The sequence below is a fragment of the Cyanistes caeruleus genome, chromosome 4, assembly GCF_971803275.1.
Source record: "Cyanistes caeruleus chromosome 4, bCyaCae1.hap1.1, whole genome shotgun sequence".
Lineage (NCBI taxonomy): Eukaryota > Metazoa > Chordata > Aves > Passeriformes > Paridae > Cyanistes > Cyanistes caeruleus.
The window spans coordinates 18292673-18364761 of NC_141704.1; the positions used below are offsets into that span (position 1 = coordinate 18292673).

General features: G+C 39.1%; 2 protein-coding genes across 3 annotated transcripts; one reads left to right on the plus strand and one right to left on the minus strand.

Moving 5' to 3' along the window:
- Positions 1-603: 603 nt before the first annotated feature.
- Positions 604-16002, minus strand: ALG12 (ALG12 alpha-1,6-mannosyltransferase). Of its 2 annotated transcripts, XM_086886896.1 has the most exons (11): positions 15687-15935; positions 14320-14468; positions 11751-11940; positions 11472-11604; positions 10781-10954; positions 9242-9436; positions 7790-7893; positions 7116-7339; positions 6194-6363; positions 5932-6007; positions 604-1913 (listed from the first exon to the last, which is right to left on the minus strand). In XM_086886896.1, exons 3-11 carry the CDS (start codon positions 11913-11915, stop codon positions 1682-1684), a joined length of 1473 nt encoding a protein of 490 aa, XP_086743022.1. In that variant the 5' UTR covers positions 11916-11940; positions 14320-14468; positions 15687-15935; the 3' UTR covers positions 604-1681. The 2 variants fall into 2 exon arrangements, with proteins under 2 accessions (XP_086743022.1, XP_086743021.1); XM_086886895.1 differs by lacking the exon at positions 14320-14468 and having other exon boundaries at positions 15687-16002.
- A 111-nt stretch (positions 16003-16113) lies between these two features.
- CRELD2 (CRELD disulfide isomerase 2) lies at positions 16114-28480 on the plus strand. Its single transcript, XM_086886880.1, has 10 exons — positions 16114-16392; positions 17317-17399; positions 17828-17938; positions 20172-20263; positions 21314-21490; positions 22734-22832; positions 24426-24503; positions 25272-25367; positions 26212-26352; positions 27911-28480. The coding sequence occupies exons 1-10, from the start codon at positions 16219-16221 to the stop codon at positions 27967-27969; spliced, it is 1110 nt and encodes a 369-aa protein (XP_086743006.1). The 5' UTR covers positions 16114-16218; the 3' UTR covers positions 27970-28480.
- The last annotated feature ends 43609 nt before the right edge of the window (positions 28481-72089 follow it).

The window sequence follows — 72089 nt, forward strand, 5'->3', positions numbered from 1 at the left end:
AGTTCCTACAGAGGGATTCTGACAGCCAGGGATTTGGAAAGCTGGAGCAACCACACAGACATTTGTATACACCTGGGCAGGATAAATTTCAGTTTGGGTTCTTGAGTTGTAGAGTCTAGCATAGGGGAGAGTTACATGAAGTCAATGATTAGCCTTAATATGAAGGCCTACCTACATCCTTAAACAAAAGCTTTCCTTTGTGTGGTTCCAACTCTGCAGCTATTTGCACATGCATTTCCTTCTGTCTCTTGTGAATTGTTTGATGTTCAGACTGGCTCTGGAGGAAGCCACGTTTTTTTTCCAAAGACAAATCAAATAGATAGTATGTGAATGATTTAAATTTCAAGAGCGGCCGGAGACTGGACCAACAAGTTCTGCAGGTTGCCTTTGCCAGATCTGCTCAGGCCAAGGAAGCCTGGGCAACAACAGCCACCCACGGGGGAGCAGGCTCCACCCCACCAGATCAGTTCCACTGATATATAATCTAGAGGCTAAAAAGAAAACATGGTCCCAAAAACTGAAACATACACAAGTAAAGGTAGTTCCTGAATCAAGCAATTTTAGAATAAAAAGAAAACAAACAAAACAAAAAACCAAAACCACTTTATTCCATAATCAGATTTTACTCAAGTTTTCAGTCAGCAAGGAATAGTTTTCTGCCTGTGATAATTTCAGTGATTCTGACATTTTACACTAAAGGAGCTTCTGTCACATTACAACTGGCCCTAACCAGAATTTTAACCTTTTTCCCTTGTTCCATTCAGCAATTTATGCAGACATCCTTAAAAAAAAATATCTAGTAAAGAAACTACAGAGCATGCAATCTTACTCTAGTTTATAGAATGCAGCAAATGGCACATTAGAGTATTCCTTTCCAAAGGGATTACGTAATAAAAAAAAAAAACAAAAAAGAAAACAGCACCTATCTTAAAATGGACATTTTCATAGGTAAATTCTGCACTGCAAATTATGATATCATTACAGCAGAAGAGGATAAACATTATTTTAAAAGTTGTTTTTCTCAAGAAATCTGAGTTACTACTTTTTCTTGAACTGTTGGAATGGAGATAATCATCCTTAGTACTCAAATCTGTTACGAAACACTTGTCAAGAGGTCCAACTGCTTTTTAAGTGAATACTTCATTAGTTTGGTAGCCTACAGGGCACAGTTAGGTATTAGGATGAAGCTACAATGAATATGGCTTTTCTATGTTGGTAACATCATTAGGTTTCACACAGGCGACCTGACAGCTGAGGGGGTTACAATCCTGTAAATACATTAAGTAATACATCTTTGCACACATAGATTACATATTAAATTATTGCCCTAGCACAAACCTGTTGATTTTGTATCTTATATAGGACAATTAGGACATACCTGTGCTACGTGATGAAACTGACTACCAAACCAAGTACACAGGTTTTACTCAATATCAGTGAACTTGCAGGCAACCTCTCTCAAATATATCTAACAATACAACTCTGAGAATATACTGACTAGGAATGCACTGTATTATTTATGTAAGAAACAGGACGGAGCTAAATACCAATTGGCAGGTACAGAGACTTTCTGTGCCTTTCCACAGAAGCTGAGTTGCAGTGCTGGAATGACAATTTGTTGCTGTCTTATATAGTTCAGTCATCAGCAAAATCACATCAAAGACTTACTTAAAATTCACAGTCAAGATGATAGAGGAAGTTTCTCCAACAGTACTAATTTTGGTTTCAAGTTTAAAGTAAAAGGAGGTAGTGCAGTAAGGTTCAACCCAATTTTACTGATGCCAGGTATATTTGCCAGTGGCCTGTGGGTTGTCTTGTAATGTGATATTTGAAGAGGATTTGTTTCCATCAGTATATGTGTGTAAGAAAACATCAACTGGTCTCCTGGTTTAACATCTTCTCTTTTGTCATACCTGTAAAGAATAAAGAGGGTTTATTTTTATTCCTTGTTTTACCTGTTAAAGATGGCTATTATTGCAGTGGCATGTAGCATCCAAGATGAAACACAAAAAGGAACTAATGTTCTCAGTTATATTTCCTGATTAAATAGAAATAGAGGAAGAAACAGTATTTTTGAAGAAGGTAGGGATTCAGTCACTCCATGCAAGTCTTTCTGCTGCTATTGTGATATAAATCACAACTCCTAGAAAATTTTTACTAGTTCCCTATTTGAATTCAGTGGAGAAATTACTCCAAAGCCTAAAATTGTAGGAAACTGGACCAATTTTTAAGTTTTACCCTACAAGAATTGCATTTGGAGAAATGGGAAGGGGTGGGGGGGTTGTTTGGGGTTTTTTTGCTGTTGTTTGTTTGTTTGTGGGGTTTTTTAGTAATTCTAAAAAGTGCCTTATGTGGTACTTAAGCAGAAACCTTTTTCTTCTGGTAGTCATACATTAGAGTAGGAGCCTCAGAGAATAGCAGGGAGAAGACCTCCTTGAACACTGGAGGAAAGAAAGAGCCTGGCAATTACAATGCTGATTTGGCACTTGCTATTTCTAAGTTTAGTTTCCTGATCTACTGCATGTTTGGGCAGGTTACTCTGGGTCAGCTTTTATGAGCTGTTTAAGTACCAGAATACATATAAATTATATGTAAAATTAAAAAAATATATATTAAAAATAACTACTGAGTTCTAGGGCTATTAATTATGTACACTTACAGTTGTTTCTTAAAAGGACTTACGTTCACTCTAGCTATTGAAGGATTTTACAGGATGAGAAAACAAGTGACTTAGCCATTTGGCAGGGATGTGAAAGATCTAATTTCAGTCACTTTTCATCTCATCTAAGCCCAAAACTGAAGTTCATTATCGCTTAAGAACTGTATGAACCCCTTTAATCTTCTAGGAATTGAGACAGATCTCCCTCACTGTCTCATGAGGACATGATTCTACTTCGCAATAGTTATTTGTTTATTCACTGAGGAGAGTCAGGTGCCATTTATAGCTTAAGGGTTAGGATATCCATACTGGACATGGCAGCCTGATTGAGTCCTCAATCCAGCAACTTCAAAGAAGAAAGAGGTCAGTTCACTCCCAAACACTCCATAAACCACTGTTAGGCTCTGTAACCTGAGTGAAGACCAGTGTCCCGTTCTTCACCTTTTCTCTTCCCTGTTCTGTTTTCTACCAGCACTTGGAGCTCCTATTCTTAGGCACCTTAATCCTTCCACACCTTTCAGAGGCAGCTTATTCAGGCTGTGACTTCCCTTGCAGATGTGGACACAGGTAGGGAAGCAGTGCAGTCCCAGCCATACATACCCTTAAATGCACCTAGGATTAAATCCAGCCTGCATCTTTGCAGGCCTGGCCTCTCATGTGCCTGAATTACCTGAAAAAAGTATCTATTGATATTTTTGTAACGCTGCCTGATGGGGCATTAGCATTTAAGACATTTGAAGAAGTACTTTACCTCTAGAAAACTAGAGGTTTTGTGTGGATTGTTAACTAAAATTTTGGCAACTCAGAAAAGATCTCAGGGTGACAGAATTCATAAGGGTCACTAAATACACCATATAATGCAGAATTTGCACAATGAATAGGTGTTTTCTTCTTCTAAAACAACTGCATGCTAATTTCACCTGCTATTTCCAAAAATATCACAATACCCCTTAGGTTGGTAGATACATCCAAACAGGCAGAAGGAACAGCATTACTTTGTAACAACCTTACCAACTAATTTCGCATTTTCTTCATCAGCAAGTAGAAGGCCTTTCATCTGGCTGCAAGCATTTCTGAATTTTATTATTTTAAAATACTTTAAGCTTACACAGCATATTTAGTCAGGGTTCAAAGAGACTGCACTAATTGAAGACAAGACTGTAACACCTGTTCCATTTAAGAACCTGCATCAAGCTCCTTTCAATCACCCTTTGAAGAAACATAATACATCACTTGCATTTTTCTTGAGGCAAATAGATCTAATCTGAGCACTCTACTGAAAGCTGATAACTTTATTTATGGATTGTAGTTACCTGATGAATCATCAGCCTTCACAGCCACCCCATCCCTAATCTGTTTCCACCTGACATATACTGTCTATAAAGATGTTAATTTTTACCCATCTGAAAGGCTGTCACTTTCTTGGACAACAAGAAAGTGGACAGTTGGTGCCACTAAACTTTGCACTACTGCGCTGTCAGACCAAGTGGTAGTCCTGTATATGACTGATGCTCAGTTGTGGATTTTGCCTGGTTTTTTTAATGTGAAAATTTATGCTGAATCAGCCCTTCCTTGAGCCTTTGTTTTGCTGAGTACAGATAAAAGTGAGAGAGAAACTGCTTTGTAGCTGCAACACTATGAAACATCAGTCAGTGACAGGGATATTATTCATTCACCTTCCAATCCCACTAGGCCTTACAAGCCTTATAAACACAAAGTAATCCAACACTTACCAACTCAAAAAGCTCATTGGAATGAAGCACTACTGAGAGAGTAGAGTTGTATGCAGAGTAGTGTGTGTATTTAAGTATATTTAAAAACTGCAAAGATTGAAACATCTTAGCTATCGTGCACATTCTATCCCTTGTACTATAGCAGTTTAATGCCTCTTCCTGATTCATGGCTTAAGACTTTCTCTAGATGCAACATACAAAAAACCAATATGAAATAAACAGGTAATTGAAAAGGCTTTTAACAGTCTGTAGCATCATGAGAGTGCTTGGAAATAAAAAGGCATAGCGAGATCAATGATTTTTGTAATTCCCTTGGAAGCATTCTTTCCCCTTCTTCTGCTTTACTTCCAAAGTACTTCTATCTCACAACATACCAACAATGAAATTATGTTTGTTCATGTGATCCTGAATACTGTAACTGGGGTAAAAGAACTCTATGCTCAGAATATCTCTTAAATCAAACTCTGCTTGTGTTGCTTTTGTTTTGTGCAGTATGAAGGGAGGCTTTGTGTCGCCTTCTAATCAATCATTTTCATTATGATAATTTTCATTTAAATTAAAACCTTATGCTTCAGCTGAAGAGGTAGGCATAAAAATCAGAAAGGTGCCCATTTTTATTTTGTTTTCATCCTGAAAAGCAAATGATGCGAGCCCACAATGTCTCCTACTATTCATTCCAATATTCCAACTCTGAAGAAGTATTTGTGTATCACCCTGCTCATAGTAACAAAGCACTCAACAGCCTTCCCTCAGAGCTAATGACTGTGTTCACAGCAGCAGCTTCCGTGCCATCTATATGAAGGATGTTCCACATAAAAACAGACTTTCAGTATTAAAAAGTACATGAGCCTCACATTGCCACACATCATTCAGATAAACAAATCATTATATATACTGTTTGCCAAGAACAACTCTTTCAGGTTTAGGTTTAAAGTCTCATGGGGTATCAAGCCTAGCCTCATTAAACATATTGATATTAATTTTGGTAAGCTAACAATTTTTGTGCCGTTTCTGATGTCTTTAGAATCACAGAATTATTAAGGTTGGAAAAGATGTCGAAGAGCATCAAGCCAAATTGTCACCTTAGCACCACCATCACATCTACCATTAAACAATGGCCCCAAGTGCCAAATCCACACTTTTAACACTTCCAGGGATGGTAATTCCACCACTTCCCCATGCAGCATGTTCCAATGCTTGACAACCCCTGCCATGAAGGATTTTTTTCCTAGTATTGCACCTAAACCTCCCCTGGCACAACCTGAGGCCATTTCCTCTTGTCCTTTGAAATATTCTATACTATACAGGCAAATCAGAATCAACCAACCAAAACAATGAAAAAACACTGCAGTGCTTTATATCTGAAATGGCAGTACTGCAGACATCCAAAATTCTCTGCAGATTCATATTGTTCTTAAGCTAGTTTAATAAATATGCTGTACCAGAAATTGTGTTTTGCAATTATTATCCCTGTGCATATGCAAAAAAGGAAAGAGCAGACTACTGTCCACAAATCAAAATACCTCATTCAGAACATACCTCCAATCAGAATTGATTTCTAGAAACCGAGAAACTCCTGTTTGTGCTGCAGCCACATCGATATGAACAGAGACATCTACATAAATAAGGAAAAAAGAATACAGTTTCAAAACTCCTCCAACTACACTCTGATTAGCAATAAATTAACAAAATAGTAACAAAGAAGATGCATGTACCTAGTTTGAAGAAGTGGTGTTCAGTACATGAAAAGATACACTGAAATTAAAATTAGGTGAACATACCTCAAGCCAGCTTTACATACCTGCTGTAGAAGGTACCAACTCATGTAACTTCTGAATTGCCACTCCTCCAGGATAATTGAAATGTGAAACATATAAAGATGTTCCTGAATAAACAGCATTAAGTAGAAGATGCACAATAATAAAGAAAGATCCAAGTTTGTACAGCCAGGATCTCCGGTAGTTATTCAGACTGTTGAGGAAGAGAAAAACAACGAAGAATAAACTTATTTTCTTTCATACTGGTCACTGACTACTGTGACACTGTATGAAAACTCCACTGTTATGGAAACTCCAGCTCTAGATAATAAAGATTAATGCAAATTTTATTAATCCAGCATGGCATGTATTTATTACTAATTTCTAGACAATTAACTTCTAATGACATTTAAATTAGAATATTCTCATTAATAAAGCTAAGAAAAACTTATCAGTAAAGCTAAGTATTTCTGTGTTTAAGAACTTCAACTACAAATATATTCTCTTTTAAAGAAGTTAAACTCTGAACTTCAATTTGTTTATACAATATACTCAAACATAACTATTTAACTTCTTTTTTTCACAAGCCTCACCGGTGTCTTAACCTATCTCCTGAGGTAAGTTGTGGTAACAGCTCAGGAGTACACTGGAATATCTCTTTTTATCTGGTAGATGAAATAAACTGCATTGTAACAACGTAACAGTAAAATTAGGGCTCTACTCTCAATTCTCCTCCAGACTTGCCAAACAGTCCCATCAAAAGCCCCATTTGACTCTTCTCTGTTTCCACTCCTCTCTGCAATCAAATGGGTACAAAGACCTCAAACTCCTTTCTACAGCATATGAATATTTCAATATGATCCAGAGTTCAAGATGGAGAAAAGTGCATAAAAATAATATTAATAGCTTTCCTTTTGCATTTTCAGAGGAAAAAAAACCAATAAATAAACAGGATTTTGAACTTACATTCGTGAGCACATTTTAGCAGCCACTATGTTGAAGACAGGGAAAGTATAGATGATGAAACGTAGCTCTTTGTGTGGGAGAAACGAATACAAGAAAATAAAGCCCAGTGCTGGCAGAAGTAAAATCCGAGTTCTCTTTTCCGTTACCCCTAAAGGTACAAATATTATGCTGCATCCCAAAGCACGAGGCAGGGCTGAATAGAAATACCACAAGAAGGGAGAGGTCTTCAAGGTGAAGAGTTAAGGATGCTTTCACAGCTAACAAGTAACCATTCTTCACATTATTTACCCACAAATTTTGCAAATATGCAGTATACTTTTTGTATACACATTCTTCCAGCCTTTCATATCCTGCCTTATCTTTGGAGAACTAAAAGCAGTTGCTTAGTTACATTCACATTACCCAACAGAGGCACATCAAATGGCACTAATGATGGGCAACATGAAAAACCAAGGGAAAGAAACCTGGCTTTATATCGGTAGAACACAAAGAGGCAAGAAAAAAGTTAGCAGAGGAGACTTACAATTTTCAGAAAAACCTAAGAGACAGACATTGTCTCTTAAGTTTTAAATAATGAAAAGTAGAATCTAACACTCTGAGTCTCAGAAATAAGTCACATCAAGTCTTTGCTTTGGCTGGTAGTGTTCTTTTTCTCTGGATGTTTCAAAGGATACTCCCCAGTTGGAACTTTTGTTTAAAACTGTGTTATACCAGAGTACTTTCCCCTCAGGCCACACAAGTTGCCTCCAAAACAGAGAATCCACAGCAATTGTTAGCCCTAAAAAAATTAAAGAGATACAAATCTGCATGAACTAAAAACCAGGGAAAAGCAAACTAACACATTTGAATAGCACATGTACAGAATATCGAGACCAACATAAACTGAACCATGCATTGTAAACCTCACCCAAAACCCCAGAGAAGGCTGAATATGTCTGTCTTGCAGGGGAAATACAGAGAAGGGAGGCACTTCTGAGAAAAAGCCTTTAAAGAAGCATGTTAGACATTAATCCAATTTGGATTCACCCCACTCCAACCCCAGGTTTGAAAAAAATGGTTTAACTGAGGTTTGTTCTAGAAGACTACTAAGAGCATTAAATGTAATGAATGGTAAGAAGCTCATGATAACTTCAAATAACACTAAATAATTTTTTATTGTGAAGCTAAAACTGTTCTTTGTTAAGTTAGAAGAAACAATCAAAGTTTGCTACTATTCATTAGGTGGAGGGTGAAGGAGAATAAGGGATGAAAAGCAAAAAAAAAATACCAAAACTGTCAGCCCTATCTCCTCCACTCAGCTCTCTGAAAACTGCTCTGATATTTAAGGATTTTGCTCAGATAGGAAATGGGAGTGCCAGTGGTTAAATCCCATTGGACATCCATTGAGGTGCCTCCAAATGCACAATTGTTTAGTGTTTCTATTGTGCACTCTGTGGAAGGGACAGCACACTGCTAGAGGTCATCATTACGTATCTGACAACAGCATTTTTAATTAGGCAGTCTGGCAGAGCAGCTTAGAGTATTTATGTGCCTATATACATGGGTCTTCCATAGACAGGTAGAGACAAGGGAATTTTTCAACATCTCCAGCATGGAGATCACTTAAGCTGTTAAATTCCATTTAATAACGGAACAGAGCTGAACTGCAGCTCTGCTCACAACCCTCCTGCTTGGTATCTCTGTCTGTCACACAGTTATATTTTATCTTGTGATTCAGCTTATAGATAGATGAGGCAATAGATGTTACAAACAGATAATATGCACAAGTAGCCAAAGCCAGGTACTAATTGTACTGAAGTTAACTTGCACATCTCTAAGCCTCTTTAAGATCAGGACATTATACTGTAAGCATCTAAACTCAGAGGCCACAGTAGCTTTCTCTGCTTTGCACACATCTATTTCCTCACACAGAATTTTTTTCCTCATAAAGATACAAAAAAATTCCTGTCATATTATTAGAAAATAGAATCAAACTAAACCAAAAACAACTCACAACAGCCCACTTACCCTTTCTCCACTGCCACGCCCCAAAAAAAACCCTTAAGGACCATTCAACAGAAATCAGTCAAAACTCCAGATGTCTCTTGAACTTAATGCCATTTGCTTTCCTCTAAGCAAGCACTTACCCAACCAAAATATTCCAGCTGGAACAGCATGGGAAAGCACCTTGAAAATGGAGATTCTTTTCGTTAATAACGTCACGAGGAGCATGAGGCCTAAGAATATGCAGAGCTCTGATCTGAAGACTATAATCGCCAAAGCTGAGAACCAAATGAACTGCCTTTGCTTTTGCTGTATCCAAAATGTCAATGCCAGAAGCACTGCAAAAAAAAAACCAAACAAGAAAACAAACAAAAAAACCCCAAAACATATCATTCAACATACTGAATTATTTATTTTCTGAAGGGTAACATTTAATGGTATCTTGTTCCTCTAACTTCCCATCAATCCTCTCTTGGTCTCTCTACCATTTCTAGTCCAGAAATTCTTCCTTTTAGAGAAATGTAATTTGGAATAATGCACAGCTTTATATTGTTGATGCTTAAGTAATTAAGAAAAGTATAACCACAGAAGGAACACATGGGAACTCTTTCTAGACACTGTATTTAATTGCTGTTGAGGAGGGGAAAGAAAAACAAACCTTAAGGGAGTACTAAAAGTTTCTGAAACTATGATTCATCATTATTATTACTCAATATCAGCTGGGCAGTTGGTTTATTCTCTTGGATGAGTATATTCTATATTCGCTATAACGCAAACCCATTTCAAACATAAAAATGAGACTACAGACTACTGCTGAGGGAGAAAGATCTATAAATTCATTTACATGATTAGGTGGGACACCTGTCTCTACAGATGAAGTTGTCTCTACTTGTAATTTAAATCTCAACATAGTAAAGTGCTCTGGATCCTAAGGAAAACATAAAATACTAAGGTACAAAATCATGAAATAACTTGCATTTTTAAATATGCATAAATTATCTGAGACAGTACTACACAGTTTATCTGACAATTCATCTGCTTTTGTTTCTCATTTCTCATCTATGCAGGTTCTTACATTAACCTCCTAATTTTCTTAGGAGAACAACTTGCACTGAAGCATTTAGTGACTCAGTTAATATCTGTCACATGTGATTAATTTTCCTCTTTATCATCTCTGGGGGAAAACTGCATATGTAGAGAAGGGTTTAACTTGGATTTTTTTTTACTCTAAGTAAACTGCTGCATTTGTAGACAGCTTTAGAAAAGGGAGGTGGAGATGCTGCAGTAGCAATTTCTTCTACCATCCCATGAGAAAATGTTTTCCTCTGCAGACCAAGTGCACAGGGTTTTTTTTGAACTGCAGGTATACCTCATCCTTTTTCATAGCTCTATGCTTCATGCATTAGACATGCGTACTGAAACCTTTAGCTAATCAAAGCTATCTGACAAAACCTACACATACTCACATTCAATAAAACTTGATTCAACAGTCATTGTATGCATATATGGTAAAAAAAGAGGAAGAAATTTAGACTAGAAAACTAACTTTCTAGTCTTGTTATCACACAATTTAATCAAGTAGATATGTTAATTTGATCTGACCATACTTCTCCTGCACATTAACTGCTGATACATTTGAAAGTAAGTTTTAGATTTTAATCTTTTTCCCTTTAAATACCTACCAGCTGGAAGTGCAAACACATTAGGGAGGGTTCTTGTACAGTAAAACATCAAATGAAACTGAGTAACAGTGATGAGACAGAAGATTGATGCTGTAGTTGCTCCAAATTGTTTTCTAACTTCTTTCTGCAGCTTCCATAATGTGTAAATCACACAGAGCCCCAAACTTCCTCGGACTATCAAGAGAATAAAAACAGGAATTAAAGAGTATTATCAGATGGATCACTGATGAATGGCCATGTTACATAAGTGGGAAGATATTCTGAAGATTAATACTTAAGATACCGCAATATAACTACCTTCAAAGAAACAAAAAGCCAAACAAAACTTCATTTAGTTTATCTATTCTAATCCACTTTTAATCTGACTGGTAGTTCTGCACAGAGGTCAGTGCTTCCATGCCAAAGTTAAGGAACCTTTCTGAAGTGTGCATGGGAGTGTACTCTCTGAAAAGACTTGAGACACTTGCTCTTTTTACACTGCCTGACATTTGTTAGCACAGACTTTCTGTGTGCTGTTAGTTACTCCCTGAAGAGGGAATGGAGTGGCCATGCTGGCCCCAAGCACCATGGTTTGAGTTTTCCTTCATTAAAGAAAAGAATATCACAATTTAACCATTGATCCAAATGTAGCAAAAATGTTTTAACTGATGCTCTAATGGATGACATCTCTAAGGATTTGAAGTTCTCATACCTATCAGCTGAGAATAAAACTTGGACATTCTTAGCACAGAAAGTATGTAGATAGCTGGGCTGGAAAGAGCAGCAATAAAAATTGGTCCAAGGAACGTTCTTGGGACAACTCCAGGAAATTCATGATGGTCATACTGCAAAAAGGAGAATCTACTTAAAATAAGGCAAATCAGAAACAAGGGAAAATAAATCATTTTCACACCACATTTATCCTACAGGTACTGCAGGGAATTGCCATCTTTATCACTGTCCAAAAATGAAGATATTATTTTCAATTTACCTTATCCAAGTCCAGCTGGTGGTACACCACATCATGGATAGCTTGTAGGTTAAAGCTTTCCTCCACTTTCGTAAAGGGACAGACAGTTAAATGAACAAAGGCCACAGCAATAAGCAGCAGCAGCAATGGGAATGACCTCCCACTTGAGCTCCTCTTCTGAGCCATCTTAGGTTTGAAGTTCAGATCTATTCTATTGTAATTAAAAAGAAATTTTTTTTTTTTAATTACATCAATAATATGGCATGAAGTGCACAACCAGAAAAAAAATATTGATTTTGCAAGGAAAATGTACTACAGCAGTTGAAAAGTTTAAACGAAGACCAGTAAGCCAAAAAATCCAGGAAATTTTTTACTACATTCAGTGGATTAAGGTAGTCAAAAATATATCCAGAAGCATTTCAGAATTTATGCCACCATCTGTAAATATAATTGTTTTAATTTTCACCTAAAAAAACTCAAAACATGGATCCTAAAAGAAAGTATATCCCTTTGCCTTCCATACTGCTCCACTGCTGAGTGTCACCTCAGATTTGTGGGACAGACAGCTTTGTAATTTACCCTCACTTTAACTGCACACTGGATACACCCATGATCTTTAGAACATACCCTCTTGTTTGTTCAGGGCTCCAAAATCAGTGAGAGAGAATCCACAAGCATGAGAAATTATTCAGAACAGAGTACTTTGATCTCCCAGGTTTGACAGCAGCTAGGTCTGGACTTGGCCAGAGAAGGACAAGAGATGCCCTCTGGCACCCACACTATGTCACTATGGCAAGAGACACGCTGTACCCCACACTTCACACTTCTCCCAGAAATGAAGGCCACCCCTCCCTAGTGCTTCATTTCACAGCACCACTGAGCCATTCTTATGGTAGTATTTATGTTGCATTTTATCATCATGATAAAATCATGTGCTCACGTGATGCCAGAGCAAATCTATTTCATGCTCTTTTAATTTAAGCTTTTAAATTTTTTCAAGTTTACAATTAAATAAAATACAAGAGATTTTGGTTATTGTTATTCTTGTTCTGTTCACAGAGACAAAATTTCAAAACCAGCACTTTTAAGGTACAACTGGGGTTTTGGCTAGAGATGTTTTCTCCTGCGTTTTGGTCTAAATATGTCCATCAAACAGATGTATGACAACTGGCAGATGCCCTGGCATCACTTAGCAACTGCCTCCTAGAGCTACCTTTTCTTGAACTGATGTTTGTGCTGCTCATCAGTAAAAACAAGTGAGCTCATGTTCCTTGTATTCACACCTAGCACAAATAAATCCTGAAATTTGTGTACTTCCTGTAAATTGCATGTATCTGCATATTATTTTAAATATCTCATTGACTCTGCATATCTTTTTCTGATGATTGCTTCTGCTGAAGACTGTAACTGAAGCTCTCAGTCTGGGCTCAAAGACAGAGCATTGTCAAGAGCCTAAACAAACCCTTCACCCCAGGAAGTAGCAATAGCCTTTTTAACCTGTGTCTAGTATTACTTCTTTACAAGAATGGATAACGATAGTCTATGCTACAACAGAATCCTTTTCCAACAGGAGTAGAAAAAGATGTATGGGACTGACACCAGGATACCTCAAAAAGTGTCTGGCAGGAATTAAGTGTCTGCACAGGGCATTTTATGTTGCACAAATTCTTGTCTATAGAAGGCAAATTTTTCCAATAAATGCACAAGAATCTCATGTTTCTGGGCAAACTTAACTGAGGAGAAAAATGGACACTGAAGGGTCAATCCACTGCTGCACACAGCAACACAACACTTGAGCAGCTCATGCATCAGGTGAAACAGCATATTCACCCACACTGTAGGTACTCATTACCCCAAATTCACAGCTTCTCAACACTGCAGGTATTTTAGGACCCAATAAATCCTTATAAAAGGATCCAAATGCCAAGAAGTTCTATTTCTTCCTTCTTAGTTACATCATCTGCATAACAACGAGCTGCTGCCATCACCTATAAATACTGCATTCATTATACTCTGACCAATGTACATCAGAGCCTGCACCGTCTATCTTTAGCTGGTAGCTACATGAATACTCAGTACCAAACTTCCTAAATCAGAATGAAAGTGAAGCTATATATCCCATAGATAGTTTATCACAAGCTTTTTTTATTTTAATCTTGTTGACTCCAATCCTTCTGTATGCCTGAAAAAAGTGAGCACGCCGGCATATGTGTACATCTTGAAGATAACTATATGCATTACAGATACTGAAGTTTCCTGAAGGCAAACATGCTAGAAGATAAAAACCAAATCATGAAGACAACACCTGGGTTTCTGGGATACAGCCTAATAAATTCAGTGGTCTTGTCAAGACTCAAGATACCTTGCTCTGTTAAAAATTGATGCTGACAAGCATCAAAATTCAACTGGAATTTATCAAGACAGGTAGACATTAAATTTGATGGTTAAAATAAATTTGCTATATAAAAGCAAATAATTGCAATTATGTTTTTTTGTTTTTTTAAATGCTAAAACCACAGAAACAGGTTTTCCCTTAATAAAAATAATTTAATAATGAAACTTAGAGGAATAACAATAACAAAATACACACAGGTTTGTCCATTGATTACAATCTGGCAACTTCAGAAGATTCTTCCTCAGGCCTCTACAACACAGCCACACTGACTCCTCCCACGGGACTCTACATCAAGATGGAATCATAGAAGAGCTGGGTTTTTAAAACAAAGGATTCATCCTTTCCTGGGATTAAATTGGGTGAAAAAAAATTAAAAATGTGGATTTTAATGTAAAAAAAAAATATAGCTGAAGTGCTTCCATCAAAAATGGTTTGTTTATGTTTTATACTTTTTCAGTAGTATCATTAGTTCACATGGATTTTTTTACTCTTCCCGTGAAAAATTTACCAAATTTAGCTTATTTATGTTTTTCAGACATGCTTCAGAAGAGCTAGAGTTTGGCAGCCAAACTGCATGTTAAATCTGTCTAGAGTCATTTCACTGCCTCACATGGAGGCATCTAAGCAGAACTACCAAGTGCATCCCAGCATAAGGTCTTCTCTCTTAACTTGATCTACCTTTGAAAAATCTAATGTTGTATTATCTTAAATTTCCATGGCTTTTTTCCTATGCTCTAAAAGCTTTTTCAAGTTTGCTCTAGAATACCTCAATGAGGGCAGATTTAAACCTTGTAGTTGCTGGGATTGCCTTTTCTTCTTGTATTAGGAAAAAATTGCAGTTACTATGCTTATATACACATCCTCATGAGTTTCGAGACTAGATAAAAAAAAAAACCCACAGAAAACAAAAACAAACTTAGGAGAAAGAAAAGGAGAGAAGGTAGTGGCAGTAAATACAGTGTGGGACACCACTAGACACAAAGGTACGACGCAGCGATAAAGAAATGGCACTCTTGGGGCAGGGATAAAAAAACACGCAGAATGCTCTCGACTGAAACCTACCCAAATCCAACCCGGACACCCTCCCCACGCCGCCATCGCAGGCGACACCCGGACAGCCCAGCCGGGGCAGGTTTGAGGTGCCGCCCGTGTCAGGTCACTTTTGTGAGGGGGCTCCGTGGGGGCTTCAGGCCGTGGCCAAACAGCGCCCGCTGCTCCTGCAGCCGCCGCCGCCGCCCCGAGGCCGCCAGGCCCCCGCGGCAGGGGCAAGGCAGCGCGCCCCGCGCACACCCCTCAGGAGGCGGCTGCCCTGCTCTGCCCTGCCCGGCCGTGCTCCCTCCCGCCACACCACAGCTCCCGCGCCCGGGAGGCGGAGAGCTAGGGCGGCCGCCTGGCAGCGCCCGGCGGGGCTCCCGGGAACGCCCTCTGGCCCGGCTGCAGCAAAGGCACGGACAGCTGGCGGCTTTCCAGCTCGGCCGCCGCCCCATCCATCCCTCCCTCCCTCCCTGCCAGTCACCCGCCCCGCCGCCCCGGGCAGCGCCCGCGGCCCGTCCCGCACTCACCGCGCGCGCCCACGTGGCCGCCCCGCAGAGGGCGCCGGCAGCGCGGGAGCAGCAGCGCCAGTCCCGAGAGCACGTGACCGCCTTCCCCGCCGGCCATATTAGGTGATGGCAGGGCACGCCCCCGGCAGCAGGAGGTCTCCGAGGCGGCTGTCAAATACAAATGGCGGGCGGCTCTGAAGCCCCACCGGAGTCGGTGCCTGCCCTTTCTCATGATGGCGGCGCAAGAGGCAGATGGGTGTGGCCCTCTCCGACAGCTCTGCCCCGCCCTCTGCCCGGCTCTCTGGGCACGCGGGGGGCTGCCATTGGTTCGGAGCGTGGCGGCCGCTGATTGGACCACGTCCCTTCTCTCCGTCGCCTCGACCAATGAGAACCCGTGGCTGATGCGCGCGTGGGGCTGACGCGGAAATCTGAATGGAGCTCGCGGGCCGCCGCCGGCGGGGCCGGGCCGGGGCGGGGCGAGCGCGGCCGCCGCTGCTGAGGGGGCTCGGCTGGGGCGGCCCCGCTCCGCATCCAGGGGTCCCGTGCCCTCGTCATGGGGCCCGGCCCCTCTCCTCGCCCGGGCCCCGCGCCACGACCGTCTCGCGTGGCCTTTGCAGTGCTGCTCTGTTCCGCCCTGTTGCTGCTGCCGCCGCCTGTCCGCGGCGCCGGTGAGCGGCGGCGCCTGGCGTGCTCCACCTGCCGGGGCATCGTCGACAGGTTCAACCAGGTGGGTCGCGGGGTGCGGGCGGACGGCCCCCCGGTGGAGCACAGCTTCGCGGGGGCTCCCGGCAGCGGCGTAGGCGGCTCCGCGGCGCCGAGGGGCGGCGGCCGGGCCTGTGCTGGGGCAGCAGCGGGTCCCGCTCCGGCAGCGGTCGCAGTGCTAAGGCGGGTGGGTGGCAGAGGTGCTCCATCTCCGCCGTCAAAGGTGCTTTGGTGCTTTTTGTACAAAAAGGCTGTCTCCATTGGAGCGTGTTCGGCTCCATAGGAAGTGCTGGTGAAAGCTTCGTACCCAAACATTCGCTGTCTGTGGCTACTTGCAGCAGCCGTACGTGTGGCACAGTAAATTCTGGGCCGGCAGCGGGGGCTGCGGTGCCTGGTGGCCGGTGCTTTGTACTCTCCGTACGCATTTCGGCTGCTGCGGGCTCTCCAGGTCTCTTGAGCTGCGGGGTTTCCTGCGAGGTGACGTTTGGTACCACTGGCTACCATTGGGATCAGCTGTGCTGATCGCCCTGTTGTAAGCTTCTGTGCTTAGCTTACAACGTGGTGCAGACCGGGCTGTTACCAAAACTGAATGAAGTAGAGGTTCTGTTCAAATGGTAATAAATAATAAATTTCCTAAGAACTTGAGGGAGGAGGGTGTAAAGTTTCATACATACATGGTTTTGTTTCGGTTTTTTGTTTTTTAATCGGCTGTAACGTGGCCTTGTTTATGCACTAGGAAAATTTAATCATGTTATCGTGTAACATACACTTTCTCATTTTTCATGTTGTCATTAGCTGTTGCTTTCATTCAGGAATTTGATCAGCAGCTTGAGAGCTTTACTGTAGTTGATGCATGGTGCTTTTCACAATTTTATGTAGGCATTTGTTATTACCCTTAGTTTTTGTTAGAAACAAACCCTATGTAATTTCTGGTACTTTTTATATGTAGGGTTTAGCAGATACAGCTAAAAAAAACTTTGGTGGTGGAAACACTGCTTGGGAAGAGAAGACGCTGTCAAAGTATGAGTCCAGGTAAGCTGTCTCAGCACTTCTTATTCAGCTGCATTTTGTGTTCGCTGTGTGTATCAGTGTTTGCTTGGAACTTATATATTGTACTTGGCAACTAAGGTTTCTCTTGTCCAAACCTTAAATTCTTAATGATTATAATGTTACATTACATTGTAATCTAAAGATTATAGTAAAGACTCAAACACCTTATTATTGCCTTTATTAGTCTTATTTCTGAAAACAACAGGGGTTAATTCTGTTATTAGTCATAGTAGTAATCACTGAAGTAATGTTTATTAGTTCTTTACTCTGATATTTGGTATGTATTTAAACTAATCCAGGGCACCCCATAAACTGGTGAAATATTCTCACTGAAGTCTGGCTGCTCTGTCAGGTCTTGAGTTGTATTGAATGTTTAAATTAAATTTACGGTTTTTCCTCTCTGCTTATAGTGAAATTCGTCTTGTAGAGATCATAGAGAATCTGTGTGACAGTAGTAACTTCGAATGTAACAACATGGTAGAGGAACATGAGGAACTTATAGAGAAATGGTGGTTCAAGGTGTAAGTATAATTTTCTTGGTGAAGATCTTTGTGTGAGTAAATTATCTAAAAGGATGAACTAATAATGTTAAATCTTGTGCCTGTACAATAGCAGTATGAGTAATTCTTTACTGTCTTTCAAGAGCTGCCATTGTGTACAGCTAGTTTCAGGCTAACTTTTAGTATCATGTACTGCTGTACTATGTTCTTTTTGATTTTCAATTCCAGCAGTGTTGTGCCAAAGGATCTACACTTGTTTCTTATATACTGTCTACTTAGTTACCAGCAGGCTGTCAAGGCAAACTAACATTGAAAAATTTTGAAGTTTAGTCCCTTATTCTTTTCCTTTGTCACAAAACTGCAAGAGGCTCTTTGGTTCTTGTGGGTTTTTTGTTTGCTTGCTTTTTTTCCTGAAACTACATTTTGTTCTCCTGGCAATCAAATAACAGCTGGTGTTATTCAGTGAAGAAGTTGGATCTTTTGAGGATGGTACAGTAGACACTGACTTTTCTACCTGCATTTTAGGTCAGACTGGAAATTGTGTTATACCTAAGTTTTTTGTATACCAGTCTTAAATATAATTAGTGCGTGGATGGCAGTGTAACATTTAAATTTCTTAATGTTTGGGTTTTTTAGTTCCAAATCACATTTCTTCTAAGTATTTTTCACTAATTTAGACTGTCAGCACTCCTAATTAGCTCAAATTCAATAGGGTGAACTGCTGTTATAACGTTTCATAGCTGGATAAGGCTTTTTGATCCTCCACTTACTTTTAAATGACTGCTTGCTTTATCCTTTTACCTACCTATACAAGATTGCATATGTGTCAACACGTTGTGAAGGGAATAGAATAGCAGAGCAGAAAATACAGTATTTCAGTTGGAAGGAACTTAAAATGATCACTTAGTCCCACTGCCTGACCACTTCAGGGCTGATCAAAAGTTAAAGCATGTTGTCAAGGTCATTGTCCAAACACCTCTAAAACACTGACAGGCTTGGGTCCTCCACTACCTTCCTGGAAACCTGTCCCAGTATTTGATCACCCTCTTGGTAAAGAAATGTTTCCAAATGTCCAGTCTAAACCTCTCCTGGTGCAGCTGTGAGCCCTTCCCTTGTGTCCTGTCATTAAGTACAACAGAGATCGGCACCTCCTTCTCCCCTTTCCCTCCTCAGGAAGCTGCAGAGGGCAATGAGGCCTCCACCTCCTTCTAGACAAGTACAGAGTCCTTAGGTGCTCCTCATAGGACATGCCTTCCAGAAAGGTAAACTATGCAACCCAAAGTCTTTATTTCGGCTAAAATTTGCGGAACTGGTCTTAAACTAGAAAATTTGACAAAGTAGACTTCCTGAAATAATCAAAACAATTCATAAAACACATTGGCTTTTGGAAAGTTTCTGTTTTTAATAGACCTTTTGAGTGCATGCAATTGATTGTTTGCATTCCTTTCTTTAACCTAAAGTATCCAAATGTCATTCAGTTTCTGTCGTAGTTTCCAAAGACAGTTTCTTTGCCCATCAACCTTAGGTATTTCTTACATGTTGTTACATAAAGAGTGGTTGATCACTGGAACAGGTTCCCCACAGCACCAAGCCTGTCAGAGTTCAGGAATCATCTGGAGGACACTCTAGCTCACATAGTTTAGTGTAGGAAGTCCTGCAAGGAGCAGGGAGCTTGTATGCTGGTGCTCAAGCAGCACATAACTAACTTGTTAATTTTAAATATGTCTTCTAAAACAATACTTGATCAATGGTAAAAAAAGGGAGAAATTTTAACCCTATTGTCAAGTTGCCAGTAATTTGAACAAATTTTGGCATCTCTTACGGGCTGTCTTCTGTATACTTGATATAAAGGTACGGCAATTATCTGTAAGAGAAAGACATAAATAAGACTGTCTAAACTATATATAAGCCTTCCCTAAAAGTAAGGTGTTTAAAAAAAGGGGTGTGTGCATGTATGAAGATGAATTGATTTTATGTGTTGCTCTTATTTCACTTTCTTCTTAAATATGATCTATAAAATTTGAGTAGAGCTTATAAATAGTATTGTATTTTAAAAGGTGCATTTTCAAATTGGAGGACTACTTCTAGAAATTGATTCCTGAAATCTTCGGAAGAAATAGGTTTCTAATCTGTCATGTGCAATAGGTTTCTCTCCTCTGTTGTGCTGGGTCAGTTGTGAGTTGGCTTTTAAAGAATATTTGTTCTTTTTGTTTGTAAATTAATACATACTATTCATATAATCTTTCATATGCAGAAAGAAGAAGTATCCAGATTTGTTTAAGTGGTTTTGCATTGAAACAATAGAAGTTTGCTGCCCTCCTGGAACTTATGGACCTGATTGCCTTGGTAATTTTTCTTCTGAAAAATTCAGTGGCAGATACAGTTTTTTAACCTGTTTGTTTCAGTTTTTACTGTCATGGACAAATATATGATGTATGATATTTTGCATGAGACACAGGCTGCTGTGTAGTATGTACTTGCTTGGTGCCTCATAATTGAGTGGCTACCTTGTGAATATCCTGCCTGAATAAAAATCTTCTGGGCATGTAGTAATGTACTAAGCTGTCAAGGGTACTGAGATGTGCAGAGACAATCAGTGTGATGCTCATATCCACACCTGACCCATCCTTAAAGGCTCCTTGTAACATGAAGCCTGTTGTTTAGGTGGTCTTGCAGAATCTCTGTGGACAACAATAATTGACCAGTTTTAAAACTAAAACTACCCAAATGCTGCAGGGGTTTAAATGAAGAAACTTGCAACGGTTGATCAGTTAAAAAGGCAAAGAGAAAAATTGGGTAAAAGTAGGTGGGAGGTGAAAATAAGGTCTTTGCAAAAGTGATGAGAGATATTTTTGCCTCTGAAGCTGGTAAAACTTTTAAATCTCTAAAACTGTACCTTGTTAAGAGATCAATTTTGAGCACTTAATATATGGGTAAAAATTAAGTCTCCATTCTCTATATTGATCTAAATGATAGCTGGTAGACTTTTACAAATGTGATATGAGCTGTCTCAGAGATACAGAAAAAATAAAAACACCAATTTTATTTAGGATGGAATAAAATTGGAAAATAAATAAAATTTTGATCCATGGTCTTTACCCAAAATCAAATTGATAACTGAACTTTCTGGGAGATTGGTTTGAGTTTCTATTGTACTTGAATATATTATTGAGCATTGCCTTATTGCAAAACTTTTGGTTACTCCCAAGGGTGAAAAAGACTCTTGGAAAATATATCCTTCTAAAGAAGGAATAGAAGAATTTAGCATGACATTTTTAAATTTTTTTTTTTTTTTTCTTTTCTGTAAAGAGGGATGGACTTTGGATGCTTGTGCCTGGAAGTCAGAACTTATTTCCTTAAACATCTGATTTAAAAACATTTTTGATCCTTTTTTAGCTTGTCGTGGTGGATCAGAAAGACCTTGCCATGGGAATGGCCACTGTGATGGTGATGGTACCCGAGGTGGAGATGGCTCATGTAGCTGTAAAAAGGAGTACACAGGAGAATTTTGTTTGGACTGTTCCAGTGGTTACTTCAGTTCCTTGAGAAATGAGACACACTCTGTTTGTACAGGTAACCAAGTCTTAACACATGCTTCTATCTTTGTGTTAGTTCTTCAGTTTTTTGCAAGCAAAAATAAAGGCAGTTGTAACTAACAAATGTAGAAACAAAACATAGTTTGGTCACTCAGCTTTAAGCATAAAAGACGGTTTGCTGGAATTCTAAGGTTTTGCTAAGTCATCTTTCCACACTGCCCTTGATTTTTAAATTTTTTTTTTCTGCTTTAAGAAGTAGAATTCATAAAAATCTTTGCTTCTCTGCTTCCAAAGTACTGTTAAGATCTTGAGCTGAAATTGCTACATACTGGACTGCTTTAAAACATAGTTTTTGCTCATGTCTCAGATAATCAAAAATGGAATCAATGGGCATGGAAAGAGTTGATCTGTACTGCAAACGACTTAGATTCCAGTTAGATATGCCTAAGTTTAATTTTGAAACAAAGTCAGGTTGTAGGAATAAAATTTTGCATTAGTCAGATTTTCAATTGTTCTTAGACTCTTGGTTAAATTCTGCAACAGTTACATCCTGACCCTGGGATCTAATAAGATTGTTTTTAAATAGTTTGTTAGGGTTTTTCATTTTAATCTGGTTGTGTAGTAATTCTTCTATATGATTTGTTTTAGATTACAATATATAGCATACTTAGATTACAACATATAGCATACAAATGTTACATAGTGTCTGTTATATGTGTATGTTATATATATACACGTGTACAATACGCATAGACAGCTGGATTTTTAGTATATTTTCTTCTGAAGTTCTTTAGAGTTAAATCACTTCACACATTGCTCTCATAGCTAGCTGTGAGGTAGTTTGCAAACTAGCTATGAGGTAGTTTGACGATTCATTAGGAAAAAAAAATGCAGAATTTTATGTTTAAACTCGTGTCCTAGCCTTGAGAGGCTGAGCTAAATTTGCCTTCCTGATCTCCTCTTTCCAAATATTTTAGAAATTGGACCTGCCACTTCTAGTCACTAGAATTTCATGGCAGTGTTCTCAGTGGTGCAAATAACTGTAATTGCTAGATTTGGTTTCCAGGGATATTTTGGGATTTTGCAGTTGTTTTGGTCAGATAGCTGCATATGTCAATATTAAATCTTGAAATAAGAGACGTGCCATCTTGTGAATGGGACTTTGAAGCTACTGAAAAATGATGGCTTCCAATGAAGGCTAAATATAGTTTTCTCTGAGAGTTTGTGTGCCCGAACTTGTCTTGGGATCTCTCAACAAAACTCAGTTTTTCTCCTCCCAGCTTGTCATGCTGCCTGTAAGACTTGTACTGGTTCAAGTAACAAGGACTGCCAAGACTGTAAAGAAGGCTGGATTAAAAATGAAGATGGAGCTTGTGTGGGTGAGTAATGCTTGGCAGACTTCAAACAGGTTTTGTAGTAACAATGGCTAGTAAGACAAGATGACATCACTTCCGAGTTTTATTGTATTCTGTGGAAATGATCTGTCAGTTTAGATTTCTACAATTTTATTAGTCTCTCTTTTCCTAACTCATTTCATGTTGCAGGAAAACGGTATTTTCTCACTTCTGATTGCCTGGTGATAATGGTTATCTTTATCAAACTGTTCACTGTATGTCTTTTTAGTTTAGTGGAATACATAGAACAGCAAGTGGGGTGTTTATTTTTAGACATGAGTTTTTTTGGTGTTTATTTGAATGCTAAACAATGTCCTGCTCTTGACTTCAGCTATTTTGTCCATTAGTAGAAAATTCATAAACTTAACTATTTTGTACTAATTGTACATTTACCTTCACATAACTTCGTTGTAAATGCTCAACCCTAGTAGAGTTCAACCACTCGCTGAAAGCCATGAGTGCTAACTTTTCCTGTTGTTGGACAGAAATACTAGGAGAGATCAAGCTCAGTGCTTCCATTAATCTCTTACCTGTTTTTATCTTAGCATTTAACTTGGTTTATGAGGAGATGTGAAACACTTCAGGGAAAATGTGAACACTATAAAAATACTCTCAGTGCAGGAAAGCACTAGGGGAGAGTAACACATTCTGTTTAAGTGGTTGAATTTGACCCTTTAAAGACCTCCAATGTAATGCCCAGAAACAGTGTCTTAGAAATTACATGAACACTGCTTCCTTTTCAAAGTGCCAGTGAGAACTGGGACTTGAATTACAGCTCTTGCAGTACCTTCTTGGGCAACTACTGAGCACTCCCAGGGCATTTTTAAGATGCTTTGGTACTGTCTTCTGTACAGCTGAGTTTTTTCCAAATAATTATTGCCACTACTGAACTATAAATCAATTTTGTAATCGATAGGAATGATGGGTGCAGCAACAAGATGAGAGTGACAGCAATGACAGGAAGAAAGGGACTGAAATAGCATTTCTTTGTTTGAATTTTTTAATGAAATACTGTTGCACCCTTTCCTCAAAATCATAATAAGACTTGCATGGTTTAACTCTGAAGTAGAATTGGTTTTCAGCTTGACTGCTGCTAATCTTAACCTGATTCGTTCCAATTTGCTTTGTGTAGAATACCAAGAGGCGCATGTATGTGCATTAGTATAAATTTTTTAGTCATATGAAGAATTCTATAACTTGGTAATGTAGGAGTACAGAAGAAAATTGTGTTCCAAAACAATAGTCTGTCTGCTTGTTTGTTAGAATATTTGCATAAATGCATGACTTGAAAATGACAAAGATCACAGGTTTACTGGAAGTTTATTTAATTTGAGCTCTTGAATTTCTGATACATCTCTAATTGTCATCACAAAGCATATGAGGATCGATTTTGATTTTCTAATACAGATTTAAGCTGAACAAAACAGTATATGTTACCATGATGGTTTTGTGTCTACCATGTTGCATACCTGACCCCAAACACATTGCAGCAACTGTTCTCAATGCAGTCAGTTTATAGCATCTGTCTGTTTAATCTTGACTACTATTTTAAGTAACTTGTCACTTTTTATGTTTCAGATTTAGATGAATGTGCTTCTTCTCCTTGCAAAGATCACCAGTATTGTTTGAACACAGATGGATCTTTCTCTTGCAAAGGTTTCTTTTCAATTTGCTTTTGTGTTTTACTGTCTAGAATCCTAAACTAATGCTAGAAGTAATGCTTATAAAATGCATGATATGTATTTGGTGCAGTGTGGTCTGATCCTCACTGGGCACAGGGATGATGAGGCTTTAGACCTATTGTACAAGCAAAACAAGAGATTTCTGGTTATTTCTACTTGGCTTTTGTAAGACCCGCCCCCACCTCAAGTACTGCCTCCAGCATAAGGAAGGCATGGACCTGCCTGAGTGCCAGAGGACAGCTGTGAAGATCTTGATCAAGAGGGTCACTTCCCCTATAAGGACAGGTTGAGAGAGCTGAGGTTGTCCAGTCTGGATGAAAGAAGGCTCCAGAGCCTTTCAATACCTAAAGAGGCCTACAACAAAGCTGGAGAAGGACTTTTTACAAGGGCATGTAGTAGATGAGACAAGGAGGAGTGGCTTCAAGCTGAAATAGAGTAGGCTTAGATTATATACTAGGAAGGAAATCTTTATTATGAGAGAGTTGAGGCACTGGACTTGAGAAGTTATGAATACTCTGTCCCTGGATGTGTTCAAAGACTGGTTTAATGGAACTCCAGGCTACCTGGTCTAGTGGAAAGTGTCCAACCCCCTAAGGGGGATTGGAACTAGATGGTCTTTAAGATCAACTTCCAGCCAAGCCAGTCTATGATTCCTTCTGTGGGTAATCTGTCTGACTTTGAGGGTGGTATTTTAAACCCCAGATAAACAATTTTTTTTATGCATAAAATATTTTATCTTTAGCATGTGATGCCAGCTGTGTAGGTTGCACAGGAGAAGGTTCTGAAAAATGTAAGACCTGCTCATCTGGATATGTGAAGGAAGATGAGAAATGTACAGGTTGGTGGATTTATCAGTACCTAGTAGAACGCTGGGTGACTCACTCTTGGTTAGCTATGCACTTTAGCCATGCTTGAGAAGCTCAGAATTACATTCACATTTGTGTGCTTCAGCTTTCATGCCCGTCAAGATGGACCTAGTCCTTCCAGTATTAGCTGCAAAGATGTTCTCAATAACTTCCTTTATATTACTCAGCTAATATGATTGACAAGGCTTAAAGTGAACCACTGGTACGAAGGAACAAGGTATTTTTATAGTAGGTTCAGGAAACAGCTACATGAGTCTTTTGTTTGTCACTTAACCACTTCATCAGATCTCTGTTTCTATTCATTTCGTAGCAGAAACACAGGCATTCTGATAATCCATCAGTGTCCAAGTTCAAATGATAGTCATTCTTGGTGAATTATAACATGAAATTAGACTTCCTTTGTGGGAAAGAGCATAATCTGAAGTAGCTATTAACTGTGCTGCTGTAGTATTTACAAGCTCTGTTCCCTTTAGCTATACTTTGATGGCATAAATAGAAAATGACTGTGGGGGAGATGTTCAGTAGGTTAAGACAAATTGCCTAATTGTGACAAACATAACTGCTTAATACATTTCTCTGTACAGGGATCTGCAAAACATTAAAAAACAACCATTCTGGATGTTACCTGAATAACTTTGAAACAGTCCAAATCATGAAGAATTAGATTATTTTAACAGAAGTTAAATCTGTTGTAGCAGCATTCTGCTCCTCAATGTTTGTCATATTTGAACAGCATTTTGTTTATATGACTGAGCACAAAAAAGTTTTATAACAAAATAACAGCAGTGGACTCTTTCTTTCCTGTGCTATCTTTAGATATAGATGAATGTAACCTTCCTGAAAAGGTCTGCACAAATGAGAATCAAGACTGTGTAAATACATCGGGTAGTTACAAGTGTGTATGTTCAGAAGGGTTTGAAGATAAGGACGGAACGTGTGTTCAAACTGTAAAATCAGGCAAGTAGCTTTTAAGGGACAATTTAAAACAATTAAAAAATATATGGTGTATCAAAAACTTTGAGTTTTATTTAAGTCTAAGGGTCTAGTTACTTGTAAACCCTTCTGTATTATTTCTCATCTTTGTACAGCTGTAGTCTGTATCAGTAGTTTGTAGTGTAGGCCACACTCTGACCTGTGTTTTTTTACTTAGTTTATGTTCTTAAACATTCTGTTCTTGTGTTACTAACACATTTGTGCTTAACTCAAGGTTGTGTTTTTAAGTCACTTAAAGATTTGGTTTTGTTACATAAAATGAGCTAGCAAATTTCTACTGTCATAAAAATGAGTTTGTCCTCCCCAGTTTTTTCCTTTATCATTAGCTGTAGTGACTTAAAGGTTTAAAATCTGATTGCATGCAATCTTCAACTCACTGAAATCTCAGAAAATTACAAATTAAAAAAAGAGTTACATATTCTCTCTGATCTATAACAAAACTGGATTTGTTTATTTTGTGATCATGTGAGTGCCAGAGCTGGTGTTAAGGTGAAATGGGGAAGATGTCCATCTGTCAGTCACAGGGAACTGTTTAGTTTCATTTAAATTATACCTTTTGCCAAAAAATTCAACTATCATTTTTTCTAGGATATGTTGGCCCATATGGACAGAACTATATTCATTTAATGTTCCATTACTCCATCGAGACCTCTTTTACAATTCCATGGAGAAAGATGGGATTATTTTGCAATAACAGCTGTAGGAGAATAGATGAAAGACACCTAATTTCATACCTTTATTTTCTTTCTACTTCTTAGCTTGTTTGGGTAGTTTTTTTGTCCTCCCATTTCTGTCCCCAAGACTGATTTTTCAACTTGTACTAATAAGTTGTAAAGATGGATGTTGTATTGCTGCTCGAGGCCACTCAGTTCATTCCTTTTAATCTCAGTTATTAGTCCTTTAGAATCAGTTATGTACTTCTCTGATACAGATACACAGGGTATCAGTTATTACCTTTGTTAATGTGGTCTGACATTTTGAGACTAATAGTAAAATAAAAGGTTGACAAATTGGCTTAGGTTTTTTTTTGCTTAGATGATGATTTTCCCAGTATAATAAAATTGCTCTGCTTTTTTAAAGGTTGTTTTAACATCTGAACTGAGCAGTTTACTATAAAAACAATTTTGAGTAAGACTCGCCCTGTTTTTTCAAATAATGGAACTACTACTGAGAGGTTGTGTAGAAAGGAGGAAATTCACTGTGAATAGCTGAAAACAAAAGCCTAGAATAGAAGTGCCTGTGCTGTTTTTATTTTTACTTCCACTAATAGAATTATAAAAGTTTATTTGAAAAATTTTGTTTGCATATAGTAAAAAAACTAAATGCATGCTTTGATTAGGACAATAGTGCAAGTAGGTGTTACATATGGCCTAATTGCTTCTCTGGTCTTGGTAAGTATGTTCATTTGGGTTTCACTTAAAAAAATCCTAATTTCAAAAGTCATGGTTATATTTATATAATTAATTATATATGTATATTTGATAGTAGATTTGTATTGTAATTGTGATATTTTACTTCACAGGAGAGGAAGTAGAGAGTGAAACAACTGAACCTTCACATACTGAACATGTTGACTTATGATCCACGCTCAGAACCAAAAGACATTCCTATCTAAAGTTTTAAATTATTGGACTAAGTCTGTGCTAGCTGACCTACTGTGGAAGTGGTATGAAATACACAGGTTGCCATTAAGACTTTTTTTTTAAATGGTGACAACCTGATCTTTAAGCTGCATTTCTTTATTCTTAAATCCCACTTTTTATATAGTTCTTCTAAAAGAACATTCTAGATGGGTTAGTATAAAATTTGAATGAACATAACACTGTACCCAGCAGCTGCAAACAACTTGCAGGCTTCTCATTCTAGTGCCTACTGAAAATTGTCTTCTGTAAGAATTCAGTTGCACTTCATAATTCAAGAAAAATTTAGACTGAAGTTTGTTGTTTCTAATCATGAGAAATATTTCTGTAACTGAAATACAGCTTTTGGAAATTGTCAAAGGGAATCTCTCTTGTGGGGGAGGGAAGCACTGTTCCCATAAACAAAATAGAATGCCTAATATTGCATTCAATAAAAGTTTATTTTGTTGGAATGTGCCTTAAAATTTTTAAGATGTTAATACCTTGATGTATTGTCATGCCTATTTTTCTTTTAAGTCAGTGAAAAAGCCACACAAGCAGCCCAAACAACCCTCAGAAAATCAAAACCCCAGAACCTTGTAAACTGTATTTCAGTTCAGCATGGAATACTAGTACTCAGTTGTATTGGAATATACATGAAATAAAAACCCCAACCCAACAACATCCCCTCTCTCACACACACTTTCCTCTAAAGGAAGAACTGTGTCAACTTAACTTTTCAAAGGCAGGTAAACAGGTCTTTCTGACAGATACTTGCATCAACTATGTAAACTAGTTTAGAAGGTGGTGGAAAGTAGGTTTGGTTAACACATGCCCACAATGGCTCATAGTTACTATGTGAGTAGTCTCTAGAATTGATGAATACAGGACTTTCACTACAGCCTACTGCCATGGGTAACAGCTTCCTGTCTACTGCAGAGCAAGCATCCTGCAATCAGATCTTCATCTTGTCTCTTGTGCCATTTCAGAGGGAGAGCTTATAAGCATATCATAGACTCAACTGCCTATGTGTTGTTTCTAAGCTTAAAGGCAAGTATAAGAGCTAAAAATGGATATATCCTGTAGGACTGTCAGAGCTGTAAATAAAACAAGGACCATCCACATACAGTCTCTGGTGGAAGTGAGTAAAGTTTAGAGTACATTGTGGTGATGGATACAGGGAGTATAGCAAGGGGGTTATAGAATACAGCTAAGAAGATCACAGTTCAGGCTTTACTATGAAGAAGTTAAAAACGGTACCCTGAGGTAAGGGGACATAAAAAGGCTATGAATAGGGAATAGGAAAATAGTAAAAATCAGGCATCTTCTATATACTTCTGGAGTCATGTGAGGAAGAGTTTCTCCTCTTTATCACCACAGAAAAAGAAATTCTTGAAGCTTATGGTTTTTATCACTCACTTTCCATTACCAGAGTGGAAGCATCAGAGTGTTGTTCCCTACAAAACATACAGACATAGTACCTGGGTATTAGGAGTCACTAATATTCTATTTCCTCAATTCTCCCATTCTCCTACCACCAATTATAGGCATGTGTTGTTCTGCATTAAATTATTGTGGGGTCCAGAAAGGTGAGTCCAAATATTTAGAGCTTTCACAGAAGGAATGTTGGCCAAGGTATGTATGTGATAAATATTTAGTACTGTGCTACTGTCTTATGCCCTCTTCATGCTGAGTTTTTAAAGAATTGTATTCTCCTTTTACTACTTCAGACTGTAATTACTGCCCCATTTTAGAAGTTGAAACTAAAAATTGTTTTGACTGAACTTAATCTTTTTTCCCCCCTCTGTCTTGAATACAGTGGGGATTGGACTCTGAGTTGGTTTGGGTTTTGCCCTTTATAATCAGAATGGAGCGGGTGGAGGAGCAGGATTTGAACTGATTAGCAGAAACTGGCAATGAAAGTCAAGGCATTTTGTTAACGAAGCTAGTCCAGACTATCAGTGCTTTCTACTGTATATGTTAATATTTTGGTGTTAAAAGAAAGCTATTTCCATTAAATTTTTTATTGCATTGTAAGGACATCTGGTTACGTGGCACAAGACTTCATACTTAGGGTTGTCTGGAATTACAGGTCTCATGTCCAAGTATGCAAATATGTTGGTAAATACTTCAGAAGTGATCTGAGATATCCAGCAAAGAAGATTTGTGCCTCAGTTAAGTGTTGGTTAGGTACTTCTCTCATAAATACAAAGGTGTACTTCTAGATCCACACATATGATTTATTTTGTAAATTTCATACTATGGTATTAAACTGGAAGCAGCATCCCTTCTGCTAGATTGTTTTGCTACTCCTTTAGGGTTTCTTGAACTAAAACTAAGTGTTCTTTTGCTATGGGAAATAGTACTGAATAGTGTATCTAGGCACTTGAAAGGACAAGATTCTCTTTCTTGAATGCTCCTTGAAAGAAACACTTTCCAGGAGCAAGGAAGCTTAAAAGACCTTCATGTTTCAATTAAGGCTCTCGACATACCAGGAAAGCAGTCTCAAGTATGCAGCATCTGTACCGCAATCCTGCAGTGTCTAAACTTAGAAGTCAAGGTATGTGCTGAAATGTTTTCAGCATTGATACATAATACTGAATATTTTCTTTGATGTGAATTCCCAACATGTCTGTAATAGACACTGAGTTCTCTTCAAAGTGTAATACAATCCATTCCTAAATAGGGTAAATTAATTTTCTTTTGCAGAGCACTATGATGACTTAAGTAATTCAGAAAGTCAGTGATCACCTGAAAGGGTACAAATCATAATCTTTTTTTCCTCGGAGAACATGCCAAAGTCAATAAGTTATCAACAAGATCGGGACATATATGAGATACATGTACAAACACAGGACTTTTTATGGATGATGAGGACTGATCATATATCATCCTAATGTGTATGGGGGAGGTACTACTCAGGCAGCTGTCAGCTGAAGAGTGAAACAATGATATTTGTAAGTTGAAAAAACACCAAGAATTGTGAAAATCACCAAATGACACTTCAAGCATAAAGCTCTCAGTCTGTGTGGCACTATGTGGATATATTGAGACAATTCTCCCTGATGAATAGGATATACCCTGCCCTTCAGGTTATTTTCAGACCATTCTTAATACTGCACAAAGTACACTAATAATTCAAGTTTGCCTTAGTGACTAACTGGAAAAAAATGTGTTGAGAGAAAAATAAGCAACAAAGCTCCCAGCAAGAAAATAAAGGCTTTAAAAATCCAAGAAGTCCTGGATAATATGTAGCAATAATATGTAGCAATAATATGAATGACTGTTGTCCATAATGGTCCTACCTGACCTCCTGATACCCCTCCCTTCCCTCTGTCTCTGAGACTGCTATGGATTGTTGCCTAAGATTGCATTTTATGTGTTCTGAAAGGAATCTTCTGAGGTTATTCAAAGTAACTGCCTGTGGTTTTTTTTTTTCCCTCCCTTCCTTGCATCAGAATGGAATTTTTCTCATCCCTTTCAGCAACTTCACACCTTGTCTAATTTCATGGTTTCATTTGCTGCAGACATGCCTATAGCAGCCTTTAATACCCTTCAGATTCTTGCTGGTTCTTCTCCAGACAGGCTTTGGTTTTCTTGATTCCATTCCTTCATGCTAAGACAGTGGGTCTGTATTTCTTCCAGGTCACTTGCCACCGTTTCCACCTTGTGTGTTCCTTTTTACTTTAGTCAGGAACTTGTTCATTCTTGACAGCTTCCTGCCACCTTTGCTTGATTTCCCACACCTCAGGATGGAGAAAGTGATCAGTGAGAATCAACCAACTGCCTTGGACCCTTCTGTCTAGGACTGTCTGCCTTAGTTCTCCTCTCAGGCTGATGCCTGAACTACCCAGGTCTACTCTTCTGATACAAAGGATTATGATCTTCTACTGCTTTGAATACAAAATAGTATTTGGTTACAATTCTTGATCTACTGCTGAGGTAAAAATATTGGCTCTCTACTTAATGGTGCTTTTTTTGTTGAATCCAGTCCTTCCTATTCAGTCTTAGTTGGTGGGGTGGCTGCAGGCTCTTTGGGACTAAGGGTCATCTTTTTTGATCTGCTTTTGTTAGAGGTACGCCCTAATCCTCACAAATCCCCCAGTTTGTATCACAGCATTTGATGTGTAGCATTCATATCTAGTACTGCATCCACTAGGGCAGAACTGCATTAGCAGTGGCTAGAAAGTTATGCAGCTAGAAGAATTGTTTCTACTGCTGAATTCTGTATTCACAGTGCACAGTAAATCCAAAAGGGAAGAAAAAAAGAAAGTTGGATCTTTAAATACATATTGGGACTGCTCTTCCAGTATTTTTAAGCATGTTTGAAAAATTTTGGATACTTTCGTGGTGGTTTGCAAATTGTGATGTCCACATGGTGTATCATTTTGGTAGATTAAGTATACAGTAACTTCATAAATCATTCTGTATCTCTGGAGGAGTTTCAATAGATCTTATACTTAGACTACACAAATTTATCTTCCTTGAGGAAAAAAGAAAAAGCTCCTTAAATAAAATCAATTCTGGTTCACACAGATTTTTTGAGTGGCTTCTAGGAATTTGGTCCAGATCCTGCTATTCTTGCCCATTCTGCGTGCCTGTAAGAAATTATTTGTAATTAAAAACCAAAAAAACATTGATTTTCTTTAGTATTTAGTAGTTTAAAAAAAAGTCTTTTTTGTTTGTTTGCTTTAATGAGATGAAAGAAGAAGGAATACACACTTTAAGAAATAAAGTGTCCTACTTACTCAGGTCTTTTTTCCATTTGTTTGTTTTTTCATAGATAAAAATGGCTGCCCTAAAAAAGGGATATGTGAATAAATCAGTCAGTATTCTAACAAGCAAGACCCTTGTAGGTTATCTTATTCTTCCCTCACCGGTATGGAATTACTCTCTCTGTGCCTTTGGAAATGCAGTATCTAAAAATTGCTGAGATAATGTATTTTCCAACATTCCACAATATTTTATCTACTAGAATATATTATCATTTGATAGTAATTCTTTTTAATGACTAGCACAATAAACAAGAACTCTCCCACGTGCAGCTGGGATTATGCCTCATTTGTTTGAGGTAATGCACAGACAAAAGATAGTCCTATATAAGATCTTTGCAAAAGGTGGAAGAGGAACACGTTCAGGGAACTGAGACTCATCTTTGATATTTAGCATAAAAAAGATGCAGCCTTTTAGTTGGCTTTTCAGTGTCACATTTCCAAGCACTAAAGCAAAGAAGACCAGAAACTACCATTTAGAAAAGCATAACAACAGCTGACATTTTTGTATGAAGTGTAAATAAAAAGGCTAACCATAACCCTTGGCAGCAGTGAAACATAGTTTCAGTACTGAGATAAATCAACTTGCTCTTGGGAAATTAATATTTTTTTTTCTGTGTGAGTGTATCCCCTCAGTGATTTTGTAACTTTAAGAAAGTTGTTTTCATTTATTTATCAAGTAATAGCAAGGTTACCTGTGGCAGGTCAGCATGGGCAAATAGAAAGGTCAAACATCACTGGGAGTGGAAAAGGGGGACTACAAAGCCACCAGGTGTATGGAGCAGCCATCAGAAAGAGATGGTGTGGTATTCACCTTCAGTGGCAATCTCTTGGAGCTCTTTAATAATTTGGCCAAGAGCCTGGACTGAAGCAGCAGCTTCTTAGTATTTAGGTTAGTCAATAAAGAATTGTCTCTACTCCATTTTTTTGTTTACTCATCTATGCATTGAAATGCTTATGTTATAAAGAAACATTTTCTTGGGTTGGTATATATAGACCTGTGTGCCATAGATAGATACCTGCCAATTGAAGTACTTCATAACTTTAATTTTGTTTTCATTATACATCATAAGATATGCAGTAATTAAAATAAATTCTTCCTACCTCATGTCAACTTTTGCAACAAGATATTTTACTGCAGTGTGAGCTGTAGAAGCTGGATAAACTCTTCCCATGAGTTTGCAAGGGAGAAAAGATGAGTCATTAAGACACAAGCTGTTGTGGCTTTTAGGACATAATTTTGTTATCAATTCATTGCACATTTTTCATGTTCAAAACGAACAGTGTCCCTAGAATAAGTTTTCTTCTAGGCCAAAGCTCTTTACACAAGTGGTGCTTGACAGGCCATTTGACAAGACAGTCATTTTAATGGGACAGCTCTGGAATTCCAGTTTGGGAAAGAGAGCTCTGTGGTGCACTGTTGCTTCAGGCATTCCCTTTGTAGGTGATAAATGCTACAGCACAGCTGTTTGCCCCATGCAGAGATGCGCAGCTGTGCTACTCAGGAAAAGGAGTTTTTCTCTGCCATGCCGTTTCAATATATTGTGCTGCAGATTTTCACTTCTGTTTTAAGCCAGCAGAGGGTACTCTTAAGCTTCCAAGAATATGCTACATTGTATGCCTCAGGAGGTTACTGCCTCAGAGTTACTTTACTGAGGGGTGGGGCTGAAAATGTGAGCTGTTAATTATATGGGCCTCATTGTACTTCAGTAAAAGTGTCGAATTGACCACATACTTTGTTGAGTAAACCTGCACTGCTGTTTTTGCAAAAGTGCAAACCAAGATCTTGTCAGTATAATACAATCCTAAAAATGTGGAAATTCAGGCTTGAAGGTATTCCAGGTTGTTTCTCATCCAAACGTTGTGAGGCAGGGTTACTGTGAGAGCTGAGTAGTTGCCTTACCCACTCTTGAAAACCCATAAGGATGGAGACTGCACGTCTTCCTTTGGCAGCTGCTCTCACAGACAAAATGTTCATCTCTGTGTTCAGGTTGAACCCGCTGTGTTCCAACTTACACCTGCTGTTTCTCGAAGTCTTGCTGTGCACTGCTGTGCGTCCTTGATCTAGTGACTCTTCTCCTAATGCATCCCAGAAGGCTGCAGGCTCTGCTGCCAGGGCACTGCTGGCTGACATTCATCTCACTGCCCACTGGACACACAGGGCTTTTTTACACAGAGTTGCTCTCCAGCTCTCAGTCCCCGGACAGATGGTGTCACTGCAAGAGGATCTTCCTTCCAAAGTGCAACAATTTGGGCTTGTCCTTTTTGAGTTTCATTAGGCATTGTCAGTCCATTCCTCCATCTCAGCTAGATCCCATTTTTCTATGAATTCTTATATTTACACTCCATTTTCACTCAAATCAACAGTTCTGCTGCCTTTAATAGAATGAATTTACTAGAATTAGGTATGAAGCTTTAAAGTTTGTAGGCTTATGGATTACAGATTTGTATACAATGTTACTACAAGTTAAACTACAAAATTAGATCACGGATTTCTAGTCTATTCAGCACATAAAAGAGGAACAGATTCTTATCTTTTCTTTGAAAAATAATATGTCAAGAAGAAAAATAATCTTTCTTATATAGCTTACATATCTCTTGTGTGATATGATAGTCAAGGTGCAAGGCAAAAATGCACATTTAACTTGATAGAGTGATGAAAACCTTACTATAAGTATTACTTTCATTTTTAAAGGCTCATAATCTTTCTCTAAAAACCAAATATATTTATGTCATTACTCATGTGTAGAAACAGAGATTATCAAAGCACAACTGTTGCTCCCTCACTATTCTTCAGTCTTCTCCTCTGTCAGTCAACTACATCAATAGTTAATCCTTCTGTCTATGGCTGTGTTTTCTGCGAATCATAAGTGTGACAATGAGGTGGCAAGAAACACCTGGGACCTTTTCAGAATTCTTGGTGGTGCATCTGGAGCTCCCAGGATTGTCAGAGCACTGAGACTAATGGAACCTTTTATGACCAATTTGCAACCTGGCACCACATGAGCCAGATGAGTTGCTGAAAGCTGGTGACTCTTTAGGGGAAGTATAGCAGTATTTTGTACAAGACCCTTGACTTGACACTGGTCAATTAAATTCTACCTCTTTCTTCCCAAAACTTTGTGGAAATGTACTGGGTCATCAAAAATATATGGTTTTATGAAGGTCACAATCTATTGTACTGCGCCTTTCATTTCATTTTTTATGATTTCATGGCTGGAAAAAATAAGAGATTAGCAAAGGGGGAATTAGATGCTGGAATATGTATAGACCAGACAGTAACCATTCTTGTTACCTGAAGAAAGGTGAGGTTAATCTTCTGTTATTTGTTTCATTTTAAGGTTATGAATAATCTCAGTCTGTAACTGATGCGTTTGAATTTTAATGGAAAAGGGTTTGACATCAGCCTGGAGGGTTTAAGGTACTGCAGAGAGAGGTCTGCATATGGCTGAAATGTTTCCATCTAAGGCAAGAGTCAACAGCATAAAGTGCAAGAATTGGGGGAGAGGTCATCCCTTCAGATGCAGTGTTCTCTAGCTGCCGCTGAGCTCCTTCAAGTGCACTTAGCTTCTAGCTGGGGGAAAAAAAGTAGTCTGGCACATGGCACTTGAAAAGATGCTGACCCCTGTTCTACATCTCACACTTCCACAGGAAACATCCATGGTTGTTGAATTTAGCTGTATCAGAGCATGTGTTTCAAATCCTGTAAACTTATGTATCTGTTAACAGCAGTTTAAAAACCTGCCAGCTTTCATAGAATTCTATAAACAAGAATATGTAGTACTTCTGGAGAATTATCTGCTATTACTCTGAATATTGTCTGATATGTACCAGGGAAAGCATCACCCATGGAGGTACATGCTCCATATTGGCTTGCATTCTGTATTATACTAATATTTGGACTTCCCTCAATGTGAAGTAAGAACACAGTGTTTATATGAGTTAGAAGCACAGTACTGGAAAGAACCCGCTATATGAGTTAATGTTCTTTGAATAGCAGTTGAATAAACTTTCATGGGAAATTTGTTTATTTCTGAACTTAAAAGTGGTTCCAGGAAATACTCATGCTGTGACAAAAATTTTCACTGTTCTTTGGTATAGACAGGGATTTTATCACAGGATCATGGGTTTCTGAGTTTGCCAGTAAAAGAATGGACAGGCAACACTTTTTGAGTCCTTGTATTTACAAATATAAAGAAGGAAGAAAAAACATCATAATTCTGCAAACTAAGCATGACAACTGTATTTAAGGTTCCAGGAAAGCCTGAAAACCTTTACAATTCCTAGTAGCAGTTGAACAAAGAGATGATGGAAGTCTGTTAAAATAAGTTGTGGGAAACAATCACTGGTGAGTTTTATCATTGCTAGTATCACTTCTTTTAATCCTGCTGTCCTCTATGAATAAGCAGCAAGCAGGAGATTTTTCTCAAAGCATCCATACTAAGTGAGCTTCGACAAATTTTTTTAAAACACAATAGGGCTACAGGAAAAAATAGATGTGATGATGTGTAGAACAAAATACAGAACCTTCTGAAAACCAGGATAGTCTGGAATATATGGTAAAGGTGGAGCCAGTGAAACAGAATGAGCTGGCCATTGCCACAAAAGTCATTCCAGTAGTACACTGAAATTTTACTTTAGCTCTTCCACAGGAAGACCTATGGAACAGGTCTCCAAAACTTTTTGACTTACACATGTCAGCAAGGACAGATGAGTGATGAATTGAGATATGTGTAATGGCAGCCCACCAAGGTGTCAGTTTCATCCTGCAAGATTTCAACAAAGATTGCTCTGAGTTTTTCCAGGTCCAACTTTGAAGGACCCTTTTTCAAGCATAGGATATTCAGAAAACATCCATAAACAAATCCATGGCGGAGTGCAGGCAGGAATGAGATTCCTGGGTTGTAGATCTAGCCTTCCTGTAAGTTATTTGTGTGATTTTTGGATTGTTTTCTTCATTGAGCTTTATCTTTTGGGCAGGCCTTGCCTTGATAAACTGGCCTGGACGGTGTTATCCCAGTGTGAGGTAGGAGAGCACATCTCTTCTCATACAGAGGGTGGAATGTCTCTGGTGTCTCTCATTGAATTTGAAGGCCAGACTCAGGAATTAAAACAGTTGACCTTAATCAGGAAATTTAGTGGGCTAACTGGCCACACATATTCATTGTCATTCAAGGCATCTGTATGGTTACCTGACTTGCTCTGGAGAACCTGACAGGCCTGTGGCAGCCTGGGCTTTGGATGAATTCAGTGGTATCTGGTGAAAACCAAATATCTCTAGTGAACATGGGGATCATAGTGATTTTGTGCTTTCTAGTGCTTCTGTGAAATTTGTATCACCACAGAAGTGGGAAAACCACTCAAAAACTCCAGTGTGAAGTGTCCAAAATGATGAAATAACTCCAGGCTTTGGACTGTGGAGCATAGCATATATCAATTCAAACAAATCCGAGAATTAATGTAAACTTTGAAAGGACAGGCAGCTGCAATTTTGGCCAGAATTCAAGGAAAATAACAGGCAGAGAGAAAAAGTTGCTTTTGATTATACAAGGTTTGGTTGTGTGGTCAAAATTAGAATTTATGCAGTCTCTTGTTTAGGGAGTCAATGTTTCTGTATGCCCACAGCAAGAACAGAATAGATGGACAGAGAAAATTATAAAATGCAACTTGACAAATGCATATTGTCTCAATCTCTTTTTTTTCCAAATGAAATTTTTTATTTTTCCCTTTATTTTGCCTAAAAAGTACCAATTCTAAGAAAAAACAAAACTTTTTAGGGGATAGCAATAACAACAGGACAAAACGTTCTTCTTCACAGAACCAACTGTTTGTATGAGGTCCTGTTAAGAAATGCTAAACTTCATCAACCTTTTTTAACCTCTCATGCTTTCATAGATAATGATGTATCTCATGGTGACAAGTCATGAATGATTTTCTGGAATACTTGTGTCTGCTGCTAGCAGGAGTCACAACATATGTTCCCACATAACAGCTCTTAGGTACAGTGGCTAGTGCTTAAAGTGGAAACTGATTTTCAGAATCGATATTGTAGTGGAAATCAATGAAACCAGAAAAATGAAATTATTATTCCTTTCCAGTTGCAAACAGCTTAAGTTATTATACTTAGATTATATTCTCCAGCTTCAAAGATAAAGACAAACATCTAGCTAATTGGTGAAGCTGTGCATGCAGGCAAGGAGAAGTTCAAGAATGCTTTCCAACACTGAACAGATTTTGGAGATCGCAGGTGATACTGGTTAAGTGATGCTGAGGATCATTTTTTCTGGCTAACTCCTTGGCTTTCTCTGCCCCTCCCTTCCCCACCTGCTGCATTCCTCCCCACTCCCTTCTTGCTTTTGTCTGCAGCCAGTCTCCTTTCTCAGACCACAGCTGTCCAAAGGCCTTTGCTTGCTGCTTACTTTTTTCTTACACTTGGTGTTTTACCTCACTTCTATTGGTGTCCTAAGAGAGAGATGGGATTCTTTCCCTTGCCAGTAAAAACTGGGGTGATCCACAGTGATTCAATACCCCTGAGAGGATGGAACTAGTCAGCCAACCCTGTCACTTGGGGGTATCACTGTAAGTCAGGTTTACTATTGTTGTGAGTCAGTGGGAGACTTAGCCACAGTTTTTAGCTGGACCATGACTGAGAGCTTAGAGCACTAAAAAGGAATGGCTGGAAACAGAAACCTTTCTGCCAATGTTTTAAAGAGGTCTCTTGCAAGGAGAATACCCTAGCCATTGGGGACCTGCTTGTATTGGAGTGAATGAGCTTTCAGAAAGGAACAAAAGTTCAAAAGAGAATAAAGATAAATGTTTTTTTCAGAATACTTGAATTAGAGAATTAGATAATTGCATAACAGATAAAACTTTGCTTGTTCTGGCTCTCTCACAAAGAGAAATCTCTACTCCAAGAGGCTAAACAGAGGGATAAATTGAATAGCAGATGGGTTTGCTTGCTCACATGTAAGAAAATGCAAAATACCTTTATCAGCCAGTCCCTCACATGGGAAGTTCTTGAGAATAAGGACCAAGCGTGAGTGGAGCAGTAGTTTGGGTGACACTGGCAGCTGCATCTCTGGGCCTGCTGGTGCCAAATGCCTCTTAAAAAGTCTCCTTCCAGAACACTGGGCTGGAGTGTCTGAAAATCTCTTGGTATGGTGCCAGTCCACAGTAGGTACTTCACACAGGTATCACAAGTTGTTTATTATGACTGCAGATTTCTCTTCAAGAGTTAAGCAGTACTGAGTGGGACAGGCAATGTGTTTATATACCTGTACCAAAGCCTGGTTGTTTGCTGAGTCAAACTGCAAGTAGAAATATTTATGAAACAGTTGCCCAAGTAAAACATAGATAACATTTCTGAACACAAAAGCTAGTACCCCTCAGTGAAGAAAATGCTTGATGATGATTCTTGTTTTGGATGAGTCAGGAGACTTAATGCAAAGTCAGACTATTATATCCCCAGTGAAGCTGAGAAAACAGTGTGGCTCAGCAAACAAAGTCAGTCCCTCTGACTTTGGTTTAGAAATTGATAGTTTTTTGTTCTGCAGGGAGGCTTAATTTGGCTTGAATTAGCAGAAATGTCATTGTAATGGGTATGAAATGATGGAAATCAAGTCTGGCTGTGACTGCACCACTTTGAATGCAGGTTATCACAGACTAAGGATACAAATGAGGCTTGGATGCAAAACTACTAAGACTTCAGAATCAGCATACATTTTTCAAGACAGATCTGCATTGCAGTTTCACCAAGGAAAAGACCAGAAAAATGTGTCCTTTCTTAATTGGAAAAGTTTTTCTGGCACTCTTTTCTACCCCTCAGGCAACTGACAGACGTATTTTAAAACACCTATTTTATCATATTGATAAAAATTTATGCTTGCAGAAGTTTTATGGTTCATAGCAATGATAATTAATCCCAAATCCCATCAGTTGTATAGTAGTTTTAGTGTTGTGCTATGTTGTTAATAAATAACATGCCATTTCTCCAGGGTGAAGCTTCTCATGAAAGGAGTATATTTTCAATATAAAATTCTATTGTTATGCTGGCTGAGTATGTCTACCAATTCAGTAAACTGTATTACTAATTTTCCACTATTATTAATAAAATAATTTTCTATTAAATTATCAATGGTAATAATTGTCTGTGAGAGTCTGTTTTCCAGACCAATTTTGTAGTTTCTCCAAAACAAACAAACAAAAAAAGTAATTACAATAGGATAGTTTATAATAAGATATTAAATGCCTTAAGTATCTTTTGGGATCAGACCTGTATGTTGCAATTAGCTTATTTGTTATTTTTGATAACACCTGCTTAATATATTCCAAGCCTTCTACAAAAAAGCATGAATTTTCTTTGTTCAGCTTTGTATATACAAAATTTGTGGTGTCCAACAGTGATGGCTTTTAGGGGTACTTAGGAATTACCTGTTCCTCTATCAAGTATCTCCAGAAAGGCTGCAAGTGTTGTTGTCCTATCTAGTTTACAATACCTTGAGTGAACTGTGTGATAAGCTGCCCACTGCCATAGCCCACAGCCATACTGCCAGGGCTGTTTAAAAGGGTCAAGAGGTGCCCAGGGGTCCCTCAATGTAGATGTGTTGACTCTGGATCAGCACTTGGGTTTGGCATTGACCCATCTGCACACTGGGCTCCTGTTAGAGCAGAAGTATGGGGACCTCAAGTCAGCTCCACCTGTGCACAGCACCTGAGTTTGAGAAATCTTCACCTGGGTGTTTGTGGACCTCATGCAAAACCAAAACCTTTGGGCTCAGAAGCTCTAGACAGCTCTGTTGTCTGGGTTGAACTTTGCTGAGGGTGAGGGGTTGTTGATTTACCCATCAGGGCAGACAGGGATTCCCTTCACATAGGAACCACAAAAATTGTATTAATACAGCATAGCATCAGGAGCAGTTTGTTCCTTAATTAGAAACATAACTCTTACTTAGCAGGTCTTGCCCTGCTAAGATGGAAGTAACCTGTGTGTTGTTATAATCTCTGGCAGAAATCACTTTGACCTCTGGCTGGGCTGAAGGTGGTGGGAGAAGCACATCAGTGCTCTCCATATGCTCCCCACTGTGGAAATCTGCCCACTCCTTACTCATGGCAAGTCGAACGTTTCCTCACGAGGCCCCTGATGAGTCAGCCAAACCCCAGAAATGGCTCCTACCCACACAAGCATCTTCAGTCAGAAATAGACCTCTGTATTACAGAGCTGTTTTACAGGGTAGCTTTAGGAATAGTTCAAGCAATAAAAACCACCTGTGAAGTGTTAGAGACTCATTGCTCATACCGAATCAGAGCAGGAAATTACTTTTTTCTTAGGATATGCTGCACTCCTGGACTTACAGTTAGGCAAAGCTATGGTAGGTGTGTCTGCTCAATGAGACAAGAAGTTGCTGAAATTACAGGAGAAAAGGAGATTCTTAATTTTCTTAGAATTCAGAGTAATTAAACTACACCAGAAAAATGCTGTGTTCTTGTCATCTAGTGCTTGCTGAGTGTTCATGAAAAAAAACCCAGAAAAAAACCCACCCAAAACACAATTAGATTTTTGCAGAATACATCAATTCATCAAATGGAATCCACAAAAGTAACTGAAGCCACCTGTTTCCGCTTCCACTCTAAGAAAAAGGAGATCCGTGTTGTATGAAACACGGAGCAGCAAATGCAGCAAGTCCTGAAGATGCCTTCCTTCAAATGAGTCACTCAAAACATTTTTAGCAGGAAATGGTACATCTCTATCTTTTTCACTTTGAATCCAAGCATTTGTGTTCATTATCTTTTGTATAACTTCAGCCTACTAGATGATAAGCCTCACCTACTGCAACCTAGTGTCAGATTATCTGCAGTGTAGAATTTTGTTAGGTATTAGGATTCTTTCCAGGCTTTACATTAATTGGGTTCTGTTTCGTTTGAAATCTAATGATGAAAATGGTCACGGGTTATCACTAAAGAGCTCAAAATAAATTTCATTCTCGCTCTAGCTAAGGAGGTAATGACCATGACAAAAACTTTACATTCTTGTGGTCTCCTGTTTAACTACAAACTCAATACTGTTAGATTGTGCTTTAACTTGTGAGTTCTCCATCAGTGCATGCGGATCTCATCTGTGTACTGACTGGTAATTAGTGCCTCTGGTCAGCAGATGATGAATTCATTCTGTGTGGTCTCTCTTGATGACTGATACTGAGGCGTTTTGAAACTTTACTCTCCTCACATCCTTTAAAGAACATTTTCAGGTATTTAATAGGTAGCTGTCATTATTCCTGCTGTCCTTAGTAAGATGATTCAAACTCTAGTGTTCACAAATGCCAGGTTCTGATGTTGCACATCGCAGTCTTTCCCTTATATACATTGGGTGTCTCTGCTAGGGTGCTCCTAAAACTGCAGCGGATTCTTGCCCTTATATTTGAAACACTATGTCTCCAAATATCAAGACCTCATAACTTAGACCATTTATACTTTGTTATTTTAATTAACTTAATGGAATGGAGTAAGTAAAAGAAAAACATGAAATCCCTTTTCATTGCAATTGGGCAGATCATTAACTTCAGCAAAGTTGCATCAGTTTACAGGATGAAGCCTTCAGATGCTGGAGAAATCACCTCTGAGAAGACTTTATGCTACTTACATTACATATATGATTGTTTGCTTTACAATACAGCTTCTAATTGATCATTCAAAAATCATGATTAGCTACTTAGAAATCATTAAAAATGTTACACATTTGCACTTCTTGATCTTTCCTTTTGACAGCCTTTTGATTGACAAATCTTGTCACTCTGAAGCATGCATAGTTACATAAGCATTAATGTTACAAAATCTGCTTTTCATTTCTGCTTAAAAGCCACAGCTATTGCTCTTGCTTCCTAACTGTTGCTCTGAAGCCTATTGTACTAGCTGGTGGAATGAGTTTGTGATTTGATTCCCCAGAGATGGTTTCCCTTCAGTCCTCCTGTAACATTCAGGCGACTCCACAGCGAACATGGCCAGCGCAGCTAGGCAGGGTGTGTTTGTTTGGTGTCTCTTTGCAGTTCTGGTCAGGTTTCCCTGGGGGGACAAAGCAGTTCAGCAACAATAGTGAAATGACATACACTTGAACTAGGAGCACATGGCACCAGTAAAACTTCCATCCTTAGTGGTTTGGCAGTGGATCATTTGGGAATTAGGGATGAAAGCAACAGCTGTTATGCATTTAAGCACCTGGATAAAGAAATGAAACAACATATATTAAGCAAAATGGTGAAACTTGCATTTGTCTGTGATGTCCCATTCTGCTCAGATAAGGTACTGTTTGTTTTGAAATGGAAATATGGCTTGGCATAACATGACAAAACCATAAAGGCCCTCGTGGCCATGTTACATCTGGGTCAGATGTATTTGATGTTCTTACTTTGATCTCCTGTCTAATCAGTGTGTTTTCAGCTTAGATCTGGAATCCATGTCTCTTGTAAACATGAACAATTCCCAGACCTTTTGATCTGCAAAATGACTCATTCTTCCACAACTCTACTCCAGGACAGCAGAGAGAAGTGATTCCTCTTCCTAGGGATTTCTTTGGCAGGCTCCCCTGAGACATATAAAACTCTCTCCTAATAAAACTAAAGAGGCTAAACAAGGTCTCCACTGGATCTCCAGGACCTTTTTATTTGACATTCTTGCCCTGGCTTTCCTCAGGACTTAAAAACTCGGATAAAGTTTGCTATGATGGCTGGGTTAATTTACTGCATTACCTGTGACTTGTTGGATAAGGAAACTGGGACTGTAAGGTGAGAAAGGAAATAATAGATAGTATAGAGGCTGATGAATTCTGAAGGAAGCAAAGAAAGTGCAAGACCATGAAAGTGCAAGATAAGGTTGGACAGAGGGAGAACAGAGCCAGCAGGACAAAGGCAGCAGGTGGAACTTTGAGATGGGCTAGGCAAGGACATGAAGGGAAGGGACTGAGGTTCCCCGGGCCTGGGTGTTGCAACTGGCTGAGGAGTTTGGAGAAGAAATTAGAACTCTGTACTCCTGGGATCAAGACCTGTGGGTGGAGAGGAGTGATGGAAGGTGAGTGAGAGTGGAGCCAGGCTTCCTCAATGGGCCAAGGCGGGCGTAACTTAACCCCTTACTGCTCAGCCTTCAACGAGGGAGAGCAGGACCACCCTGGGCGGGAAAACAGGAACAAATTTCAGAGGCGGGGATGTGGAAAAGACAAGACTGAGGCCAGCCCAGAGGGACTGGGAGCCCTAGCAAATGTGGGTGAGAAGTGGTGACCAATAAAAACATTCTTCACCATATGACTACTCTCCTGACCTTGACCAGGCATCCTCACATACCACTTGTTGTGGTACAAATTGGTCCTGTTTCTTTCAGAGATCGTGAAAGTCTCTCACTCTCTTCTATAAATTTAAGATATTAGGTTTTATACTAAACCCCCCCACATTGGTCTTATTAAAAGTGTGAAGGTTAATTTCAATTGCAAGAGACATTTTTTCCTTTGGAAGCTTTCCACCATTTTGGAAAAAAACATTTTTTCTCACCTGTCTCTATCCCATTCAAACTGCAAGTACTAAATAAGATATGAATTTTACTAAAAATAGAATGACACCGTGTAAGGAAAGACAATGCCAATGCACTTACAGGAGTCTGAATTACAATAATCATTTTTACTTTGCCCACAATTTCTATTTCTGTGTGCTGCTTCTATGGTGCTTCTTTTGTGTGATATATTCAAAATATGGGTAGGAGCTGTGAGCTATTTTTGGTATGTGATACTACACATGCAAGCATTGGATCACGTTTATGAACAAAGGAGGATTCTGAAGAAGATGTCTCAGTAGGTGCTATTAAAAGTATATAACTCACAGATAATGCAAAATGCAGCAGCCTTGCAAGACAGCAAGGCACAAACTTGTGTTGTAAGCAAACAGAAGTAGAAAGCAGCACTGCATTTTTCTAATTGATGGGTGCTGTCCACCTTCTAAACTGCTTATTTTGACACAAAGCCACTACACAGGCACAAGTCTAATTTTTTACTATGGTTTCCCAGTTAAATTTATTTCTGTTTCTTTTCTTCAGCTAGAGGAAAAGCTAGTGTTTATATGTTATTTCTTTTATGTGCCTTTACCTGAAGAGCTCTTTTCTGAGCTGTGCCAGAAAGGTGTGACATGTCATCCTTGAGTGTTTCAGCAGCTGCGTATCTTGGACCTGGGGCATCCAGGGGGTGGTAGAAATCTAGGCTGATTAGTTTCCCTGGCATGGCTTTCACATCATGCACAAATCCATGCTTTAAATATGCTGTGTGGGCCACGTCAAGACACCCCTGTTGCCATTTCCCTTACTGAGGGTGCCACTTGCTCATCAGGTTATTTTTAGCTTTTGGTTAGAAAACTGCTGGGCTTACTGAAAGGCTTGGGGAGTTCCCTGGGTGTTTTCCATTGCAGAAGCCTACGTCTTGTTATTGGGGAGCTTTTCAACTTCCCTTTGCAAAATGAAAGAAGTCTGGGAATGCACTGTTTATCTGTTCTCAACTCTTTCTGGATCATGTTTGGCTATGAACAGCAGGTGCCTAAATAAAAAGGGGAAGCTATCTAGTAGGGTGCTGATTGACAAACCGACCCAGAGTGAACAGCACTAAGAAGTCTGTATGTGGATATAAGGATACGCATGTGTATAAATGTATCAAGCACTGCGTGTGGTGGATGCTAGAATAATCATCCTTCAGGCCAAAACCATTTACATTCCTAACTGAAGATTTCTTGCATACGCCTGTCTTTGCCTGTTTCCACAGAGCACAGGCTGGGGTGTACTGTCCGTCCATGGGTGTGGCACACTCCTGCCGGGATGCGACCTCCGATGCCTGTGCAGTCAAGCAGCCGCTCCCCGGGCAGCGGCCGCCGCCAGAGGGGAGCGCGGCTCCGCGCCGGAGCAGCGGGATGGGCTGGGGGCTCCCGGGCACGGACTTTCTGCTGCTAGTACGCCTTTCTTTAATCTTTCCTTGCCAGGTCTGGCCTGTGTCCGCAGAGGCAGGAGGAGCAGGTTGTGCTTTCCCTTTCACCCGGCTGGACAGCAAGGGCGGGGGTTCCTGGTGAGCAGCACCAGCCCCTGACTGCACAGTCGGACGGCAAGGGGGTCCCCAAAGCTCCTCCTGTGCCCTGGACATTTGATTCCAGACACCTACCAGAGCCCCAGTGGTGTTCACAGGGAAACCTGCTAAGAGCATGAAATCTGGTCGGGCAAAAGTTTAACCCGTGCACATCCCCATCATTTCCACAATGCCAAGACAAGTACGTACACACTTGGCTTCACAAAGAGCCCGTTCAATGATACTTCTTTAAATGGTAAAGAAACTGCTATTTCGCTTTTTATAGAAAGGAGAAAGCTTAAAATATGTATGCATTATCTGGATATATTTGGGATGTAGCATTCCCTCATGCAGATATGATATTTATTCAGGAACAGTGGATAAAGTAAGCTTGGATTCCAGATAGAGCTGAGACACCTGGTTTGTGTCCACTGTTGTTTTCATGTCCTGTAAGTTTATTAGGGAAATGTGACAGCTTAAAAGAGTAAACCCATGTGGATGAAATCCTTTGCTTCCCTTGGGGCCAAGAGAAGGGCTCTGAGCTCAGAGATATAGTTGTAACAATACTAATTATCTTTTCCATTTCTTTTCAGGGTAAATGCTACCATCTTCCTCTTTTGTGGGATATTTTATTATGTCTGAGTATAGTGCCAAATCCCTGACACATGGTCCAAAAATGCCAGAAGTCTTGTTTCCTTCCCAATTCCTCACAGCTTGCTTTGCTGTACTTTGTTGGTATATTGTTCCCTATAGCTCCCCAAAGGTCTAAAAATGCCTTGAAAACTTTTAAGAATAGTCCAGCTTAAAAATCAGTGGAGTCAGTTTGGAATGTTTCACTGATTTAAGTTAATTTGAGTAAACCTTCCATACAACTTTAAAACTTGCAATCTTTGTCTTATGTTTTTCAAGCATTTGTGAGAAGGAGAAGCATGCTGATGGCTTTAATGTGTTTAACTGCCTCAGCACTCCCAAAATCTCAGATGAGCAGCAAAGCCAAGGGCCAGGATCCAAGAGCACCCTTCCTGCCCTCAGATCATACTGGAGATTTGTTTGTTTGAAAAAATCAACCTGCAGACTTCATCTGAGCTCTGGCTGAGTTTGACCTGTGTGATGGATGAGGTGTCTGACCATGGAGCTGTCAAAGTGTGGCACAGCTCTGGGAGCTCACAGTGTTCAGCAGCACTGGGCTGGAGGTTCCCAGTCAGGGGCTGGCTGCTAGGGAGGAGCCTGTCACTGGGATAAGGGATCGATAAGCAGGGGCTCCCATTCTCTCTGGTTTGTGCTGTTCCAATCTGAGTTATATTCAGAGAACCAAAGGTGCTGGAGAAATTGATGAGATTATTTAGGAGCTTTACAGTAACTGGGTGATACAAGAAAATAAGCTGGAAAACCCTTTTCTTAACAAAAGAAAAAAAAAAAAAAAAAAAGGTGAGGGATTGCAGGTCAAAAGTGCAGTGTCATAATAGGGAGCAGTGTGTCCAGGAAGGGGAAAGTGAGGACAGACTAGGAACAGCTCTCATAAAAGCAATAGGAGAGGGAATCCCCTGAGCTCCAATTTATATAAGGAAATTCCAGAATACAGGAAGCAAACACTGTGGTTCAGCCACAGTGAGAAAAAGGCCTTTTGTGGCTTTCTGTGGTCATCTAGGGTGACTTGACATTTTAAGTACTGATGGGGATTGGGGTGAATCACTCCAGGTAGAAGGGGAATGAAAACTCCACTGTAGTGTGGACCACATCCTGGCCTATTGAATCCAGCTGGAAATATGCTGGTTTTTGCTCTTCCAGGCAGTCCCAGATATTGTCAAGTTCTCTTTCCTGATAGTGCTTCAGAGTCATCACTAGATGTTATGGTGGCTTTTAGCTTACACCAACCACACTACAAAACAACCCCTGAGTAACCAGGATATGGTAGAAAAGTTCCACCCCCTGGCTTTGAGCAGGTGCTTTATAGCCTGTGCTAGGCAGATCTACCCCATCCTACTCACATCCACGCTAAGCAACATGCACCATTTCCCTTTTTTCACTTATTTATCTTTGTGCCTTTTTATTGGGGTGTTTTCTCTGCTGCTTGGTTACATATTCATGTTGGACTGTGAATAATTGTCATGACTGGTTTCTTGCTTGTTTGGTATAATTGATCTCCTTCATTTAAAAAAAAAATTAAAATTAATATAAGGAAAAACTAAGGTGACTGCAGAGCAGGTTGCTTTTCATGTCCTCATTTTCACTTGCTATTTGACTTTGGTCTACCATGAAGAGCCAGTTGCCAGTGATTGTATCTGCACTCACACACGTACACACAGAGATACAATGAACCCTTTCATAGTCAGGCTTTACAAGTAAATGGAGGGTGCTTGTGTTCATACAGTTAGTTTGGATTCGTTCATACATGCTTTTGAATGCTGCCTGTAAGCTGCTTCATGACCTCAGATGTCACAAAACATCCCTCTTATATCTGATAGTTAAGTACCAAGCTGCTGAAGCATCTCTGTGTGAAGTGGATTTCAGAGTCTTTGCAAAAGGGGTTTTTGCTGAAAAATTCCATAGAAGTATGCTAAAGGTAAATATTACCTTTAGTTCAGAGAGAAGTATGAAAGACTTCATTTATTAGTATTGCAGAAGTCATGAAGTAGTGAAAAATGTAGGAGTCCAAGAACTTGTTTACAGCATTTTTTTTTAGCAGGTTGAAAGTTAAAAAGTATAAAAAAATGTCAGCCTTTTAGGAGGTTGAAAGTTTAAAAGTATAAAAAAAATAGTTTCCCATGAATACTCCTGTATGTATATTCTATAGTGCAAGAGTTCAAGAAAAGTCAAATTCAACGCAAAGTTCATTATTTAAATGTAAATGTCAATTTACAAGCAATTTTGTACAAGTGATTCTGTAGCCAAGTCATACCACTGCAGAAAGACAGGGCTTCTCTTGTTTACCATGTTTCTCCAAATTACTTGCAGTGAGTTGCAGGCATATATAAGCAACACCCAACTTAATAATTTTCAAGGTAGAGTGCAAAACACAAATTTTATAACTGATAATCACAAAGGGCTAGCCTGGGGAGTGAGAAATTACCTAGATATAGGGTTAGCTGAGGACATAATTGCCAGGCACACTATCATACTTGCAAAATGCGTGTACGGAACAGCATGATTTCAATTTGCATATTTGGCGCTGTTTATTTTCTCGTTCCCTAAAGCATTGAGGATAGACATTTCATACCAGCCAAATGTCATAAAACTGGCTCCTGCCTTGCACTGGCATGCTGTAAAACATGTATTCTAAACCCTACCAGCAGTCTCCCTTCTGCTCTGTAAGTACAATGCCAGCTGCCACCGGTCAGCCTGATCTTGCCCACTGGCAGAGTGGTTGCTGAGTAGGAGGAAGGCCAGCAGCTGGGGTAAGCATGTGCCCAGCCCAGAGCCATGATAATATTGCTGAGAATTTATTTAACTGTAGTGGCTGATCTGACTAAAACTATCTGGAGAGACATGGTCATGCAGCTTCTATTCATGTTGGAGATACATAGGGTGTGTATGTTTAATGTTTGTGAGTCTAAGGGCTGTGATTTCATCCTCTGCCTGGACACTTTGGAACAGGAGATCACTGATAGTTAAAATCATAGTGTAATTAGTACAAGGTGATAAGAAAATGTGGAGGAAACCTTTATCCATTACATAAACAAAAATGATAGAAACAAAGTTCATCTGACACCTGTTGCTCAAAAAGTTAGCTGTTTAAATCTTAACTGCCAAAATTCAAGTCTATTTCATTCTAGAATACACTCGTGCATCTGGATTCAGTTATCTAAATGTAGATCCTGTGTAATTTTAAATGCTTGTGAGACATTCTACCTGCTGCTCCAAGAAATGTCAAACATTTTGCAAATTCAGCGTCGTATGCAAGCCCCGTGCTACCTCCAAATGGTTTGGAGTACCTAAGTTATCTAAAGTAGCACAAGAATCTACAAGTACTCCTTGAATACTTTAAACAATTTCAACACCAAGACATCATTGTCTTAGTCCAAAATTAATCCTAATCCTAAAAATCCAATGACATCCATTCCAAAAATAAACTTCAAAAAAAAGGCTTCAAAGCTTCAGCTCTGCAAATGTCCATCACTGTGCTTGCACTAATAGCTATCAGTATCACACTGGTGATGAAGACTTTGGCCAGGAGTAAAAGCCTTGAACTAAGATGGAGGACAGTACATCTCATTATTCTTTGAAAATATGGAGGAGTTAGATTTTTGCTTCCTTGAACAGCTCAGGAAAAAAAGTCTCACAACTCTTCACATTTGGAAAATAAAAAATATTGCTTTAAATATAGTGATGGGTGGAACAACACAGTATTCTCATACATAATAAGCTGCCATTAGATACTGAATCCAGTCTGGAAGCTGGAGATGTTACTGGACACCTCTCTGGAACCTGTTTTCATGCAACATTTCATCCAGCGAGAACAAAAGACGTACAAGATCTCCTTGAGCCTTTGATTTCTTTCTGAAATGTGGCAATTTGTGATTGATCACAAAATGGAGGTCGAGATTTTTCCCTGGAAAAGGAACATCTATTGCTACAATCTCATGGATAATTGCCTCTCCCATGAAGGAATAAGTCCTTGCCCACCTGAGAAGTCCTCTCCTGCACAGCTGTGTCAGTAAAGAACACTAGTGCAGATGCAGTCTGTTCTGAAGGGGATTTTTTCTTTTATAGGGAACTTTACACTTTTGCTCAGGTCAGTGAAGCCCTTCTGTGTCTCCTCTCCATTGGGGTGGGATTTGACTACATGTAGTATTTAGGTCTGGATAATTGGGGATTTCACTGTGTACTTGTTTTTCCAGGTCATTCATGAAGATGTTAAATAAAACTTGTTCCAGCATCTGTACCTGGGGATACTCCAGTATTTTCTTCATCCTATAAGTGACACTTAAGCCCTATTTTTTTGCTTTCTGTCTTTTGACCATCTCTCAAACTCTTAAGTAATGCTTCCTCCAGAATAGTGTCATCTTGATAACCTTCGGGGCAGAAGAACTTTTAGTTTTTTTCTGCACTTCTTGTGTTACAACATATTTATTCCATCTAACGTTAATTAAGATATTCAGATTTCCATGGCAGATGCTAACACTTACCAAGCAATCATAATATCCTTTTTCATAGTCCTGCCCAGTGATCAGCTCCCCCTAAGAGCTTTATAAATGCTGTGCTGTAAAAATTTGATTTGGCAGAGAGCTGCCCAGACATGGGTCTCAGACACAGACATGAGCTTGGATTCCATTGGGAAGCACAAATGAGAGGAGCACCTCGGGATGTCCTGCTCCCAATGTGCACATGAACATGGCTGCTGGAGGTCACCTCATTGCTTTCTGGTGATTATGGCAATTCCCAGCTTGAGCTAAATATGGTTTAAGAAATTTAATTTGTTAATAAACATTAACAAATTAAATATTGCTTTTATATATATCGGACACGCTGAGGTGCTGCTCTCCTTTGTGCCATACCACCGATGAATGCCGTATTGCCTGTTCTGGACGTTGTGTGGAACCACACGTGAAATACGCTTTCTGGTGTCCATTATGACACTTTTGCCTCTACTGTATCATTTGACCATTGATAATTCCAAACCTTTGACATGAGAAGAGTCTTATACTTTTATCCCTCATCCTTTTATTGTCTTGGGCTTTATCAGGATACTGTCAGGTAACTAATGATGGTTTTTATGCAGCAGCTGGTTTTTTAAGATGGGCCCCATTTGTATAGAAAAGGAGTCACCCAGCCTTGGTAGAGCACACCACTCACCTGGCTGCAGCCAGACCCTGACTAGTCTCATTATTGGTTCATTCAGCCATATAGAACACTTGATAGTCTGATACTACCATTTTAATTTAGGCCATTTAGTCTATAATAACTGATGTTATTGCTTATATGGAGTTAAACTTTTAACTAAAAACCCCATGTTTCTAGCTATGAAGTATAGGGAATATATTTTTATTTTGCGTGGTGTGTTTAGTAGGTGGCAGTCTGTCTCTTCCTCTCTAAATGTTCCTGAGTTATTGTCATGGTAAAACTACTCTTCTAATTCTGTAAAAGAGAGAAACAAAATGTAATTTTTACCTTGACAGAACTTTGGGATGGATGAAGCAATTTACTGAAAAGTCTTTAAAAAAAATTTCACCTTGGGACAGAAAATAGAAAAGAAATATTTAGCCTGTTGCAAGGTTCAGGGTGTTAACCCCTATATATTTATGTAGATAACTATTAAACCAGTTATAATATAGGGTTATAATATAGGATTGACACCTTATTAACTATGTAACAAAATAATAAAAATCCAGTATTTCCTAAGAAATCACCAGTGAGCTATATGGCTTCTAACAATGCATCTGAGGAAGCTGCACAGCCCCATTATACAAATATCTGCAAGCTTCACCATATTCAATGTTTTTTCTCATACTCTCCCTGCTCAGGAGAGAATGCCTCTAAGGAGAGAACCAGAAAGGCATTCAAAGCACTGCTGTACAAAGACCACTGCACTGAACTTGAACCTCTGAGCTTGTTTTTGAGTTTGTTCCAGCACACAAGCTGCTGTGGCTCAGCCCTGTGAGCTGTGCTCCTTCACCCTCCCTGCTGCAGGGGAAGGAAGCATCCAGGAGAGGATACATCTGTCTGACACCATCAGCAGTCCCACAGACTGTGCGTACCTGCTCGGCCCTGCTCACACAGACATCAGTCTCAGCTAATTCTGAGCAATGCCAGCTGGCCCACACAAACCACGGGGGCTGCAGAACTCAGCCAGGTTGCTCAGTGTCCCTGGGTGCCTCCAGGTGACAGTGCTGTGCTCTGCACAGACCCTTCTGCACTTGCTGGCGTCATCAAAGCTCTGTGGCTTGTGCCTTGAGGCTGGCTGTGGAGCTTTCTGGAATCTGTCTTAAATCTAAACAAATTTTGCAGCAAATTTGACCTGTCTATCACATGACATTGAGTTCAGTACAGAAAAAAACCAGCAATTTCCAAATCACAGCTAAAGAAAACAGACAGCATTGCAAGACTCTAGATGTTAATCAGAAAAGGGGAGATCTGGTTTAATATTTCTCTCATCCTGATGAGATTCAGATTGTCCTTCCCAGGATATTGCACTCCTCGCAGCCTACAGACAAGACTGTGGTGATGGTCATTTACTCTACAGGCAGAATGTGAAACTGATGGGAGAATAGAAAGCAGAAAAGCATCTAAATCTTCAGGCTACTATTTATAGGTACATCCTTGGCAAGTGGAAAACCTTGTTTCTGCTTCCTGCTTCTGCATTGGTCTGTGTGCTTGCTCCAATGACCTGTAACGAGGTAAATTCAACACTTAGGCAGGGGTTTTGTGTTGTATGAGGCAGTCATGGCAAAGTGTAGAGTGGGGTGATGTTAATCAATAGTCACCATGACTCCTAAGTTGTTTCTCTCAGTCAGAGACCCGTGAGGTTGGAGATTGGTGCTAAATTATTGCTAATAGGACCATCCCACATGGAAAGAATGGGAGAGTGTTAAGACAAGAACAGGATGAGATCAGTGGGTTAGAACATGAAGGCAGGTGCTGAGAATGCTGGAAGATGGAGCTACTGCTGCTGGTGAAGGTGGCACTGGACAAACAGGACACCAGGGCCAAGATGGAACTATGTCAGTCTGGGTGTTTGCAGAGAGAATGGGCTGTGCCAACATGAAGAACAGCACAATGGGGAACTGTTTCTTTAGGTGAAAAATGAGAACAATGACCTTTGCAGATGTCTGAGGAGACACTTAATCTTTTTTTATCTTCCTTTTTTAGTGTATATAGTGTTTTATTTGGTAGCTGCATATCTCTCAGGCTGGGTCGTATAATGGTAGTGCTTCTGCTCTCTCCCCTCTGTGTTGGGTGGTGTGAAAAGGGAAGAATGTGTCCATGATGCTGCTATCCCAGCTCTGGAGCTTTCCAGTGGTTTTTTGGCCTTCAGGGTCTCTCTTCCAAGGCTGGTTCCCCAGCTTCTGTTTGTCTCTGCACCCCACAACCACTCTGAAGTCATGGAAGAAGCTTTGTCCCTGTGCTGAGGCTCTGCTGGAGGCAGCAGGGGCAGGTGGGCACTACACAAGGGGTTTGCAATGTGTACAGTTTGATATGCCATAGGGCTGCATCAAACTTAAAGGAGTTCTCATTCCAGATATCAGGATTTTCCTTGGACCTGTCCACGTTTCAGCATATATTGAAATCCTTCAAAACACAATCTCGTCTTGGAATGACTTAAAGAGGTTTCAGCAATCAAGGCAAGTAATGTTTAGGATTATTTATGTTCCTGCCAAACCATACTCATGGTGCTACTCATGTATTCCATGGGATCTATTAAGAAAATGGAGTCAGTGAAATCAGTCAGTCAATCAAATGGCTAGTGCCCTTCCCTGGTAGAAAAACAATCCAAAAATATCTTGGCAAATATTATAAATGAATGGTCTTCTCACAGTTCAGGGAATAGTGCCGGTTTTTCTCTTTATATGGATAAAATTGCTTGCTAAATTAGGAGATTTTAATAAAGGATTTTGACAGTACCTTGAATTATAGTCAACTGTCATATTATTCATGATCATAGCAACATGAAATTTTTTCTTGGCATACTAGACATTCTCAGAGGACATTGGAAAGATATTTAAGTTGGGTGAGAGATACAATCTGAAATGAAAGTAAGACTATTAAATCTAGGGAGTAAGGGCAAGGATGTGTTTGATGACCAGAAGCTCCTATCTCTAAACTGCCAGTGATTGGTTAAACAAAATTTAAGACAATTTTCTCCTGGCTGATGAGCACCAAACCCTTCCTTTTGGTGACCACTGAAGCCTGAATGAGCAACATGATAATGTTATTCATTATCACGCCAGTTATTCAAACCACTCTAAATTATAAAAATAAATAAATAAAAAACGCAAAGCTGAAGTGTAATGAAGCATTAGTGTAACTTTTCTCTAAAAAATTATTTTTTGTTTCTTTTTTCACTTTCTCTGATTCTGCTGCATTTTTTCTGTATTTTTCTTTCTCCTCCTGTATTTCTCAGTCTCCTCTGAGCTGAGCTCCTTTGGGATCCTCTCTCTTGGGGAGTCCTCCTTATCTCTGTTCTCTAGGTTTGGAGAACACTCCTAAGCTCGTTAGAATCTTGTTTCTTGTGTTTATTAGAAGGTCATTACAAAACTTGGCAGGTCTCTCGAGACTGGCTGCACAAGTTTAAATCACTGCAATCTGATACATTTCTTTCTGGTGGTACAGCAAGGCCTTGTGGCTCACTTTGGCTTTGAAAGCACAAAATGGCCTCGACCTACGCAGTTCTTTTATCTTTATACTTATTCTTACCCAATTAACAATAGACATGTATATTCTTTTTCTTAATGACCCAATGACTTATCACCTGTGTGCTGCACTGCGGCATTTTTTTTTAACCAATCACTTACTATTACCCAAAAACCTCTAGAAGAAGAACATGAAGAAGAAAGAAGGGAAAGAAACAACATTCTAAATCCTCCATCTTGTCTTCTACTTTCTAAACTAACTTAAACTCTAAACTAACTTTTTCAAACAGTGACTTAAGAAATTCTCTAATCTACACACTCACACTTTTAGCTTTCCTATCTAACTTTAACAGTTGTTTTCATGTATCACCATGAAAACATGCTCATGAATTTCATATTGTATGAAATTCAGTATTCTTCTGGATCTTAGAACTAAGTATCAGAAACAAGGGCACACACTCTGTGTCTCAGACTCCAACAATTAGGACTTGACATCAGATATCATTTATGTAAAGAATAAACAAAGTAGTTGGTTTAGGAAAGTTATATAAGCAGTATTTTTCCTTACCACCACACTTTAAATTAGTTGTAATACCTCAGTTAAAATATGTCAAGACCAACAATTTTGAATTGATGAGTTATAGAATAGACTTGATTGGTATTTATTGTCTCAGGTGGCTGGCTATGACTGTTCCTTTGTACTACATTTCTTAAGTAGTCAATTATAAAAAAAGGTTAAATTTCACAGTTTGCAAATAGTTTATCACAAAAAAGCACTACATTTACTTCAGTAATGTTACCGCAGCTTTCAAAGGTTACTAGTATTGATTCATTATCTACTTTTATGTTCCCTCTAAAAAAAGCATCTGTAAAAAATATTGTGGAGCTAAATCAAGTTATCATACGGAATCACAGTATGGATAAGGGAAGGGAGCACAGTGGGTCATCTGGTTCAACCTCCCCACTCAGGCAGGATCATCCCAGAGCACATGACACAGAATTGTGTCCAGATGGTTCTTGACTATCTCCAGTGAGGGAGACTCCAGTAGATTCAGTAGTGAGCAGTGGGTAACTGAATCAGTAAGTCAGACATAACAAAGTCAGCATTTAATTCCTGACTCTTGAGCTTTAACCTGCCACTATTGAGGCAAGACAAAATTGTGCACTGGTGGACTGCCAGGAGAGCCCAGAGCTCTGAGTGATGTCTTTGTCTATAGCTCCACTCGATGCAGATGCTGACTTGGCCGTAGAAGCAGTGTATTGCTGTGAATGCTGCTCTGAGCCTGAACTAACTCTGCCTGTGCCATGGTTTCAGGAGTGCACAGCCTGCAGTGCTGGTGCTCTCTTGCCTGTGAGGATCAGCTGTGTGCTGAGTGTCCTGATAGACTGCCTGATAGCCTGGGTGCTCTGCTGGCCTCAGGCCTTGCTGCTGCAAACCTGCACAGCTCCACTTGCTCCTGGGTTGTGGGCCAAAGAATGGACAAGAGAGATCTGCTGAGCTTTGTTTTGGGGTTGGTTTTTTTGTGTCTTTTTTTGTTCTGTTTTGTTTATTTTGTTTCATTTTGTTTTTTTTGCCAAAGCTCTTTGAAGGTTTTATAGCCAATGCAGCCTTAGCTTATGGAGAGCAGTGGTGAAGGACACCTCCATGGCTCTCTGTATGTTAATACTGACCTTTCTATATAGTGGTCACTCATTAACACAGTAGCTATTCTCCCTTGCTTTACAATTTGGTTAGTCAGAGATTTCTAAAACTAGATCCTCTTTATAACCACAGTGCATTAGAGAAGAGTCATTACCTTCCTTCTTTCAACTTTGAATGAATCACAGACCTAATCTTGGACATCTAGAAAGCTGCATTTCTAAATATCAGGCAGCTATTTAAAACCTGTGTTCAGCTGTCATTATGTCCTGATGGAGGTTGTACAGTTCTGAAATGTTGAAAAAATACACTATTTGAAAATAAAAGCAAGTTATAACACACCAGACTGTAAGCATCTGTACTGTGAAGGCTGGATGCAAAGCTTAGAAAAGAATTCAGAGTGGAATTGCATGCTGACAGCTCTCAGGCATTTTTATTCAAATGTTTCATTTAGGATGATTTAAGACCTCCATGAGCAATGCCAACAAAATAAATAAATAAATGCAGACAGTGTATGAGGATGCCGCTGTCATGAGAAAATGATGAATAAATACCCGCATCTCACATTCCCTGGGGTCCCAGCTTGTCCCCCACCCTCGTGACACAGGCTCTGTGGATTTCTGAAGCGGTATCAAAGCAAGGCACAGACTCCTGATGGTGTACAGATGTGACATCCCTAAACACTTGCAAGTGTGCCTATGTTCACACATGCAGATGTGCACGTTCCCATGCCTCTGTGACCTGATTGGCAAGACACTTAATCTGTATGTAAGACATTTCTTCTGGTTTTTCCTCAGAGTTGGTTAATCCTTAACATCACTGAAGTAATTAAGAGAGTTCCATGCCTTCACACCTATGGAAACTATGGAAGATGGGGATCTAAATATCAAGCATAGACCCGAACCTTTTATTGTCTATAGACGTCCTAGCTGAGTATTACCTTTTGAGTTAAACAAACCCAGCATCACACTGATTGGTTGAAATTATCCCAGTTTCATCATATGAAACTCATCTCTCCCATTTTTCCCTCTACTGACAGTAATAAGCAATTCAACACAACCTGCAATATCTCCTATCATCAAAACCAGTCTCTGCCATAGGAGTCCATGCAGCACTAGTGTAAAGGGAAGGACAAGCAGATCAGTAATCATAAAGGATGGACCTTCCAGGTCTGCATTTCTGGGATGTCTTCTTTCTAACCATTACAATATCCATTAAGTTGGTAATAATGTCCACTACAGCTTCTGGGCCAAAGAAAGTAGTGGTCTCTTAGAATGCAAGCTCTTTCAGTGCTCATGTATCCTTCTGAAATAGAATACAGGAGAGCAAGTGTTTTATTTGAGCTTGTTAATTCACCCGGTCTAACAGATGAGCTAAAAATCCAACAATTTCCTTTCTTAGTTAGGAAAAATCCAAACCTAATCTTTGATATTCTTTGTTATGGTCAAATGAAGGTATAACAGGTTACCGTAGATTTTTAGGCTCTGTATTTTGGCCTCTTATGTGTTTCCTGTGCTCCAAAACTGAAAAGCAGATGTAAACTTGTTGGGTCAGGGATCGCCTCTTCCATTTAGAGTAGTACTGTGGCACCTATGAGACAAAGTACAACTGTAACAATAGCTGACATTCCAGAAACTTAGCAGGAGCCAACCAGATTTACTTTTCCAGACATTTCCCTCCTCTTTCTGTTTTTACTTTTGAAGTTCTTGGGTTAATCCCTGACCTAATGCCAAAATAATCCTAGGCTGATAAGAGAAATTATTTCTGGATTTGTGAGAAAGTTGTGCAGTAATTTATGAGTAATCTTTTAGAAATGGCCTCATCATACTTCTGCTCTTTGGCACAGTAAACATAGAAGCTGTTTGTTTTCTCTACAGTAATCAGGGATACATGACTTTAATTTCAGTAATTTTCATGTAATCATTTCAGTTAATATAAGAGAAAAAGACACTTTTCTGTTTCAGTCCCAGTATGAAAATAGAGTTTTTCAATTTGTATATTCATTTGGATAATCTGGGACTCACTTCCTTTTGTAAAAATTTATCAATCTGCCCCAGTGCCTAAAATGAATATACATCCAGCCAAATAAATTTCTCTAAGGATATGGAAATGTCATGGATTTTGACTAAGTAGGTTCAAAACATTTTAGTTAAATTGCTGTAATCTCTAAGCACCACCCTCAATCACAGGGCTAATCTAGATGATTTTTGTGGGAACTTTTCTTCATCTTTTATCCTTCCATTAAGCCAGTAGAAATCAGTAATTTCATGGTGAAGTGACTCAACAAAAATTGAACAGCATTAATCAGGGGGAGCAAATCCTCATTTGCATGAACATGTGTCCTGAAATAAAGCAAAAATAGCATAAAACTTCACTAGCCTGTTTCCATGACATCAGGGGGTTACAGCACCCAGCCTTCTCACAGGAATAACTCTTCCTGGTGGCTTTTCATAGAGAGCTTTCTTCAAGAACCTGTCTAAGATGAGGCAAAGAGAAGAAGGCATTGACACGTAGCCATGAGCAGACCCCAAGGTATCGGGGTCCCTGATTCATGGATGGAAACTCAGAGTCACAAGTCACTGATTTCAGGATGCCTGATTCCAGTGTAATTTAAAACAGGATTATTTAATGGGTACCTGTTGAAGAAAAGTTTCCATAAGAAATTAGAAAATCCAGGTCTACAGTGGTATGTTACCTCCCATTTCAGATCCTAGCTCCCAGAACATCACCTGTCAAAGGTCAGGCAGCTGAAGGAAGACAGGCAGCAGAGACAGCACTAATCCAGTCATGGGAAGTCACATACCAGTGGAGGACTTTCTGCAGTGGCTTTTTATGACCACTTTCTCTTGAAGATGGTTCACATGCCCCACATGAAAAAAAATTGCATATGTTTGAGGTTTCAAAAACAATGGAAAGACCAAAAATTATTCTTGGTGTAATTTCTCCTACTGACTTCTGCAGTATTCTGGGATAATAGCCTGACTCCAGGGATAAAAGAGTTTGCTATTTACATTTGAACTTGTATTTGAAATCACCGTTGTATACACAGGATATGCAAAGAATAACAAGAAGATTAGAAATAGAAATAATTTCAGTATTGTATCATATAAAGGGCCTTGGACACTGGTAAGACTTTGATTTCCTCTGTGGTAAACATGATTGCTGATGAGCTTCAGAGTACTTTGACCCAAGTGCTGAGAAGATGAACTCAGATTTGCATCTAGCTTCTGGTTTTGAAGGTGACAGTACATCCAGCTGTGTATTCCCACCTCCTCTCTTGCTTAAAGGTGGAGCAACAGGATGCAGGCCGTAACAATAACCCCTTTGCCTGGCTGCAAGAGCAGGAACCTTTGGGATAAGGAGAGAGTAGAAGACTTCACGTGATAAACAGCTTAGCTCAACTCTGGGCCTTTGAGCATTTCTTTCATAGTCCTAAATTTCGATATTTAAACATTTGAGATGGGTAAATTGGTAAATTGTAATGACATGCAATGTGTCAGAGTACAGATTAGGTAATCTGGCCTTTTTGATTAAACAAGAGAAGCTATAAACTCTGTATATATTTATTATTAGTATTATTATCATTCAAGTGAATGATTTAGATTTGTTCTGGGCTCTGCTTCTGATTTCCAAAAAGTGCACGTCTTTGGCAGGGAAGTGATGCGGTAGGGTTTATCTTGAGTGCATCTAGAGGGTGGATTTCTTTTGTGCTTATAAAGTACAGGTGGGGTGCAGAATTTTCATATATATTTCATATATTTTCATAAATCTGTCAGCCAGAGAGAGAGAGAGGGAAACAGCCAAAAAAAAAATTATGGATTTTCCACCCAAGGATTTGCTAGAGCTAACATAATGTTTTAAAAATACTAAAATGGTTTATTTGTGCTTTTCTGATCATAGGTTAGAAATGAATACTAACAATAGCCGAACAGATAATGTCTAAAGTGAATGTATAATCAATAATATCTAAATAGATAATGTCTAAAGTGACACACTCTAGAAGAAGAGACAGAGAATTGGTTTGGACTCACAGAAGATTGATGTGCAAGATTCCTGAGTTCCAAAACCCAGTGATGATGTCCACCCTGAAGGAATTCCATCCCTGGGGCTCTCTCCTATAACTCACCCAAGCTCTATCCTACAAGCAATATCACTTTTACCTCCACAGAGGTGGGCTTCTTGGGCTTATTTTAATTATGATATTTAACCAAAAGAGACTTAAACACTCTCTCAAAGGGGATACATTCCTTAGTTGGCCCTAAAATGGAAGAACTGGCATGGTTTCACACCAAATTTTGCTTCCATCACATCCTAAATATGGCATATGTTGAGAAGTGGTGAATGAAAGCAAATAAACTACAGGAAAAAAAATCTTCCTATAATCAGAGGCAGACTGCAAAACAATTCCATCACACAAATAAAACATAAATGCTAAGTGAAAAAATATCATCAGGTTTATTTATTTAATTAAACCTATTATATATATAACCTGTATATATATGTATGTAAATAATAATTTATTTATTTAAACATATTATTTACTATATATCCTGTAACATCATAACTACTGCACATATTTAAAAAGAAAACAATGAAAAGCTTATAAAAATATTAGTTATTAAATAGCATAGTATTATGTGTCTATGGTGCTTTTTTAGTGCCAGAGATCTCTCTGGTATTCATGCCTGTCTGATTTTGTTTTCAAGCTATCCTTGTATTTCAGTTTTACCTTGTGAAAATACAGACTTCTATGGAAATACAATCTATAGAAGTGTTTCAGAAGGGTTGTTTTGATTTTTGTGACAAGTTTCAGGTAATATACTTCAGGTAATTTTTTTTTTTTTTTTTAATTTTATGCTTGATTTAGAATTTTCATTCTTCTCAACACTTAAATAAACCTTCACTTTATTTATCCCTATTACCCAAACATCCCTTGATGAAACTGAATTTTTGTGGTGTACAATCTGCTGGGGGCAAAATCATTCCTCTTATGAAATCAATGGTTACTCCAAATTTAAATTAAAATAATTATTTCTGAGACTCTTAAGAGACAGTCTTGTCTTGTAATGAATTGAAATAACTTAAATTTTGATAATGAATTTCAGCCTCCATGCTGCCTTAAAATCAGTTTAATGTTCTTCTAATATTGATGTTTACTATTAAACATAATTTCCATTACTTCTTCCAGTGTGAAGTCAAAATAAAGCAGACCAGATCCATTTATCATTTTGCTGCTGTTTTGAACTTTTGGCTTGCTGTGCTGAAGCAAAAAGGTACAGTTTTATTTTAAACATGTAGTTTAATGTCATCTTTGATCTTTTCACTTCAAAAAGATTTATTTTTTTTTTTTCCCTGGAACAATCTTACACAGATGAGTTCTAAATCCCTGAAAACAGAAATTTATAGTGGAAAAGTTGCCACCACTTTAATTATGGTAGCATAAATGCAGTGCTGCTTCTATAGTAAGTCACTGCCTAGAAATAAAAACAAGGAAAAGGTTCTGATATAAAGTCTATCCTCACAGTACCTGATGTCAAATGTTCAATGTTCATCTAACTGTATTTCTAAAATATGGTTTCTATAGTGCTTTCCTTTTTTTTTTTTTGGTTCTTTTTTTGTTTTTTTGTTTTTTTGTTTTTTTGTTTTTTTGTTTTGAGAACATTAATCTGTTGGTATATAAAAGATTGCATTTCCAGGAACTGGAAAAGAGCAAAGATGACATGTATCAAAAAGCTTCATTGCATGATAAAAAATATATTGGATGTTTACTCAGAAAAGGTGGTTAACTGGTTTACTTTTTGTTGTTGTTGTTGTTGTTGTCCTGAGCTTGCACTCTTTGTCAGCAGTCTGGATTCAGAGACTCTAAATTTAAAATTTTATATCGATCTCCTGTAGGTCTTGGCTTCCTTCTGATTGCTCCTGGATTTATGCCAACTCTTTGGGTTTTAAATTAATTTGGAGGATTGAAGTCATTTAAACATAATTTAAATGATCTCATATGGCAAACTTAGTAGACATTTAATAGATTGTGTGTTTCTGCTTGGTGATACAAAGAGCATATATTGTAGCATATTAGTATGTATCTATTTGGCGCAGGGAAAAAACATAAATCATGGAAGAGTACAAATTTCATGATGACAATCTTCCAGGAAATATCTAGAGAAAATTCTAAAGGAAAAATTGTCTGGTGATACAGCATGCTGTGCTGTAAGGTTTTCTGGACTTCAAAAGGCATACAAAAAAAGCATAACAAATAAAAAATGCTTATGAAGTGGGAATAGATAACTTTGGTGCTACAAAGCACTATCGTAAAGCTGACACTGCAATCCAAAGATTTTGGCCTTGGCTGCAATATTTGTGAACCACTGAATTTTAGCTGTACACAACATTATGTATTTTACCCTTTTCATGGTTCAGAATGTGACAGAAGGATGTTTTAACGTGACTGAAGATAAACCAAAACAGAGAAGCAGCTGTAGCAGTCCCACTGAGGTATCAGTTAAGCAGCTGGGTGTAACACAGGAAAAAAGACTTCTTTTTTCTTTTTGTTGTTGTTGTTGGGGTTTTTTTGTTTGTTTGTTTGTTTTGACTTCTCCCAGACTGCTCTCTGTGAAGTCTTCTGTGCCATTCTCTTTCTGCATAATTGTGTCATAATCATCTTTTCTATTTCCAGCTCTGTTTTAAAACAAATTTCTTCCTAACAGACTGCTGAACATTAAACCTTCCATGGAAAGATGTGATTGCAGTAATATTCAGAGAGAGCAGCCCTTCTCATTACTGATCCTGGGTGATGTTATGGAATCTGGCATTACTGCAAAACATGTTCATCTTATTTCAAGCATTGCTGGGTGCAGAAGAACTGTTAAGTGCATGTCAAAATTTAAGTGTTTTCATCACAATCATCTAATTTATGCTACATTTTGACTGGTCCTCATTTTCTCTTCCTTATGTTATAGCACACAGACCAGCCAAAAATAACAGTGTGAAAAATACTATTACTAGTGGTCCTGGTCTCAAACCAGCATAGGCAAAACATGGTGCTTTCTTATCATTCCATGCAAAGCAGCAGAACCTTACATCCTCTGCAGAATTCCTTCCTTCTCCCATGGCCCTGGAGACCTGAGTGATATCTCACATCTTGGGATCCTGCCTCATTATTGCCTCTGACAATGTGCAGGGTGCTGGATGCACAAACAAATTATAAATACCTTAGCATCCAGTGCTTTAATGTTTCTGCTGGTTTTGAGGTTGGAACTAGGCCTTGCTCAGGTACTTGGGTATTTTCCTCACTGAAGATAATAGGTACCCATAACTCAGAGAAACTGATGCACAACAATACTCCATTGAAGACAGGGCAGTTTATAGGCTTCAAGTAAGTTACAAATTGAGCTGATGACTGTAGAGGAGCCAAATAAAATCTGAGTTTCTTTGCCTTTGCTAGGATTTAACCTTTAGCTAACTAACTCAAAATGAAAACACACCTTTTGCACTTTTTTTATTTTTTCTTTTTCATTTTTTTATCCTTAATGAAGGTAAGACCTTGCATCTGACATACCAAAGCAAAAGAATATTTAATTCAGGATCCAGATTTTGCGATTTGGGTCCATCTGTGATAAGAACAGAGTGTGAACTCATGGAAATGCTCGTGTGAATTTTTAATAAATTGTCAGTACCCATTTTGATACAAGGTAGAAAACCGCACATAAATGCAGCAAGGAGCTGCCAAACGGAAAAGAGGTGCTTCCCTAGCAGATTCCAGGCCAGCCCAGTGCTCTCCAACTGTATTCCAATATTCCAAATGTAGAATAACAACTCCCCTCAGCAGCATTTGACTCCATCTCAGAGCTGCTGAAATGTTAATAATGGGGCATGGTCAAAAGCACTGAAGTCTATTAAGGACAGGACACAGAACAGCAAACACCGAGAGAAGCATTTGTATTCAATCTGGTAACCTGATTAAAACCAGTTACCTCATTTTCAAAAAAAAATATCCTATACTAACAAATGCAAACATTTGTAGTAGATCCAATATATAAAGAAAAAATAAAGTTTAAAAAAGTTTTGGTTTTGTTGTTGTTTTTTTGGTTTTGGGTTGGTTTTTTTTTTGTTTTTTTTGTTTTTTGTTTTTTGTCCTCAAATAATTTTCACTGATTTGTCTGTTTTTTCCAAGAAATTAAGAAAAGTTCATTTTAGGTCAAAGTAGTTTGTATTTCATTATTTGATCATTTTTTGGCAACCAAACGATACAAACAGATATTCACATAGCTTTGGCTTGTAGTTCTGATGATGGCTGTTTTCCAAGTTCTATTTGGGAAACTAGACCATTTATTAGGAAGGGAAGTATATTTAAGATTTCACAATCCCTTCTTACTTATTTGCCCTTGTATGCAGTTTTTCAGGATTGCAAGGAAGGAAAAAAATTAATCTCTTTTTGATTTGAACACAAATTTGAACTCAACACACAATGTGAAGAATGAAAAATTCCTTTTCTGGGTAGAGTTTGAACACTCCTTTAGTAAATTTGGCGGACACACAGTAATAATCTATATTATGTTAAGATACGCAAATAGTTTTCTATGGAAACTAGAAAAAGCTGGAAACTTTAAATCCCAGATGGAGTTCTTATTAAGGAAACATCGTACTTTTGAAAATCCTATTTCTCCATCTGCTTGTAATATCTTTTAAGCGTTTCTTTGTACAATTGCAATGATGATTTATTTGGATCATATTCTTTATTGTTTATTGCATAACTCTACTCCTTCCTCAAAAGCGCAAGTGTTCACCTTATCAATCAGCAAGGACTTAATTCAATTTCCCCTTGCTCTGATCTGACTGGGGAAATGTGTTACAGTTGTGGCATCCTGGCGAAAGCTCCATGAAGGGAGCTCCATGTGTGGTTTGAAACGCCCTTCTTCCTCAAACTTCTGCAGAGAGAGGTTCTGTGCCAGGGACCCTCTCTCGCCTTGTGGTCTGACTCATTCTGACTCACTGAGCTCCAGAAAGCAGTCAGTGTTACTCCTTTCTGGGAAAGTGCAAAGAAAAAAGCAATTCTGCTCCAAATAAATGCAAATAAGTCAGCTGCAAGTATCTGGGGAAAAGCAGTTAGAGAAGCGAGAAATTACTTCTTGTCACCTCGTATTCAACTGCAGTGTAATTTTGATCATTTTCTTATTTTTCTTTCCTGATGGAGGGAATGAAGTTCATAGGTTGTGAATCCAAGCTTAGTACAGGAGCTGGGTAAATAATGGGTCGCATTTAGTTAAATTTGTTTTTCAAGCTGTTGTTCAGAGGTGCTTATCCAGTCATTTCAGTTCAAGAGCATGAACAGTTTCCCTGACTTTGGTACATTGTCCAAGTACATTGGCTTCAGGCTCGGGTGATTTACTGGGAGAAACGTTGCAGTTTCTCAAGTACCACTCTGGCTTCTCACCTCATTTTCTTGCGTGCTCCTGGGAAGATACTACAAAAGCTAGAGGTTCACCCTGCAGTTATGAAAAAAAGCTAAATCATTCTTTACTAGAAACTGCTTACACTAGAGAACAGCTTTAGCTGGCAACATTGCAGAGCTGTGGTGATAAAATACCTGCACCTGCCCTGAGAGCAGTGATGGAGGAGCAGCAGGAGGGTGTCTGCTGCTGAGAAGCTCTCTGCTTTTCAGCTTCCATAGGGTGCACACAGGTGGTGCTGACTGCTCACTGGGGATTGCCACTTGGAGCTGGATCTCAAAACACTGTCGTTTTCCGGGTATAAAAGCAGTATTTCACATCAAACCTTGTAAGTCCTGCAAACTCTTGTAGTAGCCAGATGGTGTCAGTCTTGTATTGAAGCTTTGTCATTAGTCTCCCCTGGTGCTCAATAGACTCTAATAAATTCTGCTGCTCACATATTTTTTCCACCTGTACTTGCCTAATAACAGCACACACACACACACTGTCAAAAAAATAAAAAAGGGGAAATAAAGAAAAATGAGTGACTTGCTAAAATCTGCTCTGAGCTGGTCACAGAGACTCTCTGAATTGCAGTGAACTTTTGCAGATGAGTGCAAAATCGGTATTTCCCTTAAATCTAAGAGCTCGTCTCTGAAAATTTATCTGATCTGTATGTCTTGATTATTTTGTCAGAATAAACGACTCCTGTAGAAATGCTTATCAGCAAGACCCGCAGAAAAGAAAGAGTGCCTGCAAAGCTTTAAATGGACCAAACCCACTCAGAATTGGAAAAACCAACAGCAGTGAATGACAGGCCATTCTAAGTCAGGCACCATTACCACCACCACCAAAAAAAATCCCACCACCACCAAAAAATAATATGAAGAGCTGCAACTTGTCACTACAATGGTAATTATTATATAATCCATTAGTTAATGCAAACATGGGCTCTTGGATCAGCTGTAAAACCAAGCTCTTGGCCACTCTTAACTTCCAGAAGTGCTTTGGCACTTTGGCCAGGAGCTAGGGTGTTAACATGAGTGCTCTGTCCAAATTCCATGTGGGCAACTATATTTTTTCTAGCTGACTTTTACATGTAATTTAGTTAGATACATAATTATTCATTTCTTGTCTTAGACTGTAGTACAGAGCTGCTGTATTAAGAGCTGCTGCTGCCTTGCCAGAGGTTTTAATAACCCAGGGACCAGTGAAGGGATTCCTGTTAGTACCAGAGCAGGGATTTCTGTGGTGGTCAGTGTTTTGGGAGTTTGCAGTGAAAACACTCTATAAACAAATATTCATAACCAAAGCTCTGTTTCAAATATCACAGTTACTGTGAAACTCTTGGCATTTGCTAGTGATGCTGAAATCCTGGAACTGCTGGCAATACGAAGGAAATTGGTTAGCTTCCCTGCTGAGGCCTGAATGAATGAGAAGAAAATTGGTAAGAGGGCTCAAGAAATATATGTGGTATGTCTTTTTCTTAGTTGAATTTAAACTAATTGTTTTCAAAACTGTTTATCAATCTATGAAAGTCTGTAGACTGCATCAAATCTGAGCACATTCTTTCTCCAGAAGCAGATTTTACAGGGTCCTTTGGCCATTCTCCCATGAGATTGGGCAGAGGCTTTTGTTGTGACTGCATTGTCATTTTTTGGACAGGATGTTTTGGAAGGTGTCTTTAGGAAATTTTCTCCATTTTGTCTGGAAAGTTACTCCATCATTGGATCCTCTGGAACAGGAATATGTTGCTGTCCATCTTTTATGTGCATCTTAAATATTTTGACTGTTTTATGGAAAGTCAGTCACATTGCTAGCCAAAGCTCCTCTGAACATAATAATTTTGTGAGATAGTCTGGTCTGCAGTGCAGTGATTGGAGAGAGGAGAAGCTGCCCATGGCAGGTAAGAGAGGGTGACACAGGCCAGTGCTGCTGCTGCTGCTGAGTCCTGCAGTCTCCCCGGCTCTTCTGAAGGGCCACGAGCACACTGGTGAAAGGACTGCAGCTGCAGTGAGCCTTGCTGTCTCTCCTGTGACAGCCCAGCCTCTGGAGTGTGTTTGGCTGGCCCATCCAGGACTCTACCAACAAGTACCTGGCCTTTTTTCCAGGGACAGAGTGATCCTGGAACTGCTCTCCTTCTGTGACATCAAGGATGGGAATACTCTGCTGCGGAGGGGCAGAGAGCTAAGCTGGGTGGACGTGACTTGTCCAGAGCTGATTATGCCTAAATTTTGGGAGCGGAAAGAGAACTGGCATTGAAACCAAGCTGTGAACATCAAATTCTTGTGGTTGTGTCCTGTGTCTCAGGATTGTACTTGTTTCTGTTCACAAGAAGCTATTTCAGTCCTTGGAAACCAAGACAAGTGGGGCAGAGGAAGACACTGCAAAATTTTTTCCTGGCTCATGGATTAGACGAGTCTGTTCTGCCTGACATAGCTAGCCATATGAGAGACTACAGCATCTGGCTGGTTTCTGCAGGAAAGCTGAGATCTGTCAGCTCTGTCTAACAGCCAGGGATTTTGGGGCCATTTTGTGACTGAGCAGGACATTCTGCTGTGCTCTCACAGCTTGAATTCACAAAGACAGACAACCCCTCTGAAACCTTGCAGTTGCTTTCCTCCTCTTGCTGAAGAGAATCTCTTCACCAGTCCGGATTTAGCTTTCTCATTCTATGGCCCTGGAAAAATGGTGACATCTCTCACTTCACAGCCTGATATCAGTGGGGACTTCCAGTCACTGACAATTCATAGACACATTCAAGTTTGTGTGCAGCATGGGAACCAGAGACATAGCTGCTGGTTTCCAGTTCTCCCTGTTCCATCTTGCCTCTGTGAAGTAGGTTGGACTTTTCCAGTAGCAGTGACCTCCATTCCCCCCATCCCTCTATCCTAAAAACATTACACCAGGCTTGGCATTCTAATCTTTAGTCTTCTGTCCCACTAAAAGTATAATGAAACGAGCAGTGAAAGCTGGTACTGTGTTGTACATAGAGAAAAAAAAAATAAGTGTTACTTTATGAATTTGGTGATGCAAAGTGTTACTTCCAGTGGGTAGCTCTCAGTTCATCATGCTTGTTGCCATGCTGAATCTGGGAAACACTGGCTCCCATACAAATGGGTTTTATGTGTTTTTTACCTGTTATAAACACAGCTTGTTTCCAAGTGGAAACAAATACAAAGAAAACCTGTTATACAGAATGAAAACTTGATGATTCTTATTTTCTCTTTTGCTCTGCTGGAGTCTGATTTTTTTTATTTTTTTTTTTATTTTTTATTTTTTTAATTTGTTCTCCCAGGAATGCAACTCTGAGAGTTATAATCTAGTAGTACCCTATATGTGTTTCTGGTGACTGTGTAAGAGTCCTGAGAAACCTTTCTGTTTCTGGATTACCTTTTTCATTCATTTAGAAAAGTGTCTTCCCAAGTTCATAGCCCTGAAACCATGATGGATTTAAGCAAAGGAGTATATTCTGTTTCTGCCTTATTGTGATGCAGCTCCACAGGACCTCCTTTCACTTTCACAGAGTTTATCTGGATCCACATAGGCATAAATCAGAATTTGGCCACTAAAAATGAAGATGATTTATACACTGGCATTAGTGATTCCCTGTACTTAGAGATTCATCTGGCTCTCTTCCAACTTAATCTCCTTTTTAGTACTTTATTCTATATTCTGGTGAATATAGAATAAATATTCTATATTTGGTACTTTAAACTGTATTCTATATATCTGGTGGCAATATGGCTTGACATCACAAGTTGCCTTACCTTGCAATGCAGGATATAGAGGGACAGAAAACATTGAATGTTAGCTAGTGCTAACAGTAAAATTCCCACCCCCACCCTGCAGGTGCCTGAATCAGTGAACATAAGACATTTTCCAATTAAAAAGGCCCTCTACGCCCTTGTTATTGACAGTGCTGTAGAAAAAGGAAATTAGCAAATTGAAAACAAGGGCCCTTCCCTGATTAAGCTCCCCCTTATCACAGGATATTCCACACTTAGCCCTTGTTACATCCCAGCTCACTTTTGGCTTTCACAAGTCAGAATGAGCTTATCTGTGATTTTTTCATGTTTACTCAAGCTCTCAGCTTGATAGCAATGCACCACTAATACTTGGATGGTACCACATTCCAGAAGATTTGTAAAGTAAATGACAGAGAAAGTGAGAGAGAGAATTTTATTTCTATGAAGTTATTTCTGGAGTTTTCCTTTCCACAACCATTGCTATAAAATTTGCAGGCAGCACCTTCAGCCACATTTGCAGCCCTCTGTGCTCTGCTGGCAATGCAGAGGGTACCAGAGGCTGCCATGAGCAGCTACTGGGGATTTTTTGTAGCTACACTTTGCCATTTGGCTGCATCCTTTTGTGGACAGAGGAAGATTTGCCTTTATGTTCTGGGGCAGTTTTTGTAAGGAACATGGTTCAGCACACGTTAAGCAGCCCTGAGATGCATCCAGATCACACTGGGCATGGAATTAGTACAGAATAACCCCTTGGACTAGCAAGCTGCAGGAAGTTTCCCCTCCTTTGCTACTGCATGGTTGCTTTGAGTACTTTTTGGACACAGCCAAGGAAAGAGACTCGTATCTTCTGTTACAACACTTGGAAGTACTTCCAAGAAAATGTAATTTTTCAGACTAATGACCTTAAATGACTGTTGTTTGGTTTCTTTTTCTGTTTTTAAAGTAAGAAATCTAACTGGAATTGATGGTTTCTTTGGGAAAAAAAAAAATACCTCATATGTTCTCATGTTTTTATAAATCCTTTTGTTGCATGTAATTTTTAGAGCCTTGGAATTACCAGGAATCTCCAGGAAAACCAGACCTTTACAAAGATATAGTGAACGATACAGAGTTTTAATTCTAAAACAATGGACATG

What these genes read in the sequence shown, in the direction of transcription:
- CRELD2 (XM_086886880.1), top strand. Translation starts at nt 16,219, where the DNA reads ATGGGGCCCGGCCCCTCTCCTCGCCCGGGCCCCGCGCCACGACCGTCT. An exon ending in TGAAGATGGAGCTTGTGTGG is followed by an intron (nt 22,833 to 24,425) that starts GTGAGTAATGCT and finishes TTTATGTTTCAG; the next exon opens with ATTTAGATGAATGTGCTTCT. An exon ending in GGAAGATGAGAAATGTACAG is followed by an intron (nt 25,368 to 26,211) that starts GTTGGTGGATTT and finishes TGCTATCTTTAG; the next exon opens with ATATAGATGAATGTAACCTT.
- ALG12 (XM_086886895.1), bottom strand. Translation starts at nt 11,915, where the DNA reads ATGGCTCAGAAGAGGAGCTCAAGTGGGAGGTCATTCCCATTGCTGCTG. An exon ending in ACCAGCTGGACTTGGATAAG is followed by an intron (nt 11,605 to 11,750) that starts GTAAATTGAAAA and finishes TCCTTTTTGCAG; the next exon opens with TATGACCATCATGAATTTCC. An exon ending in GAAATCAATTCTGATTGGAG is followed by an intron (nt 1,914 to 5,931) that starts GTATGTTCTGAA and finishes TATTCTTTACAG; the next exon opens with GTATGACAAAAGAGAAGATG.